The following is a 72089-nucleotide window of genomic DNA, read 5'->3' as shown; positions in this document are numbered from 1 at the left end:
TGGTGTGAGCGATAAGCACGACACTTGTGATTGATCATTGATCGACTGTGATGACAGTTCTGCAATAGTGAGTGTGACCATGTGTGATTGCGGCAGATGCTTTCATAGTGAACGCAACATGTACACACAAAGCGAAGACCTTGAGCATGACCAGAACATGGCCACAAGCATGACTTCAATATCAACATGCAACAACTTGGATAGAAAGAACAAGAAAGGAGGATACAAAGACTCACACGGGCTCATGAAGTGAACCCGAGTGTGTGTAGTCATCAAGTGAAACTCTCAAGGGAGGCTTCGAAATTAGGTGTAGGCCAAAATTTTGGAGGGTGGTTGTAGCCGCTACAAGAGAATTCAAAAATAATTTTCTATTTTTCTGGAAATTTATTTCTAATTTCCAATCGGCCTAGCAATTTTCGATGGGACATAATTCCCCTAGGGGAGAGCATTTTATTTTTTGTATTTGTCAGTGTCTCACAATTGATTTATAATTTAAAAAAAATACTAATTTCTTGAGTGGTCATTTCGTTAGTGAGCGCTTTGACATTAACACTAACATTGTCACTATTATCGTATTGCTCTTCTCCATGATGACATAACTAAAATGGTTGCAGTTCCTTTGTGTGGGTGAGAGGGGGGGGAGAGGGGTGCAACACATCTTGTTATGCAGAGATAATTTTACAAATTTCCAGATCATACATCGTATAAATATTTGTGAAGGATGGGTTATGTACGGGAGAACAAACAATATTATTATGTTTTATTGTGCGAAGCTTTTAGTGTGCTGGAGAGAAATTGCGTAGATATTTTAATTAATATTGTTAATTTCCATTTTATAGGGTGGTGCATAGGGAATTATGTTAATTATGAGATTTTTGCGCACAACATATTTGTTTTGAAATTGTATGTGCAAGAGAATGGGGGGTTTCACAAAACTATGATAGGAAGTATGTTATTGTTCTGAGCATTGGTGTTAAAATTAAATCTTTGCGCAACATGGGGTATGTGCGAGAGATTTCATTGTGCAAAGCTTTTATTAGGATAGGGTGTTTTCGAGAGAACGGGGTGTGCACGTGGAAATTAATGTGAAACTATTAATGTTAACTTGTTATTATTATTATTATGCTTCATTGTGCAGAGCTTTGACTACGCGGAATATGGGGTATGTTTATCGGCTTCCCAAACAAGTCTAATACTTTTAAACATTTTGTGATTGTATATTGTGTATTGTATGAATGTTTATGGAGGACGGGGAATATTATTATGTTCGTTGTGCAAATCTACACAACTTGTTGTGCGGAGATACTTTTATAAATTTCCAGATCATAGTATGAATTATGTGCAACAAGGCAGTTGCGTAGAGGAGCAATGAATCTTTTTGGAATGACTAATATTGTTAATTTCCAATGTACGTGGTGGTGCATAGGGAATTATTAAACTATTAATGTTAATATGTGAGATTTTTGCGTGCAATGGATTTGCTGTGAAATTGTATGTGCAGGAGAATGGGGGGTTTCATGAGTTCTCTGACAATGTGTTATTTCTCTAAGAATTATTTTTAGAATTGAATCTTTGTGCAACATGGGGTTTGTCCGTGAGATTTTATCGTGCAAAGCTTTTATTAGGACTGGGTATTTTTGGGAGAACAGGGGTGTGCATGGGTAAATTAATGTTAAACTATTAATATTAATATATTATTATTATTATGTTTCATTGTGCAGAGCTTTGATTATGCGGAAGATGGGGTATGTTTGCCGATTTCCCGAACAAATCTAATACTTTTCCACATTTCATGATCATATATCGTATATCATATGAATTTTTACGAAGGACAGGGTATGTGTAGGAGAGCGGGGAATATTATTTTGTTTTGTTGTGCATATATTTTACTATGCAGAGTATGAAGTATGTAGCGGGAGAAAATAATGATTACAATTTTTAATTTTCATTGTGCAGGGTTTTTACTGTGGGTTTGTGTGGGAGAATGGGTGGTGCATATGGAAGTTATTTTTAAACTATTAATGTTAATACGTGAGGATTTTTCGTAGAATGGATTTTCTGTGAAATGTAGAACATATGAGTTTTTGTTATATTGGAGGCATATGTGTTTTCTATTAGCGATAAAAAACTTGGAAAACAAGTTATGTGTGGGGGAATGGGGGGTTTCGTGAGTGCTTTGTAACCACCCCTCCCAAATATACCTAGTTTCACTCACCTATCAGGGTAAACATGAGAGGAGGAGCTACGATGACATGACATGACCTCCTAGGTCCCATTAAGGAAGTTGGGCCAACTACAAAAGACAAACTGACAACTCATTAATTCTACAGGGGTTATAGGTCACTCAGAGGTAGAGTAACCAACCCAAGTGACCAAAACCTGAGCTAGACACCCTTCCAACCGCTTTCACGACAAGCCCTCCATGTAGTTGGAAGCTTCCAACAACATGCACAAGCCTGCATCCATGCAATTACAACCTAAAATGTCAAGTTCAGAGCATACGGTCTTGGGTTCTAAGCCTAAATTCTAGGTCATCCGGTAGACCAACTCCCATAACTCAGTGAGAGTTTGCAGAATCAATAATGACATCATGACAAATCTATTCATACAAAATTTTATCAAGGACTTGACCTAACTAGGCCTAACCATGACAGTCATATCACCAAACATGTATAGGACATGTAATCTACAGGTCATGAATGCTTATTTAAACATAGAGGTATGATATTTATCTGAGAATTATCAAGAAGGTCTAATTTCCTCTCATAATAGTAGCAGTAACATCTATTAGCTCATTGATCTAGGAGGATCCCAAAAGGCCAAATTTCCAAAGTCCTCGAAATGTAGTGAAACCAGTCTCAAATTGAATAGTTGGTCGTTTTGAATCCAAAAACAATAACGACACCTCAATTCAACATTGTTTGAAGAAGTTATGACTCACTGAACTTTTTGAGAAACAATAAATTTTTTGCAGGTGCAGGACCCATCGGTGCAGCACGGTTTGTCCATATAGCGCCACGTGGCACAATTGTACCGCTAAGTCAGAGCATCAATGAGAATATTCTGGGCCAATCCAGAACTGCCACATGGCAATATCAGATAAGGCCCAATCAGGGTCACCACATGGCCCAATCACGGGGTGCTACTTGGCATGCCATATTGGCTAATGGGCCTAGACCAAGCCACACTTAGTGGATGAATTAGTGGGAAAATAACAGACACCAATTTTGTGGTTGGGCTAAACCGGGAGGAATTTTGGAAAATAGGTGTTAAGTGGCAGACGTATGGCCAAGTTTGGTTGGTTGGCTACCAATTTGGTGGACCTGCTAACCCTATGTTACAAATGGCCCTATCATAAGGATGAGAAAGAAAATATTCAAAGGTTCATCAGTGTATTTCCATTGTCATTTAAATATCGTATTGAGTTTGATGTTCCTCTATCATTGGAGGAAGCTATTAGGAAGTTAAAACATTGTTATGAGCAATCAAAGTGCAAGCCTGAGTTCAAGCATGATTGGAAAGGTAATGATAATACTAAAGGAAAATGGCCCAAAAAGAGAGGAAGATCTGAGGATGCAGGTGAGAAATAAAATGGAACCCCTTATAAGAAGTTAAATGTGGATGAGAAAGGACATGGGTCATAGCCTCGAGAGTAGTAGAATAAGGGAAATGGTAGGGAACCATTGAAATGTGGATTTTGGTTAAAGCATTCCTTGGATCTATGTAGCACTTGATAATAAGCAGACAGACCAACATACATTTATTATTGAGATGGAAGCTAAGCTTTGTGATCAAGTTGTTTCATTTTTTATTGATCCTAGATCTAATTATAGCTATGTTAATCCTGACCTCGTGGATGAGTGTCGTTTGAATAAAGAAGTGCATGGAGAGTCTTGGTTGGTGCAATTGGCTATAGGGACCAGGAGAAGAGTTCATCATTGGGTGAAGTATTGTGCATTTGAGCTTAATGGAATGCCTACATTAGCACACCTAAATGCGCTTCCTTTGGGATCATATAACATGCTTTTGGATATGGATTGGTTATTAATTCATAGGACCAAGATAGATTGTTATGAGAAGGCCATTGACTATTTGGATGATGATGGAGAAAAGTGAGTCTTGCAGAGAAAGAAGAATCATACATTATTGGGAACGGTTCCAGCTAAGAAAGTTAAGCACAACTGCAGGAAAAGGTGTGTATAGTTTTCAGTTCATGATTCCTATGACAAATGGAAGGATATTAAGGATGATGAAGTATTAAGGAAGTATAATGTTTTACAACAGTTTTAGGATGTGTTTCCTGTCGTGATTCCAGAGTTGCCTCCTCATAGAGAGGTGCATTTCTAAATTGAGTTGGTACTAGGGAAGCACCATCATCTAAGGCACCATATAGGATGAGCACTCCGAAGTTGGTGGAATTGAGGTTGCAGCCTAAATAGATGCTTGATAAGGGATACATAAGGCCAAGTGTATCTCCTTGGGATGCACTAGTGTTGTTTGTAAAGAAGAAGGATGATACTCTGAGGTTGTGCATTTATTACAGAAAATTGAACAAGGTGTTTATCAAGAACAATTATCCATTACCTTAGATTGATGATTTGTTTGATTAGCTGAAGGGATAAGTAGTGTTTTCAAAGATTGAATTGATATCAGGATATCATCAGGTGCACATCAAAGACTAATACATCTACAAGACTTCATTTTGTACAAGGTATGGACACTATGAGTTTGTGGTGGTTCCTTTTGGTCTTACCAATGCTTTAGTCACCTTCATGTGTTTGATGAATAGTGTGTTACACCCTTACTTAGACAATTTTTCACTAGTCTTTGTTGATGATATATTGTGGCTTGCGGGGGCCTGACCCAGGTTCAACGTTAATTAACCAAACAAATCCCTACACTACTGGCCCTTTCGGCATCAGCCCGCGGAGTGCGAACCAAAGTCTCACCCAAAGAAGTATGGGGGGATGCCAGAACCAAGTTTCCACACCCTGAGATGGTTGTGATATCATTTGATCTCTTCTATCCCTGCCTTCGCGCAGGTGATCTTGCCCTAGGGCTTGTAAGAAAAACCCTTTATTCCTGCTTTCAATATGTTCGCGAAAGTATACAATCGACCTTCACACAACCCTAACCTAGGGCTCAGGTACTTTCGCGCTATTATGGCAGCCCGCCGTGCAGATTCCTCAATTACCCTAAGTGATGTGCTTATTTTGTAGAATACTTAAAGTTATCACCGCATAATTAGATATTCATATTTACATTTAATTATTCAATGTAACTGTATTCATTTGCTCATCATAGAAGCATAAGAAAGGAAATTCAAATGCAAAATATCCAAACCCATTAACAGAACAAATACACAAAAATTGTAGAATAACTCCTTTATTAATATCTTCCAAGTGTTACAGACTCTGTTCACCCTGCACATACAGCTGCAAGGGTCCGCACACTCAGCTGCGGACTTCTACCCTAGACCTCTTCACACTCAGCTGCAAAGCCTCTACCTACGCTTCAGCCCAAGACTTAGACTTCTTTCTCTAAAGCTATGACTCTCTTTCTTGTTCGATGCTACTAACTACTTAGAGTTTAGCCCTTTTCATACAATCCCATGGTCCACAGACCATGGGTAGATCTCTTACAACCGACTTTACTTTACAAAACTAAGGGCAGATTACCCTTTGTGACACATAATACATTCACGCTCCATGACCACAAACTGCGGAGTCTTTACAATAATATTACAAAAAATTGACTTAAACATGGGATTTTAGACCCAAAACTTCCCTTGGGGGATCCTGCTCCCAACAGGCCCCCAACAAAAAATATCGTGACTCACCCTCGAGTCACTCGGTAAGCAAGGAGATCTTTGCACGAAGCCCGTCCAGCTAGACCTTAATGACCGCAACTTCGGCTGTGCACTGAGCTGTTGCCTGCTTCGCATCTTCGGCTGTCTTCTCAGTTACTACCCCTGCACTATCAGCCTGAAGCTGTTGTTGCGTTTCTTGTAGAGTCGCAAGCTTGCCTTCAATGTTTCTTGTGACTGCATATGCTTCCTCCAGCGAGGGCTTTAGTCGCGCCTTCAACATTGTTTCCTTGTGTAACACTCTGTCCACCTGTTCCTTCAACTTCTTGGATTCCTGCAGCTTGGCTAACCTCTGTGTCAGCATGATGGTTCATGTTGTGCCCTTAACTTCATTATAGCACTGTTGGAGTTCACAAACTTCTATCTCTAGCCTCTAGATGTTTGGGTCCTCCTGCAAACTAGTCATGACCTCAAATGATTGTTCAAACAACTATGTGCAGTCTGCTACTACACTCTCCACTGTCGCAACTGCTTCTGTGACAGTGGCCACCCGTTGTTCCTTTACCTCTGGTGGTGTTGAAGGTTGAGCCCTCAACTAGAGCTCTGTAATATGTAGGTTCAACTCCAACTGAACCTGCGCCATCTCCATCCGAGTGTTGCGCACCCCTGTGGCTAATTTACAGATACAGACCTCGATTGGCTCCTCCTCTGAAATGGCCAATTCTGGGACAATTCGATAGGCCTCCTCCATGACCTGTATGATCTTCTTACTCTGGCTGGTCACCTCGGCCTTGGAGGTGATGGAAACATTCCTCTGTAAGGCCATCTGCTCATTGTTTATTTTTATTTCACTGAGCAATTGGAGGGTGTGGTTCTTGTGGGTCCTCAGCTCTGCAATTACTCCATCCTACAAGAGGTAGAGTGCTTCGCGTGGGAGCGCTACCAGGTTCAATCCCACTCCCTTCAAGGTGATGACAGTGGGCCTGTCAGCCTCATTTTCTATTGTCAGTGCTCCATCTGGCAGCACTAACACATTGGAAGCCTTTGCGTGTAGCATATTAGCAGCCTTTGATGTGCTGATAACCAAGCTGGTAGACACTGTACCAATTTCTGATGCGCGGGTCTGCAACTCTTGCAGTCCAGTCTGGATGGACCCTAGGATGATATACTGCTGCTTTTCAAATTGCTGCAAGGCCTCTACAGTGACATCTTTGACTCTATCACTGATGTTGTATAAATCTCCCTCTGTTAGTGTGATAGGGTCAAGCAAGGTCTTTGTCGCCTTTGATTTATTTCTGGACCCTCCCTTTTCCTGATCTCTCAGGTGCTTAATGTGGTTGGACGTCTCCTGAGGGTCCATGCCGTGTTGCTATGTGTCCTCTTCTTCAGTTTTAGGTGAAGGCAACCGCGTGCCTTTGTCAGAGCCCCGCTCTGTGCCACATGTCTATTTTCCTAGCACCTTTCCTGTATGTTCTTCCTTCGCCTTCTCAGTGGTGTCCTTCTTCCTCTTTTCGACTAGCTGTGCCATCTTCAGCTTGGCCTCATCCTTCTTCTTTTGTGCAGCAGACTTGATTCCACCCATTGCCAAGTTTGTGGTGGTGTGCCAATCCGCTGACCATTTATCCAACACCACATCAATGACATCATCTGTGGCTAGGTATGGCAAGTCATACCACTTTTGCGCAGGGTCCTTCCATGCCCTGATTGATATCCGATGGAAATCAACTTTGAATTTGACATAGCTCTGCAGGTTAGCATATACTGTGGGTGACAATCGCAGCTTGTGATTGATAGCCATCTTGATATTCATTTCCATCAAGATCTAGAAGATCTTGCTGTCCCGAACGTGCTCCACATCTTTGGTTGCCCACAACGAAGCGTACTTCACTACTTCGAGAAGGTCCGCATGACTGAGGGGAATTGGCTCTCTTCTGGTAGCTCCCATGCTACAAGCACAATCGATAGCAAGAGCCACGCATAGTGGAATGTCTTGATCTTCTCTTGCGCTTCATGGTAGTTTTCCAGGAACTCGCTGTGAAGGTAGTATGACTAGTTAAACTGGACTCCTTCCGCGCACTGCTGTGCAAGCACAACAACAGGTGTTGGGTGCTATAAGGTGTCTTTAAAATCTCGTAATTGCCTCACATTAATCATCAACCTGGGTACATCTTTCTGTTCCAAGAGTGTACACAATATGTGCAAATTCTATATCTATGGAGAGTAATGATTTAAGATAATTTATTAAATTCAATACAAGAGTAAACAGATCAAATCATAAATCTCAAGCTTGTAACTTCAAGGAAAATAATATATCTAAGCATCAAAACTCAACCTTAATCAAAACCAAGACTCAATCTTAATCAAGATATTCTAATTGCAATCACATCAACTGAGTGCACCGTATCAATAACAAAGCTCTTCCAGCTGAATCTAAACTACTGCATAAGAATACAACATCTAATCTAATCAATAACACTCTATCTTTTAATGAACAGGAAATAACACTCTTCTAATGATTAATTCAATCCACAACATAAATAAATGAAATCAATTGATAGAATTAAGAAGTAATGAAATACATACATGAATTCCACACCAATGAAAGTAAATCGTCTGTAAAACTGTAAAGATGAATAATTAAACTTGCAGTAAAGGAAAAGTAAAAGTATAACACAGGGAACAATAGTGGAATCCACTAGTGATCGGGCGCCAGCGAATACTGCTTAACTACTTCAGAATATCACGAGTGAACAACAACTCAAATTATGCATGAATCATCAAATTCAAATGTCATTACAATGTGTTGTGCTATTCAAAATCATGCTTCGTATATTAAAATTACAATCCCCCCAAAAGGGCGAGAAGTTCCCCTTTATAATCAAGAAGTAAAAGAGATAAATGCGATTCCTCAGGATCAGGAGATCTTGAGGAATTCACAACTAAATGCTATTATCAGACAACATTCCAACTTGCACTGATCCTCTTGATTCATTCCTTGATTCGTCCGCATAAGACATGCTCCTTTTCCCCTGTTTAGCATTTGTTGTTCAATCTTTTGAACAACAACTATTCCCTTTGCCAATTTCTGCATAAAAACAACGAAAGTTAGTTTTTCTTAGTCAAACCGTATCAAAAGCAATTTCATTCATTTCTTATCGAAATTTTATCAACATCTTACTACATCAAGGCGATACTACATCAAGGCAAAAATGCATAAAAAGGAGGAAAAAGACAGTGTAATCAAGAGTAAATCTATACCCATTTTACGACCCAACATACTCCCCTGCTTACCTTGTTTCATGTCCTCATGAAAAACAATTAGTTCTTATGTAGTGCAGTTAGAGAGTAAGATGGAAAACCTGTTTCTTTATCAGACCTAAAACTGTGTTGTTGTATCAAAATTGAAAAAGGCTATTTCTTCCTGTCCTTCCGACAATTCATAGTCTGAACGATATCCTTCAGGAGGATACCAAATAATAGGACTCCTATATCGACATCCCAACCAATATGGTCCTTCCCTCAGGATAATATTGTTGTATGTGACCAAACGGCCTGCAGCAACTTTGAAGTTCCTGTAGTTAAATGGTTCTCTTTTCTTGACATTATTAGTTGAGGTTGTCCATCTCATCTTGGATGCAATCAAGGACCTTTCTTGAATGGAGAGGAAATATGCCCTTCCCATTTGCACGATTTCCTTATGTATAGGTCCCAAAATCTTAATTACGCCCTCCTATGTCATAAGCCTTTTGTGTTTAATAAACAATTGCAAAGGGTGAGTAGGCTCACTTCTTACCCATAAATCCATTTCATGTTCTTTTCTCTGGAAAGAGTTATAAGCCTTAAACCACTTAAGTTGATTAACTGCAAAGGAAATAAAAGCTTGAAACTGAACGTCCCCAACAAAAGGGCTAGGATTCTTATCTACCTCCTCTTCTAATACAAAATTATGTAAATAAAATTCACAAAGAAGTCGTTGAACTTTTACCCCATGCTCTTTACAACAACTTATAAATTCTTTAGTTGTTTTTAATTCTATTGGTTTGCCAGACTTTACGGCTTTAATCTTCAACAATAAGTATCTTTCTAATAGAAACATGGCATAGTTCGTAGCAGGAGACCTACAAGATAAGACATCTGAATATAGCGAGCAAATGGTGTTGATCTGACCCATGACCTTGTCCAGCTTTGTCTTTACCTTCTTCAACTTTTCTTCCACCTACCTAAACCTAGCAAATGTTTCATCCTCTGTTATAGTCAACTCTCTGAATTGCTTTTGCAACTCCTGATAACTCTACAGAGGAACTGTCTCCTTCCTACATTGCTTTAAAGCAAGCTGGGCTTGTGCCAGTTCCTCCTGTAACTTCAAAAGAATAGCATCACTGCTTGAAGGGGTGTCCTTGAATTTTTCTTCAGTTTGGGTGCCTGTGCTATGAGAGGGTATACCCTTGGTCTGAGTTATTTTATTATGGGAGGACCAACCCTCCATTTGAGTTCTTTTATTGTGGGAGGACCAACCCTCCATTTGAACAACTGTATCCATTAAGTATGCATGCAAATTTGTTTGGGTGGCTACCGTTTGAGTCAAAATAGGTTCAGTCTGGGTTTATGTTGCCCTGCCCTCACATATTTCTGTTTGTGTGGCCACAGTGACTACCTCAGGAGTAGTGCTCTGGGCCTCTCTATTTGCAGTTTCTTTCAATTTTCAACATAGCCTTCTAACTGTCTTTTGAAGATTTTGGTATTTCTTCCTCAGCTTCTTTAGTTTTGTTTCAGCTACTCACTTTTTCTGAGGAGCCTTCTTTGTAAGAACGGGTTTGTCAATACCTTCTGTATCTAAGGGTTCTTGGTGCTTGTCATGGCTGTGCTCCAATATAACTGTGTCACCAGACTGGTTATCAGATTCGTGAATAATTTCTGTGTTCACTCCCTCTTCCTGGTCTGCAACTTCTAGAGAAGGCAGAATTTCTGTATGACCAGAATCTCCTAAGGATTGAGCTTCCATAAGGTTAGGATCGAGTGATCCTCCAGGTTGCATGTATGCATTCAAATTTTCTAGGACCTGTGCCATCCCTTCCTCAAAATCCTGCAAAAGATCATCTTGGGGGTTCATAGGTGGTGTTTGAGGAGGCCCTGCTTCATTGTCCGGTTCATCATCAAAATGTTGTACTTCCTCTTGTTCTGAGTCTGACTTATGTTCTTCCTTAGGTTCTTGTTCCGAATTGGCTTCTTCCCCAGGTTCTGATTCAGAATGACATTCTTCCCCTTGTTTAGGTTCAGAATTGCACTCTTCCTCCGGCTCAGGCTTAGAGTCCTGTACATTAATTGGTTTGGATGGCTCCGTTGGTCGTTCGACGCTACCCTGAGGATCTATAAACGTCCTCTGGACTAGTTTTAACCTTGCAGACTGCTTGTGCTTATGAGGTTCAATTTTTAAATGAGTAGTCCTTTTCCTCTTCAGAACAGGGTTCTGCTGGCTAATTTCCAAGATTGCAGAGTTTTGGGTCTGCTGGCCAATTTCCAAGGCTGCAGCATTTTGGATTACAGGGTCTTGACTAATCTCTAGAGGCGCTATGAGACCATCCCAAGTTAAGTTTTGTTGAACAAGATTATGACTAACAATTAGTCTAATCAAACCATGGTGGCTGACTATAGTTTCGGGGTCCCTAGCCCGTCTTATTTTATCAACAGTATTATGCAGCAATGAATTCAAGGAAGATGGTAGCTTAATAATGAGCTTTTTTTTTAAAACAACTAAGAGTTTGAGTTGTCGTGGTCCTACCACATCTTGTTGACCATCACAGGTAATGTACCTCTGGACAACACTTGCCAATTCACACCATGGTTCTCCCAGAGAAGATGGTTGAATGCCCTTGCCTTTTCTGGTTAATTCTTCACCTACATATCTAAAAATATCTACCATGTTATGCAACATTACGTGCTTTTTAGGCCATACAACTCCTTTTGTCAGCAGCCCAGACACTTCAACTATCACAGCTGATGAGCCCCAAAAATGGATAATTATATGGGCTCATTCAACCTCCTAATTCAACTTAATCCACCATTCTCATTAGTTTATTGCATGTTTTTGATTATATTTATGCTAATAGAGTGAATTTGGTTAGTCATTATGCCAACAAGTCTAATGTGTGCTTTGTGTAGTCTTTTTGGTCAATTTGGAGACAAAATCAAAGGTTTTAACGAGCACTTGGCAGCCAAATTCGTGGGAGAACAAGGGAGAGGATTTGTAGGAAGGTGTCCCCTTCATTTATGGGCCCTTACCTCGAATTCTCCACCATCAGCTCAGAGTTCAAGGGCCACCAAATCAATTATCACAAGGGCAGCCGAGCAAGTGCTAGTAAAAGCACTGTTAACTACACGTTTTGGCAGTCGAGTTCCTAAAGTTTAGGAGGGATGTTGGGGTCCTCAATTTGTATAAATAAAAAGGCTTAGGACCTCATTTTGGTTAGTCAGTAGTTAGTCACTTTGTAGGCAGAAGTTAGCTAGCTTGTAGTTCGATTTTAGTCAGTAGATTAGCTTTGCATTTCAGCACATTTTCAAGTTCTCCTTGTGGACAATTTTTGGAATGTAACATTTCTTTTGATCAGTAAAGATGAATCCAGCTTCACACCAGCTCTAAATCTCTCTTAGGAGGCTGTAGCGCTTGGGGTTGGGCCCATCTCAAGCGCCCAGTACCTCCTTTGTTTACTTTCATGTGTCTTTGTTGCATTCTTAGAATAAAATCTGCTATTTATATTTAAATCTTGTTTTGTTATTTATGTTTTTTTTTATGAGTAAAATAGCTTTTCATGCTCAGATTTAGTTGATAGGTTGTTAACAGAAACAGCTTCAAGAAAAGGACCATCAAACATCTGTGGTTTCACCTCTCCCTCAGTGGGATCAAGAGCTGTGACTAGGATGACTTTGCTGCCCACAAAAACACTGATTTTGCTTTGCCATGCAATCACTAGTGTTTGATTTTCATGTGTAGAAGTTGGTTACAAGTTCATACTTTCGTTTTCTTAGTTGCATGAGTTAAAATACATGGTTTCATTGCAGGTCACACTTATGTTCATTCTCTTTACTGATAGCTAGCAAATTAGGTCAACGTAATTAGGTCTTTGAATTTACAAGTCTTTGTTGGTTCAGATTGGAAAAACGACTTGCAGAGCACCTGTACCACTCCTTCATCTACTTATTCTCCATCAGCACCATCCACTCCACCCTCGACTTAGAATCCTTACCTCACGTTTGCCACATTTTCTCACATAACCCTAGTTTTTGTACATCATTGTTTCAGCCTTCTTTGAGCCAACTTAGCTATCTACACCTTCTCACCACTCCATCCACCAGTCCCTGGGCCACTTCAGACCCCTATCCTACCTCCATATCCATTCATGCATCTTCCCTCACTCACCCATCCTCCAAAATCCAATTTTTAAACATCCTGTAGAAATTTCTGAACATCCTGTAGAAATTCCTAAAACATCCTGTAGAACCCCTGCAGACTTCCTGTAGAAGCTCACGAATGAGGTTTCTTGATAGACAAACTCTGTGAAACTCTTTGAAAGGCTGTTAGGGACCCCTTAGGCCCTCTCTGAACCTTCCTGACCTCTTCCAAGAATTTCCTTTCACCAATCCACCTCTGCACAGTAAAAAACAGTTAAATTGTATGCATGATAATTGTGACAACTTATTCAAAAATACAAAAAGATGTTTTCTTCAGATAGTGATAACTTAGACACATGCATTTTACCTTCCTAGAAGTCAATGGCATCTCTTTCAGTAGCTTGCATCCTCTTTTTCGCATCAGTAGGGCTAGCTGGTAAAATTAGGGTTTGCTAGGGTTTGCATTTCCTTTCCACTTTCCAGTTTCTTTCTCCAAGTAAATTAGCCCCTTTGAGTTAGCTTTCATTCATTAGTTAAAAAGCTTCTTCTAAGAGCTCATAGAAGTTGGCTTAAGCTCCTAGCGGACTTGTGCCAGCTGACCAAGTGACAGCTACGGAAAGAGCTAGTACTTGTGCATACAGCACCGTCGCTTCCAAGTTTGTTACGAACTACCGGTTGATAAAAGTAAAGACGAGAGTCCCAGGAGTTGTAGCATTATTGCTGCAATACTGGAGCCCACCATCTTTTTGGCGCCGTTGTCGGGGAAGCGTTAGAGTATTGGTGATTGCTACTTTTCTTCTATTTTCCACTACAACCTTCTGCTAAGTAGTTTATTTCATTTCCATTATGCAATTTCCTTTTTGCAAAAGTAGATTAGAATTTCCCGCTTTCATAGATTAGCATTTCAATTCCGCAAGCGTAGACTAGCATTTCATTCCTACAATTTCATTTGAGAAAAATAGATTAGTCCTTTCCTGCTTTCATTTCAATTCTGCATTTTCATTTTAGCAAGATAGTTAGTTGCAGTTCAATCTATTTCAGTTTTGCAGGAAGAAGTAGAGAAAAGCAAAAATCAACCAAAAAGATTTCATTTCATGCCTTGTAGGAGTAGAGATAAGTTAGAAAAATGATTGCACAACTCCCCCACTGCTTCACACAGCCAACATTCTCTCTTCTTTGATGGTTGTGATTAAAGAACCCTTAGGTGAACAACAATACATATTTGAAGAACCTCAAGGGAAGAAGAAGAAGAAACTATTCCTCTAGAGCAAATGGCTACAAGCAAAAATGTTGGGAGCAACACCTTGTCCAAAGACGAATTTGAAGATCAGATGGAAGATTTCAAGAGTGATTTGAGGCAGTTTCTTGCCATGCAATTGGATACCCTGTGGAGCCAAAAGAAGCAAGAGGAAGCCAAGAGGGCTTTGGCCATCTTTTGTCCCAGGTGCACTAGAAAGCATCCTAGGGACGAATGTCCAATGCCCTCCCTAGAAGTGTGTTTCGTCTGTGAAGAATACCATCCTATGAATCAGTGCCCTTCCTTGCCTAGAATCAAAGCTGCATATCAAAGGGAAAAAGGAGCCACTGAATCACTCTACTATATGAACCAAAGGAGGCCACATGAACCTAGATCTTATCAGCAGGAATTGCAAGGGACATCCGAGACCTATTATGACCCCTATCAAGCCACTTTCATGCCTTCTTAGGTCCCCCTGCTCATCCTTCCTGGTTCACGCCTCCTCCTTGTTCATTCATAGATCCATATTATGCCCAACTAGCTGCTCATTCGTTTCACTCTTATGCTCAGCCATAGCCTCAGTGGAATGCACCTCATCAGGGATGGAGGCCCCAGTACAAAACTCCTCCTGCTTCTTTTCCTCCACCACCTGCTCGTCCATAACCATCGCCTCCTGCTCCATCAAGGCAAACCCAAATTCCTGCCCAACCACAACCCCATCCACATCCATCTCAAATCTACGCCCCCACTCAGCTACCCATACCACCATTTCCAAACCTGTCCATTGGAGTAGCTCAACACAATTGCAATGCCGGGACACGACATGTCCAAATGACTCCTCTTGAGCTCAATGATTTTCACCATAGCTCAGGAAGAGTGTTGCAAAGCAGAGATTATGTTGACAACATTGAAGGACCAAAGGTAAAAGAAGATTCAAAAGAAGAGATCAAAGAACCCTGGGCTGCACTTGATGAAGAGAAGACATCAGAAGCAAAGATCAAGAAAGCTCCCTCATGGTTACCATTAAATCTTCCATGTATTCAAGAGAAATATCATCAAACAGAGGGAGATGAGAAAGTCATGATAGAAGGTGACATGAAACATGATCCAGATCAGCAAAAGGACCAAGGATATCAGAGCTATATTGAGATATGGTTTCAGATCGTCACTAAGTTGCAGCGGTACTCTCTTCCTCAGCTATGTTTGATCCCTTCAAAGTCAGATCATTTTGTCTCTGAAATCTGGATAGTTGTCAAAGCAAGCATTTTGAGCCTTCACATCATTTTGTCTCTAATCTCGATGTGCACCTGGCTCCATTGGAAGTATTCTTATACTTGAAAAGAATTTTGTTTTTCAAGTAGGGTAGGGTAGAAATAAAAAAGAAAAGAAAAAGAAAAAATGAAAATAAGATGAAAATAAAAATCTAAGGTGAAAACCTCCTCGGAGGCACCTTAGATTGGCTCATTGATTGAAAACCTCCATGAGGTGGTCAATGGGTTGGAAAAAAGAGAAAATAAGAAGAGAATAAGATCCCTAGGTGAAAACCTCCCTTGGAGGCGCCCGGGGCGGGCATTTAGGGTGAAAACCTCCATGAGGCAGCCTAGTTGTTTTTCAAAAAAAAAAAAGAGAAAAAGAGAAATAAAAATAAACCTAATTTCCATTAGATAATTGCAAGTTGCAAAAAGGACATTGCAGGTCAGGAGGATCACTCAAAACAAAGACAAAGGAATTTTTGTGCCTTCTACAGGAAGTTCTGTATTTCTACAGGAAACATCCTGTAGAACCTTCAAGCGAGCCAGATTCGATTTTGGAAGGGAATCTAAATCTTAGAATCTATTGGTTATGCTTGCAAGCATCCATTTTTCCATTCCTCGCCCTTTTCCATCATTTTTTCCACCTCATTGTGCTTCTTTTATGAAAACTGTGTTTTCTACAGGAAGTTTTGTGTCTTCTACAGGAAGCTTACAAAAAAGCCAAATTGATCTCCAAAGAGGACCTGAAGGCTGAGAATATGTCCATGAGGCCTGCGCACATCCATTTTTCCATCCCTCACCCTTTTCCATCATTTTTTCCATGTCATTGTGCTTCTTTCCTCAAAACTGTGTTTTCTACAGGAAGTTCCTATAGAAATTACAAGAAGTTAAAAATGGATTGAAAAAAGTAGTTTGGCAAACATGGTAGCTTCCTCAAGGGTTCAGAAGTCCTCCTGCAATCTTAAAACTCCTCCTCCATCATCTCCATTCCTGCATCACAGCCCAAGCTCAGCTTTTCTTTCCATGCAAAAACTTGTGGAATGCTTTGAAGAAAAAATACATAGAACTGAATTTGCTTTTTTCCTAGCTTGAAAACCATGCATCCATTTGCAAAACCATTTCACAGGGAGTTGTATAGGGACAATGGCAACATGCCCGAGCAATTTCAGCCCATTCCGGTGCACGGTTTCCAAGAAATCAGCCTCCATCACCTTCAGCCATTTTTGCATTTTCTCCATATCCATGCATCCATTTCAAAACCTGTTTCATGGGGAGATGCACATGGGTGATAGTAGCCTACCCAAGCAGTTTCAGCCGATTCTGATGTATGGTTTCCGAGAAATTGATCTCTGAAATCTTCAGCCATTTTTCGTTTTTCTCGAAATTTGTGCATCCATTGATCGCAATTTTGCTATGGGAGGTGCATAATGATAATAAGAACATGCTCAGCAAGTTTCAGATCGATCCGATCTATCGTTCAGGAGTAATGACGAAAACAAGTTTTGGTCCTGTGAAAATTCAACAGCAGCAGCTTGAGGGTGCAGATCTGAACGTGGAAACGAAGTCTTGCAGCCTAGATTCGGCCAGAGGATACCTGCACAAGAAAAATAACCACACATCAGACAGCAAAAATCTTATAACATAAAGGATCCAGGCATGCAACCAGAGAAACCAGTGCATGCAACAAATGAAAGGCCACAACACCTCACAACAACCATTCGACTTGCAGGTATGTGTCTAAACCAGCTCCTCTATTTGCATCAATATGATTCGAAAGTGCATAATGAATGAAGTGGTGGGATCAAGCTAATATTTCCTTGTCCAATTCTCTAGCAATCAGCCAGGAATCATGCAGCGTACGTGTTAGACAACTCACGTGAAAATTAAAAATAAAAATAAAAAATAAAAAATAAAAATAGACAGTGGTAGAGGCTTTAACTCCAGTGCAACTGATTAACGAGAAAATGACATGCAACTCATCACAGCACTGCCGTCTGCATGTGGCCACGTACACCTGGCCACCTCACTCCTTCACCACAAATCACACAGCAATTAAAGAAGGCTCCATTGAAACTCACAAACTGTTGCTCATCTTCACTTGCCACATCCTCAACTGAAGTATGCACAAAACAATTAACTAGTCATCCTCCACCAGTTTCTCTACCTGTCTTCAAGATTCTACTGCGTATTAGGCTCACTCAGAGGCACAGGGGCACTCTACAGGCGTTTCTACAGGAAGTCTTCTATAGGAAACACAAAAAACAGCCATGCAGAAAGAAAACCTGGGACTTTCGGCGAATTTCAAGCTCCAAACAAGGTAGGATAGGGGAAACTTCTTTGTGCATGATTTTTTGGTGCAAAATGGTGAATTGAACACGACATTAAATTGAAAAATGAGAGTAAAAAGTTTGCCTGTGCATTGAGAACAGTGGAAGCCTGCCTGCATGATTCAGTGAGTTTACCCATCCTTTTCTTCTGCTTCCGAAATCTCCTCATCAGTTTTAAAAAGAAAAAGAAGAAAATAAAAAAATTCCCTTGCAAGGAAGACATGCAGCAGACCAACCTGTGTGTGGAAAAACCCAAATTTACATATCTATCAATGTGTGAGAAAACCAGTGTCCTTATGCTCTGATCTGTGAAAACTTTATTTCATAAACAAACAGACCTATTCGAGGTGACAGCAGTTTTAACACAAGGGAATTGTTGCCATTTGACGTTGTAAAGAGCACATGAAAAATTCCTTCTTGGGTTAAAAAAAGACCGAATTCAGTTGTCCTCTATTTCAGTGATTGACTGTGTTTTTTCCACTTGAGCATTTTCTCTTTTTTTGGTTAAAGCACAAACTCAACACCATGCCAACTGAAGAAATTGAGAAGAACATTGATGAGGGAGCACAAGACATGCAAACAGAGGGAAAAACAAAGGAAGAACAGAAGGAAAAAGAGGAATTTGACATGACCGTTGAGCATGAGACAGAAAAGGAGACAACAGCAAAAACAGAGAGGGCGAAAAAGGAAAAAAGGCTGGAAACAAGGCCAAGAAAGCCCAAACGGGAGTTGTCACACCCAAGGCAACCACAGCACAAGTCAAAGAGAAGGCACCCCCAGCCAAGCAAGCCAAATTAGGGAAAACTCGTTCTACAGGAAGCCATCAGACTGTTTCTACAGGAAGCTAGAAAACTGCTTCTATAGGAAGCCAGAAAACGACCACTACAGGACTTTCTACAGGAAGTCTAGGGAAAGGGCAGCAGAAGGAGAAATCGCCCAAGATTTTAGCTAGGGAGGCAGCAGCTATGCTGGCCACCCTAAACACATCTCCCAAGCAGAAGGAGAAGCAAAAGAGGGAGCCCTCACTGTATTTTAAGACAAGAAGGAACGTGAGGGTAAAGACTGGCAGACCGCAGCCACCGTCAAAAAAAGCCAATTACAATTATAGACACCCCAACTACACCAAGGGAAAGGTCCCCCTCCAAGGCATCCGTCACTTATGAGCGGGGAAGCCCGAAGACATCCACCTGGAGGGAGAGAATGGAAAGGTTGGACACAAAAGCCTCTCTACAGGATGCTGAGACAGTTCTACAGGAAGCTGAGAATTCTCTAGGAAAAGGAGCACAGGCAGTGGGAAGAAGCAAAGAGAGGAAGGCATGGTTTCATGACTGAGAAGAGGACATCACTTCAGAAGCTTGGCATGACAGGGAGGCCACCAGGGCCATCAAAGATGAAGAGATAGATTAGTTTCTCAGAGGATGAGCAACACTTTCAGTAGCGGGGTGATGATGAGCCCCAAAAATGGATAATTATATGGGCTCATTCAACCTCCTAATTTGACTTAATCCACCATTCTCATTAGTTTATTGCATGTTTTTTATTATATTTATGCTAATAGAGTGAATTGGGTTAGTCATTATGCCAACAAGTCTAATGTGTGCTTTGTGTAGTCTTTTTGGTCAATTTGGAGACAAAATCAAAGGTTTTAACAAGCACTTAGCAGCCAAATTCGTGGGAGAACAAGGGAGAGGATTTGTAGGTAGGTGTCCCCTTCATTTATGGGCCCTTACCTCGAATTCTCCACCATCAGCTCGGTGTTCAAGGGCCACCAAATCAATTATCACAAGGGCAGCGGAGCAAGTGCTAGTAAAAGTGATGTTAACTACAAGTTTTGGCAGCCGAGTTCCTAAAGTTTAGGAGGGATATTGGGGTCCTCAATTTGTATAAATAAGAAGGCTTAGGGCCTCATTTTGGTTAGCTAGTAGTTAGTCACTTTGTAGGCAGAAGTTAGCTAGCTTGTAGTTCGATTTTAGTCAGTAGATTAGCTTTGCATTTCAGCACATTTTCAAGTTCTCCTTGTGGACAGTTTTTGGAATGTAACATTTCTTTTGATCAATAAAGATGAATCCAGCTTTGCACCAGCTCTAAATCTCTCTTAGGAGGCTATAGCTCTTGGGGTTGGGCCCATCTCAAGCGCCCAGTACCTCCTTTGTTTACTTTCATGTGTCTTTGCTGCATTCTTAGAATAAAATATGCTATTTAGATTTAAATCTTGTTTTGTTATTTAGGTTGTTTTTGATGAGTAAAATAGCTTTTCATGCTCAGATTTAGTTGATATATTGTTAACAGAAAGAGCTTCAAGAAAAGGGCCATCAAACATCTGTGGTTTCACCTCTCCCTCAGTGGGATCAGGAGCTGTGACTAGGATGACTTTGCTGCCCACAAAAACACTGATTTTGCTTTGCCATGCAATCACTAGTGTTTGATTTTCATGTGTAGAAGTTGGTTACAAGTTCAGACTTTCATTTTCTTAGTTGCATGAGTTAAAATACATGGTTTCATTGCAGGTCACACTTCTGTTCATTCTCTTTACTGACAGCTAGCAAATTAGGTCAACGTAACTAGGTCTTTGAATTTACAAGTCTTTGTTGGTTCAGATTGGAAAAACGACTTGCAGAGCACCTGTACCACTCCTTCATCTGCTTATTCTCCATCAGCACCATCCACTTCACCCTCTACTTAGAATCCTTACCTCAAATTTGCCACATTTGCTCACATAACCCTAGTTTTTGTACATCATTGTTTCAGCCTTCTTTGAGCCAATTAGCTATCTACACCTTCTCACCACTCCATCCACCAATCCCTGGGCCACTTCAGACCCCTATCCTACCTCCATATCCATTCATGCATCTTCCCTCACTCACCCATCCTCCAAAATCCAATTTTTAAACATCCTGTAGAAATTTCTGAACATCTTGTAGAAATTCCTGAAACATCCTGTAGAACCCCTCTAGACTTCTTGTAGAAGCTCACGAATGAGGTTTCTTGATAGCCAAACTCTGTGAAACTCTCTAGAAGGGTGTTAGGGACCCCTTAGGCCCTCTCTGAACCTTCCCGACCTCTTCCAAGCATTTCCTCTCGCCAATCCACCTCTGCACAGTAAAAAACAGTTAAATTGTATGCATGATAATTGTGACAACTTATTCAAAAATACAAAAAGATGTTTTCTTCAGATAGTGATAACTTAGACACATGCATTTTACCTTCCTAGAAGTCAATGGCATCTCTTTCAGTAGCTTGCATCCTATTTTTCGCATCAGTAGGGCTAGTTGGTAAAATTAGGGTTTGCTAGGGTTTGCATTTCCTTTCCGCTTTCCAGTTTCTTTCTGCAAGTAAATTAGCCCCTTTGAGTTAGCTTTCATTCATCAGTTAAAAAGCTTCTTCTAAGAGCTCATAGAATTTGGCTTAAGCTCCTAGCAGACTTGTGCCAGCTGACCAAGTGACAGCTGCGGCAAGAGCTAGTACTTGTGCATACAGCACCATCGCTTCCAAGTTTGTTACGAACTACCGGGTTGATAAAAGTAAAGACAGGTGTCTCAGGAGTTGCAACATTATTGATGCAATACTGGAGTCCACCAACAACTTCTGATACTGTGATTCTTCTTCCTTTCACCATGGACTACCCGTTCTATAAATGCTGTAAGAATTCGAGAGAAACTTCATTGTTAGGGGCCTGAAGCTTGGTGAAGTATGACATCCATCCTGTGTGCACCAGAATCTCCCTGGCTCTGTTAGAAATTTCCAATACTAAAGGTTCTCGATGCACTGATTTTCCACCCATAATGCTTGAATTCTTCCTACAATTAACATAGCAAGAAAAACGTAGTAGAGAACAACAATAGCAAGAAACATGCAACAGAGAACAACAATGGTGAGATAGAACAACAAGTAGATGTAATAGCTAAGTTTCATAATGTTAAGCGGCATTTCCATGAGAATTAATATTATTAATTCGAGGACTATCATATTGCCACATGCCATTTGATCATGGGGTACCGTAGCAACATATGAAGTCCAATAAAATAAATACAGCACATGCAAAGGTGTAATGAGAGGTCGCCTAGGATCGAATAGACAAGGAAATGTTGTTTTGACGGCAAGGCAAGAGGGTACGATAGTAAATGAAACATAGTATGCGTATCAATGACAGGATGACAATAGGTATGGTTATAATGAGAGTGGAGTGTGTAAAGGTAGTTATGAATAAGAGATAAGACACTTTGGGTTGATGATAGGTTAAGCAAAAAAGAAAAGGACAACAATATGCCAAAAATATGCTCTGTTGATGGTATTCTAGCCGAGAATGATATGATTGATCAAAAAAAAATTATCTCATGCATAAAGGTTCTAAATAGGAAAAAAATTAAGTAAATAATTTCTCCGATAAAAAGAAATAATAAGAAGAGGGTATTATAATAATTATTGACGTTAAAGTATCACTTAAATACCATAAGCAGAGCCTCTGCTACCAGCAGGTGTCCATAGCCTCGACAGGGTTGCGTTTTAGCCCATATGAGCCAAGATCCTCAATCTATAGGTGGAAAATTCCATAGATTTTCTACAGAAGAGATCAGTGTGCTAACATGCTAACCAGATGACCGCACTACCATTCACTGGGATGTAGAAAAAGTGATCAGGTTAGCTTGTGATGAGACCTCCTGTTCCAAGGATATTCTAGCTGTCTAATGGATCATAACCCTGGTGTGGTGGCCATAGTGGGAATGCCACTTTGCTATAGCCTTATGAACATGGTAGGCTGGCTCTTAATGAGACCCCCTATCCTCCATCTGCAAACAAAATTTTGCTATTATTACATATTTTTATGATAAATAGAGGGAGGCTCAATACTCCTTAAGAGCAGGGATGGTGGAAGAAGTTGAACATGTCAATAGAAAAAGTATACCCATAGTCTTATTTATTATAGACAAAGAAGATTATAACCAAGAGGAGTAGAACCAGCATGGTATTCAAGATGATCAATCAGTATCAGGTACAAGAGAAAACAATGCAGTAGAGTAGTATATAAATAACTGTGTCCCTTTTCTTGAAAAGAATCTATTATCAAGAAGCTGTCCTGTTAAAGATCATAACGTTAATAGTATTAAATCCCTTCAATAGGATCCATAACTCTTGCCCTCATAAAAGTAGTGTATTTTATGCCATGAAAAGGAAACAAAATGGGGTTGAGATAAGCTAAGAGCACTCACACAAAAGGAAAAGAAGTGTTCTTCAATAGATTGAAGAACAAAATAATTGCAAGATAAAAGTGATATTCAAAAGTTTGAACAACAAAATACACAAGAAAGTGCTTTTCAAAAGTTTGAACAGCAAAACATGCAAGAAAAAGTGTTGTTCAAAAGTTTGAACAGTAGTTGTTCAAAAGTTTGAGCAACAAAATACGCAAAAAAGTGTTGTTCAAAAGTTTTAACAATAGCTGTTCAAAAGTTTGAACAACAAAACATGCAAGAAAAAATTGTTGTTCAAAAGTTTGAACAACAACTATTCAAAAGTTTGAACAACAAAATACGCAAGAAAAAAGTGATGTTCAAAAGTTTGAACAAAAAAATACGCAAAAAAAGTGTTGTTCAAAAGTTTGAATAGTAGCCGTTCAAAAGTTTGAATAGAAAAACACGCAAGAAAAAAGTGTTGTTCAAAAGTTTGAACAACAAAATACGCAAAAAATGTGCTGTTCAAAAGTTTGAACAACAACTATTCAAAAGTTTGAACAACAAAACATGCAAAAAGTGTTGTTCAAAATATTGAACAGCAGTTGTTCAAAATATTGAACAACAGAACAAGGAAAAGAAAAAGAAAGAAAATAAAATAAAATCAGCAATCATATTTACATATTTTACAACGAAGAAATAACTTTTATCATTACGAAGCTATCGAGGGATTACCCTCTTCAGCTAAAACTTTCATGGTGGGGTCCTCACGTATCTGTTGATATAAAGATTGTCTGGTAAGTGGTTTGGGGTAGAGTCACGCCCAATTCCCATTTGCTTTAAAAGAAGAACTAGACCCATGAATGGTGGCCAACGTAAGGGTGCCATTGTCATGTACTTTCTTTATTTCGTAAGGGCCTAGCCATCAAGTTTGCAGTTTGCCTGGGAAGTCTTGGAACCTGGAATCATACAGAAGTGCCCAGTCATCCTCATGAAATGTCTTTATCTTAATAAGGGCATCGTGCCATTTGGCTCTTTGCTGTTGATAAAGTGTAGTATGTTGTAGAGCCAATAGTTGAATTTCATCTAATTTGTTCATTTACTGTAACTTGTTAACCTGGGCTTTAGTTAAGTCTAGTCCTACCTCTTGGGCTGTCCTTAGTGTTTGTATTTCAAATTCTATGGGGAAAATGGGTTCCTTACAAAATACCAGCTTATACGGAGAGTATCGAGTAGTGTTTCTCCAAGTTGTGCGATCACCCACAAGGCCGCTGGTAGTCAAGCAGTCTAGTCTCATTTATGCGATAAGACTGTCTTCGTTAGAATAGCTTCGATAACTTTGTTGGTTCTCTCCACCTGTCCGTTCACCTGCGGGTGATACGAAGAGGTAATTCTATGTGTAATGTGATGTTTTTCAGTGTAGCAACAATCTTGTGATCCATGAATTGTGGCCCCCCATCAGTAATTACTTCTCTGGGTAAACCATACTACACAAAAATTTCAAAAAGAAAGCTAATAGTAGTTTGCTCTGTTGCTCTTGGTAATGCTACTGCTTCCACCCACTTAGTTACGTACTTTGTTGCAACCAATATATCTGATTTTTGGTAAGATGATGGTTTGATTGGCCCAATGAAATATAATTCCCAACGCTCAAAGGGTTCTATCACTAGCTATGGATGCAAGGGCATTTCATGAGATTTCCTAGGGCGGCCCATCCTTTGGAAACTATCGCATACCTGAACAAATTTCTTAGCATCCTTAAAAATAGTGAACCAGTAGTAGTCCATTCGTAGAATTTTATGTCCAGTTCTGCAGTGTGGAAAGTGTCCACTGCAAGGTCCTTCATGGAAAGCTTTTAAGATTTCATAAATTCCGTCCTCCTTGATGCACCTACGGATGTGCATATCAGCCCATGTGTGGAAAAGGTATCCTCCAATCCAGGAGAAATGAGTGCTGCGATGCCCAATCAATTTCCTTTCTCTAGGTGTCAGATGTTTGGGCAATTTTCCTAGTGCTAAGTAATTCACCACGTCTGCATACCATGGTGTTTTTAGAGTCACAACAAACAAATGTTCATCAGGGAACTGATCCTCCATCGCCACTGTATTGTCTATTCTTGGCACTCAGGAGAGGAAGTTTGCCTCAAGGTTGTCCTTCCCTTGTCGATCCCTTATAGTTATGTCAAATTCCTACAAAAGTAGTAACCAAAGTGTTACTCTTCCATTTGTGATATGTTTGTTGGCAAAATATTTAATAGCAGAGTGATCAATATACAAAAAGACAGGATATCCAGTTATATAGTGTCTAAATTTGTTTATAGCATAAATAACAACTAGAAACTCTTTTTTTGTGACTGTATAGTTTGACTCAGCGGGAGTTAGGTTTTTGATGATGTAATATATAACATAGGGTTTCTTGTCTTATTCTTGGCCAAGAACAGCTCCAATAGCTGTATCTGATGCATCTGATGAAATTTGGAAAGGTATATCCTAGTTCTGTCCTTGTAATACTGGTGCTGTAGATACTAAACGTTTAAGATCTATGAAGGCAGTGTCACATTTATCAGTCCATATAAAATAAAAATTCCTTGTTAAGGCATATAAAGGTGTAGAAATCTGTGAAAAATTCTTTATAAATCTACTATAATATCCCGCAAATCCCAGAAAAATACGTACCTCTGTTTGAGTGCAGGGAGTAGCTAATAAGAGGATTACCTGTATCTTTGCTGGGTCTACCTAAATTCCATCTACTGAAATGTAATGACCTAGAATTAGGTCTTCTGTCATCATCATATGACATTTCTCATGACTTAAGCATAGCCTAGTATCAATACACCATTCTAAGACTTTCTCCAATGTTTGTAATGCTTGATCAAAGTCATCCCCTTAGGGTGTAAAATCGTCCATGTACACCTCCAATCCTTCATTTATCAAGTCTGCAAAAATACTGAGTATGGCTCTTTGGAATGTAGCAGGTGCGTTGCACAATCCAAAAGGCAATACCCTGTAAGTGAATGTTCCCTAGGGGCAGGTGAAAGTAGTTTTATCCTAGTCTTCAGGGGCAATCTGAATTTGGTTGTAGCCACTGAAGCCATCCAAGAAAGAGAAGAATTTCTTCCCTGCCAGTGTATCTAGGACCTGGTCGATAAATGGAAGGGGAAAATGGTATTTTTGTGTTGCTTTGTTGAGTTCTCTGTAGTCAACGCATATCCTCCATTTTCCATTCTTTTTGGGGACAACTACTAATGGAGAAACCCATTTACTGTTAGATATAGGATAAATAAAATTCACATCTAATAATTTTTGAAGTTCTTCTTTCACAATATCCTTTAGATGAGGATTTAATCTACGCTGCGGTTGTCGAATGGGTCTTGCATCCTTTTCAGTGTAGATGTGGTGCATGCATAATTGAGGGTCAATCCCTTTCATGTTTGGGTAGTCCCATGCAAAAGCCCCTTTGTATTTCCTAAGGACCTAGATAAGTTTCTGTTATTGGTCACTACTTAGATTATTGTTAATGTTCAGGATCTTCCCTTGCTCGATTTCAATAGGCTTTCTATTAAAGATAGTGGTTGTTGGCATTAGTTGGTCATTGATATCTCTCAGGGAATCTTCTTCAATCTCATTTTCAAGGACTACTTTAATCATGTGACGTTTTAAATTAGACACTACAGCAGGGTGATTGATACAAGTATTAATGACATTGTCTTCTGTTTGGTTTTTGAATTCAAGGGCATCTGCCACAGTCAATGGTGAATGAATATTTTCTGTTAAATATGTTACAGGTTGTTTCCAAGTTTTTACAATGGTTAGGCTTGGCTAAGCAGGAGGGTATAAGACTAGATTCTTTACATTATTTCCTCGGGTTATGGTCATACTGCCTGTCCGACAGCTTATATAAGCATCAGCTGTTGCTAGCCAAGGCCTTCCTAATATTAAGGGATGTCCATCTAGCCGGTTCCTAGGGTTAATAATAAAAAAATCTGTCGGATATTCCCAAGTGTCTACAGAAACCATCACATCCAGTAATGTTCCTTCTGGCTTAATGACTGAACGGTTGGCAAGTTCCAGCAAGGTAGTAGTTGGTTCCAAGGCTATGATGCCAAGCATTTCGCAAGTTGCTATTGTGAGAATGTTAATGGCTGCCCCTAAATCGACTAAAGCATTGGGAAAAGAGTGGCCATTTATTTGGACTGTGACAATGGGGTTTCCCAGGTCTTCGTATTTTACAGGTGTCTCTTTGCCTAGTAATAAATCAGACAATGTCCCGACAACATGGACAATTGGGGTTATTTTTGTTTTCCTCACAGACTTCTTTACACACAATTCTTTAATAGTTTTAGCATATATCGGAATGTCTTGAATAGCTTGGAGGAGGGGTATTTTTATACAAATATTTTTGAGTTCACCCAGAAGATCAAAATCAGGATATTCAATTGGTCGAGGTATTATCAATCTTTCTGGGAATGGGGGAGAAGTAGTTATGATTTGTTCGGGATCCTTCTGCCTGACTGTATCTTCTCCCTGAGTTGTTTGCTAGCTATCTACAGTCAAAGGCTTATCTGGATATGTCTCTTTGGTTTTTGGTTGTAGATTTTTATCCTCATCTGGAGTAATTATGTGTCCAAATCTTAACTTAAGTTCATTACATTCTCTCGACTCAACTTCATGGTCTAGACTCTCAATAATTTGTACTGACTGGATGGGTCTGTTGTTAGGATTTGGATTTGGTTGAGCTGGGAGTTGTGGCCATATATTATATTAAGGATTTTGCTGCAATGTGTAAGGTGTTGGTAAGTTTGGTTGAGATGGAGGAGCTGTTCCTGTACGCTGGTTTATGGATTGTTTCCAATTTGGTTTCTAGTTCTGATTTTGTGAGGTAGAAGGGGACCATTGAGAGGGATAGCGGTTCCTCTACCAGAATGATGGAGGGTAAGAGAAATTTGACCAATTTGATTAATTGGTCCATGATGGCATAGAAAAGGCTTGCGGTGGACAATTAGAGAAAGGTGGTTGGTTCTGCCATGTTGTCCCTGGATACTGTTGAGAATTATATTGTGAGGAAGGAAAGAATGAAGAAGTGTTTGTAGGCATGCTTGTCAATCATGCTTGCCATTGATGATGCTAGTTCATCAGATATATTGGTTCCACTTCCTCTTCGGCTTCCTTGAAGACTGCTTTTAATCTAGGAAGCGATGGAGAACTTTCCGTAGCATGATCCTTAGTGCAACTGGTGCAGGTCTATATCATATCTAGTGGACATTCTCTATGGTGGTGTTTCTTTCTACAATGTGGACAGAAAATAGCCAGGTTTTTTCTGCTTTGGCCTGTTTCTGTTTCGCTTGCATGATATCTAGTTGTGCTATCACGGTCTGTAAGATATCAGTCTTGAAATCTTCCAGCAAATTTTCAATTCCAACTTGTGTACTGGTTCCTTCTAAGGTTCTATTATCTCTAGTGATCTCATCGCGCCCGGTTGGTTTCAGCCTTGTACTGCCTCTAGAACACCTGATGCACAATTGTACAATATTTTCATATTCCCCTTGATAAATATCCCCTTTCCCCATTAATTTTAATTTTTCTACCCATTGGTATTTCGTACCTTTAATCATTGTGGTTTTAAGAACTTCAGGGGGTAGATTTGCATAAGGAGATCTGTTACACTAAAAAATGTCACCATGGCTATTTGCAGTTAGTATGGCTCCATCAACTGTCATACTATCCTCCTTGGCAAGTCTCATGCCTCTGCTTCTCATGTCAAACTCCAAGAAAGAGAGAAAAGTCATTTAAAGTCATTTATCTCTGGGTACGCAGTTTCTCTCAGCCTTACCTGCGTGTACGCAACCCAAGTTCACAATACCTGCGTACTTGTACGCTCTGTATGTAAAGGGGTGGGTGCGTACCCCTGTAAAGGTCAAAAGGCAGGAGTTTCATCTTAAAAAAGTTACTTGTAGTCATTTCTAGAGCATTCTAGAAGCTTGTTTGACGTGTATTGAGCGCCTCCAGATGGTTCATGTATCCCTATGAAAGAGGAACTTATCCCATGAAGAGGGGAGCTAACCCATCCAAAGAGGGGCTTATCCCATTGATGGTGGACCTGATTAACTTCCTCTAGAGCACTATAAATACAGGCATTGGGCCAGAGGGAGGAGAGGCTGAAAGCTGAACATTCCTAAGGGTAGATGCTGCTGGAATTAGGACTTCCTTGTAGAAGCTTGTGAGGAGAGATTCCCATCCTTTCTTGCTTCATTTGGAAGTGGGTGAGCTGATCAAAGTAAAGGAAAACTCTTGTTGAACCCTGGGAGGGACCTGCACAACACCAAGGCTCAGGTTGTAATGGTTTCTTTAGTTTCCTATTAATACAAATAAGTCCATTCTTCTCAACAATCAGTTAGTTATGAGCATAGTTCCTTGTCTTGTGTCAAGCTCGTTAAAAAATGAATCCAGGATTTTAGAGCATAGTTCCTTGTCTTGTGTCAAGCTCGTTAAAAAATGAATCAAGGAGTCATGAGCATAGTTCCTTGTCTTATGTCAAGCTCGTTAAAAAATGAATCAAGGTTTTTAGAGTAGAGTTTTTTGTTAGGTAGATTGTAGAGAGTAGTTATGAGCATAGTTCCTTATCTTGTGTCAAGCTCGTTTAAAAAATGAAACAAGGGTTTTGAGGATAGTTCTTTTCCTGTGTCAACCTCACTAAAAAATGAAACAACTCCCACAAGTCTTTCCAAGATCTTGAAAGTAAAGCTTCATTCCATCCACCTCATTGAATGCAATGAAGCTTGGGGGGCATGTACCTCGTTTTGCGTCATTATGCTGGGGGCATATGAACTTATAACAAGAATAGTTTTTCGTTTCAAGCTTGCATAAACATGAAACCGAATCCGAGCATAGTTCTTTTCCTGTGTCAAGCTCGTTAAAAAATGAAACAAATCCTCCTCTACTTGAATCGAGAGTTTGACTAGACCTCATAAATGTTAAGTTGTATATTTAGGTTAGTTATTTCAGTTTTTTGCATAATTTTCTTACAGTTTTAGGTCGAGTCTTTCAAATGATCTCATACATGAACCTTCATTCCATCCAGCTTGTACTTAGTTGAATGAAATGAAGCTGGGGGGCATGCGCTCTAGCAGTTACACTTCGGGGGCATCAAGCACAGTTTTCTCTCTGTTTCAAGCTTGTGTAAAAATGAAACTATTTTGAAAGCATAGTTTTTCTCTGTTTCAAGCTTTTGTAAAAATGAAACCTATCTCGAGTCAATTTCAGTTATTTTCAAGACTCGTTAAACTCATGAAACTCTCGAGATTATTTTGCTATCTTTCATTCTCGTAAAACAAATGAAAATGCCGAGTTCTTTCCATCTTTTCTTGCTCGTAAATTAAATTGAAAGTCGGCCATATGAGTACATTTTTATCATTTTTTCAAACTCATTAAAACTTACGAAAAAGTGAAAACCATGAGTACATTTTTATCATTTTTTCGAACTCGTTAAAACTTACGAAAAAGTGAAACCTCAGAGTCATCTTTTAAGCCCTTTTCTGACTCCTAAAACATGAAAAGATTGCCGAGCGTTTCTTTTACACTCGTTAAAACAGAATTAAAAGACGGTCCCCTTATAGCCCTTTTCTGACCGTAAAAACAGGAAAAGATTGCCGGGTTTTTGTCATTTCAAACTCGATATTGGAAATAAAACGACGTGTCCTTGATCGCTTTTTACTTTTCAGGTCAGAGGCACTAATCATGAAAGTATTCCTTGGTTGTAAGATCAAGCGGTTCTCTCAAGTATTATTTTATACTTTTTCGGGCTTGGGAGACACAAATTTACGAAAAAGTTCAACCCTGGAGTCTTCTTTAGTTTTTTCAGACTCCCTAAAATTGAAAAACGCTGAGTTTCTCCTATACTGGACTCGTTAAAATTTCACAGTAAAGGACCTGTTCGATTACAAACAGGAACGGACCACTCCTTCTTAGGGTTCGAATCTAAACTAAGTTGGACTCATCCGAAGGATGAGCTTATAATCAAGCATATGTTATCCTCCTCAAGCTTGTAAAAAATAAAGAGGTACTTGCCAGAAATGGTGGGGGAAAAGAGAGAAGAATGAGCCTATTTGTTATCCTTTGTCTCAGAAGAAACCTTATTACCACTCTTGAACATGACACTTTTCATTCACCTGGGTTGGGAAATCCTTTGTCTTAAAGTTGATTAAACCACTTTGAAAGTCTTCAACCGTTTCTGGGTATTAACTTTGGGTCAATCGTCGCCAAGCCATCTGTCGTGTCGTTATGTGGTCAAGAGGTCTCTGCAAATAAACCATTCATATGCAAAATACTTGTTATCCATTTTGACCATCCCTGAGTCAGTCCTTACAGCAACATTTCTTCAACTTGAACTATGATTTCGTGTTGTGGGCTTGCCTGCAACGGGTCGCTTTCTATCGACATCAACACATTATCTAGAGAGATGACTTAGAAATCGTCAGTACCTTGAAGTCTGCATGCATCAATGGCAGGTTTCTCGCCTTTGACGACAGTTTACATCATTGACTTTCGATCGAAGGATTCCGTGACATGTTCGACATCAACACATTCATTCGCATCTCATGGATTGTACTGGGTACTTTGAGAACCATTGACATCACTGGTGGTTTCTCTCACACTTGTTAACAATTTACATCATTGACTGGTAATCAAGTGGTTTCTACCATGTTCGACATCAACTCATTTATTCGCATGGATAGAATCGTACTATTTCGGGAAGTAGAAATGAAGACCCTGGATCTAGTTTCCACCATCCAGGCTGCGAGGAGTTTTGTATTCATTATATAGTAGACTAATCATAAACAGATGGCTGCGTCCATACTGTGTCTACATGAGTCTATGATTGTGATGTACTGCAAAATCATTCCTGTATCAGAGTAGTAGTTAGAGTGTTAGTTAAAGTTTTCAATCTGAGTATGGGAATGCCTACCTCAGTGATGATAACATCTTATATATGTATTTTGTGTTGAATATTTGCAGGTTCTGACCGGGCTCTCCACAAGATAATCCTTGAAATGATAAAGTACTTCACCCTTCCTAGATGATATAAAACCCTAATCTACTACAGGCTTCGCACTTTAGGGGGCAATCTGTTACACTAAAAAATGTCACCATGGCTATTTGCAGTTAGTATGGCTCCATCAACTATCATACTATCCTCCTTGGCAAGTCTCATGCCTCTGCTTCTCATGTCAAACTCCAAGAAAGAGAGAAAAGTCATTTAAAGTCATTTATCTCTGGGTACGCAGTTTCTCTCAGCCTTATCTGCGTGTACGCAACCCAAGTTCACAATACCTGCGTACTTGTACGCTCTGTATGTAAAGGGGTGGGTGCGTACCGCTGTAAAGGTCAAAAGGCGCGAGTTTCATCTTAAAAAAGTTACTTGTAGTCATTTCTAGAGCATTCTAGAAGCTTGTTTGACGTGTATTGAGCGCCTCCAGATGGTTCATGTATCCCTATGAAAGAGGAACTTATCCCATGAAGAGGGGAGCTAACCCATCCAAAGAGGGGCTTATCCCATTGATGGTGGAACTGATTAACTTCCTCTAGAGCACTATAAATACAAGCATTGGGCCAGAGGGAGGAGAGGCTGAAAGCTGAACATTCCTAAGGGTAGATGCTGCTAGAATTAGGACTTCCTTGTAGAAGCTTGTGAGGAGAGATTCCCATCCTTTCTTGCTTCATTTGGAAGTGGGTGAGCTAATCAAAGTAAAGGAAAACTCTTGTTGAACCCTGGGAGGGACCTGCACAACACCAAGGCTCAGGTTGTAATGGTTTCTTTTGTTTCCTATTAATACAAATAAGTCCATTCTTCTCAACAATTTGTTATTTATGAGTTGTTTCATATACTCCTTGGTCTGTATGTTAAATATGTTTTGTTTTATGAGATATTCAGGTGCTATTTAATTGTTTGATTGTTAGTGAATGCAGGTTTCAAAGAGAAGGAGGAGCTCATCCGGATCGACGAGGCTTGACTACTACAACAACGTTGGGTTACAGGTAGGATCTAAACACTTGATTTCTTGTATGATAAATGCATATTTAGAGAAGGATTGCTCTTAATTGTCTTGTTTGTCATAAGAAAGCCTTAAGCTTCTAGGGAGGTTGGTTGTGTCTGCACTATTGACTCTTTCCGCATGACAAGATCTTTGCAGATTATATTGAAAATGTTCTACATATTCTTCAAGAGTCTCGTTAGCCTTGGCTACCATTTGAAAGATTTCATCCTTCAGTTCTCTACTTTGGCAAAAATCTTGCTATTTTTTTAGAAAGGCTATTTTCATTTGTTCCCAGTCATTAATGGTACCTCCACCAAGCCCCATAAACCAACGAGAGCTGTGCCCTTCAGAGTAGAAGGAAACAACTTTAGTTTTTGGGGTCGGTAGTGTAATCATAACCCCTACATAAAACATCGAATTCAAAAAGGAATGCATCGGGATCCTCTGAAGTTAGCCCATGAAAGGTAGGAATATTCTATAATGGGATGGCTTTCATGGGAGCATTGACAGCTGTGTCAATAATAGGATATTGTAATGTAGAGGTTTGAGGCTATTGCTAATTATTGGCCATTTGGTAAAAAATATGCCAATACTCTTCAGGGATTTCTAGAGCTGGAGATTTGTTCCTAGGGGGGCTAGAAGAGACTTGTAAAATGATTTTAACAGCACTTCCTTGGTCTAGAATACTGGGGGTCCTCTGTTCAACCACTGTTTGAGGAGATTTGGGTTCTGATGATTTAGTCCTTTCAGTACTACCTATTTCTCCTCCTCCTTCACGAAGATTGCAAGAATTCCCTTCTTGTAAAGGGCTAAACTGCAAATTTTCAGTGTTCTGAAAACTCTGTTCAGACCCTTTAGTCCTGCTATGAATCTCAGCATTAGCTGCAGATGGTGATCCTCTGGCCTAAAGGGTTATAGTAGCATTTCTTGTGGAAATGATTCGGGGTCCTACTGATGACTGAGACTCAGCTTTTCGTATTATCTTGTCAATGAAGGTTGATCGTCTAAGGGTCACCGGTCCCTTGGATTTTTCAGATTTGGATGGATGAATTATATCTTTTTTTGCTAGTTTCTTCTTAGTCATTCATACAAAAATAAAAACATTCATTTCTACTTGAATTCCTACGCAATTTCACTAAAAAACGTGCAAGGGAGCAAGCACTTTACTTACTCCTATGTAGGTTCTTACCTTCTGTTTTTAATACCCAATTCTTTCACAATGAATAAACATCAAATTTCTATTTCTACTTCAATTCCTACCCAATTGTGTTGAAAAGTGGGCGAGGGAGCAAGAACTTTACTTACTCGTACATAGGTTCTTACCTTCTGTTTTTAATACCCAATTCTTTCCCAGCAACAACTATCAAACATACATCACTCTCTATGAAATGACAACACTCTCCCTGGAAACGACGCTAAAATGTTGGGTGCTATAAGGTGTCTTTGAAAACTCCTAACTTCGTCACAATAATCATCAACCTGGGTACATATTTCTATTCCAAGAGTGTACACAATATGTGCAAATGCTATATCTATGGAGAGTAATGATTTAAGATAATTTATTAAATTCAATACAAGAGTAAATAGATCAAATCATAAATCTCAAGCTTGTAACTTCAAGGAAAATAATATATCTAAGCATCAAAACTCAACCTTAATCAAAACCAAGACTCAATCTTAATCAAGAGATTCTAATTGCAATCACATCAACTGAGTGCACCGTAGCAATAACAGAGCTCTTCCAGCTAAATCTAAACTATTGCATAAGAATAAAGCATCCAATCTAATCAATAACACTCTATATTTTAATGAACAGGAAATAACTCTCTTCTAATGATTAATTCAATCCACAACATAAATAAATGAAATCAATTGACAAAATTAAGAAGTAATGAAATACATACACGAATTCCACACTAATGAAAGTAAATTGTCTGTAAAACTGTAAAGCCGAATAATGAAATTTGCAGTAATGGAAAAGTAAAAGTATAACACAAGGAACAACAGTAGAATCCACCAGTGATCGTGTCCAAGGCGCCATCGAATACTGCTTAACTACTTCAGAATACCCCGAGTGAACACCAACTCAAATTATGTATTAATCATCAAATTCAAATGTCATTACAACGTGTTGTGCTCTTCAAAATCACGCTTCATATATTAAAATTACATGCCCCCCCAAAAGGGTGAGAAGTTCCCCTTTATAATCAAGAAGTAAAAGAGATATATGTTATTCCTCAGGATCAAGAGTGTTGGCATTATGATACATATGTTGTACTTGATGGCAACCCACTCATCTCAGATAATAAATTAAAGTTCACGCACTTTTATGCAGAGAAAAGTTTATTTCATGTAGAGAAAAGTTCACGCACTTTTATGCAGAGAAAAGTTTATTTCATGTAGAGAAAAAGTTCACGCACTTTCATGCAAGGAAAAGCGCGTATATGTTGGAGAACTTACCTTTGGTCCATGGTAGTTAGTCCTTGGTATTTGAACCTATGAGGAAAAGCGCGTATATGTTGGAGAACTTACCTTTGGTCCATGGTAGTTAGTCCTTGGTATTTGAACCTATGAGGAAAAGCGCGTATATGTTGGAGAACTTACCTTTGGTCCATGGTAGTTAGTCCTTGGTATTTGAACCTATGGTTTTGGACCATGGTACGCACTTTGATGCAAGGAAAAGCGTGTATATGTTGGAGAACTTACCTTTGGTCCATGGTAGTTAGTCCTTGGTATTTGAACCTATGGTTTTGGACCATGGTACCTCGTCAAAAGTGTTGATCTCACGCAATTTCATGGTTGGTTCATGGCATTAGTCCGACAGTTTTTGATCCTATGGTTTTGGCCTGTGGTATTGCATCCAAAAGTGTTGATCTCATGTACTTTCATGGTTGGTTCATGGTATTAGTCCAACAGTTTTTTGATCCTATGGTTTTGGCCCGTGGTATTGTGAAAGGCCTAAGACTATAAAAGAGGAAGGAGATCATTTGGCAAAGCATCTTCTGAATTATTGAATATCTGAAAAAGTGCTAGATCTGGAATATTGTGATTGGGTTTTGGTGCAGATCTGGATCTGAATGAAGAAGGAACCTGAGCATAAGGAGAAGGATAAGTTCTATTGATGGGTCAAAATCTTAAGGCTGGAATAGTGGTATCTCTATATGATTTTGATCTGTGATATGTGGCATACGTTTGATCTTTAAATCTAATAATCTGGGTCTGAATTATTGATGCATGTTTTATTTTACACATGTTATGATCTGGGTATGTCTGATGTAACAACTGCAAAGTTATAAGGAAATATTTGCAGATCTGTATGCGGGTTGGCTTTGGTGAAATCAGAGATTGATGATGCAAGTGTAGTTGATGGGTTTTTGATGTTCTTGGATCCAGTTTGAAAATTTATGAAAAGTGGTCCTTGAAAGAAAAGAAGTAGGGGGTTGTAGCTCCCTTCCAGGAGAGACTGGAAAACGAGAGAGAGTTGTAGCTCTCTGTAGGTTGCAGCCTGCGTACTGGTAAAGGACTGCACCAGTACAAAACCATTGTAAAAGGAGTTTCTAATTTGAAAGAAGATAGAGACATATTGCAGCAGGTGGTTTTCACCCACATTGGGTTTCCACCTTACATCTTGTGTTCTTTGGTGTGACTATCTATTTTCTTTGTTCATGCTCATTATTTTTGGTACTGACATGCAAAAATAATTCAAAGAATAAATAAGGAAGATTTATTAAAAGAACTTGATAATACTGATTCACCCCCCCTCTCAGTATTATTTCCAACAATTGGTATCAGAGCAGGTCCTTCAGAGAAGCTTGATCGCTTGAAGGAAGATCATTCATCATGAGCAACTACGAGAGGGAAGCATCAATCAGGCCACCAATTTTTGATGGGACAAACTTCAATTATTGGAAGGTAAGAGTTACTGCCTATCTTCAATCTCTTGGTACAGAAGTTTTGGATATCATAGATACAGACTACACTTTTCCTTCAGCTACTCCTACAGATACGGCCGAAAAGAAGAAATATGAAACAAATGCTAAAGCAGTCAATACTCTGCTGGGATGCTTATCTCAAACAGAATTCGTGAAGGTTATGCAATATAAATCCGCAAAAGAAATATGGGACAAGATTGTCTTGAGCTACGAAGGAGATGAACAGGTAAAGCGTGCTAAACTTCAAACCCTCAGGATTCAGTATGAGAATCTCAGAATGTATAATGATGAAAGTGTGGCTAACTATTTCCTTCGGGTAGATGAGATTGTTAATTGCATGAAAAACTTGGGTGAAGAAATAAAAGAGGCTATTGTGGTTGAAAAAGTTCTAAGATCATTGTCCCCCAAGTTTGAATATAAAGTGTCTACAATAGAAGAAAAGGAAAATCTACGAATTCTTACTATGTCTCAGCTACACGGAATTCTAACTGCTTATGAAATGAGAAAGGGAGGTCCATAAGACAGAAGAGAAGCTGCTTTCAAGGCTTCAAGCAAAGGAGACTATTATGAAGCAAGTCACGTGCCAGAAGAAGAAGAAGAAGAATCAAAGTTTGTCAGAAATCTTCAAAGGGGAACTGGAAGGTTCAGAGGTAAGTTACCTTTTAAATGCTTTGCTTGTGGAAGAGTAGGTCATTATGCTGCAAAATGTCCTCATAAGGATAAAGGAAAGGAACCTGCTAGATGGAACAAGAAACAGATTGCAAATAAGAAAAGCTACTACACTCATGAAGATAGTGATGGTCTATCAAATAGTGATGAAGATGAACAAGGTAATGACTATAAACTCTTAATGGCATTTGAAGATGATGATTACATGGATGCTATAGATGTGGATAGCTTTTGTGAAGAAATTTCTAGACTCAAGACATGTATAGAAGAAAAGAATAGGATCATTGATACTCTACAACTTCAAATTGATGAAAAAGAAAAATATCTTGAAACGTTAGAAGGCGAAATTGTTGGTCTTAGAAAAGAGATTGAGAAAACAAAGGCAATTAATCTTAAGTTTGTCAAAGGATCTAAAACTCTGGATGAGATCATCAATGTATAGCGCTCTCCTCTAAACAAGACAGTTCTGGGCTATAATGGAGAAACTTCTCAAGCATCCACCTCAAAGAGTTATCTTGATGCAGCAAGAAGGAATGAGCAAAAGCACAATGGAGATCACCAAGTAAAGCAGGGACCAATTACAAACAAAGACTATCAGGCAAATCAGGGGCAATCTGTCTTAAGGATGAACAAAAGCTACAACCAGCCACAGGTAAAATCCTCTCAATTTACTTCAAGAATGAAAGACAATAGAAATTACAATCGTTTGGCCGGAAGATTTGATAACCACAGAAATTTCTTCAATGGACAATGATTTTCTTGCCATAACTTTGGTCACAAAGTAGCTCAATGTGTTGCATATAAAACGATCATGACTAGAGAAGCTCAAAAACAAAGAAGTATGACCGGGATTACAAAAAGGACCTATAACAACTTTTCGGTTCTTGAAAATGAAGTTGAATGTTCTATTTGCAATAACTTTGGTCATGAAGATTCTGAATGCAGGAGCAGGTTTCAGCAGACAAAGGAACAAGCCTCAAGCACCAAAACATGGAGAATAAAGGAACCACAAACAGAAAGATGTGGGATAGCATTTTATGCAGAGGGACAGGAAAATCTATGGTACATTGACAGTGGATGTTCGAAGCATATGACAGGTGATAAAGAAAAACTTGAATCATATTCTGCTCTAGAAAAAGGAAAGAAAGTTTCTTTTGGAAATGATACTCCTACAACTATAAAAGGAAAAGGCACTGCTCAGTTAAAAGAAAAGTTCAAAGCTGGAAATGTTTTGTATGTTGATGGATTGAAACATAATATTCTAAGTGTCAGCCAGATGTGTGATCAAAGAACCGAGGTGATATTCAGATCAAATGAATGTCTTGTTCGTGATCTTGATACAGGTAAAACAGTGATCAAAGGTAAAAGAACTCCAAATAATCTATACATATTTGAAGAAGGACAACAACAATGCTATCTGAGCAAGGATGATGAGCATTGGTTATGGCACCGGAGGTTGGGGCATCTAAGCTTTTCACAAATAAGGAAATCATGCAAATATCAGGCAGTTCGTGGTCTTCCAGATATCAAAGTTCCAGACAACACCATATGCAAATCATGTCAGTTTGGAAAGCAAACCAGAACTACCTTTCCGGAAAAGGAAGGATCAGCTAGCATGCCTCTTGAGCTAGTACATACAGATACATGTGGTCCATTCAGGAAAAGGACACCTCGAGGAGAAGAATACTTGATATTATTCATTGACGATTTCTCCAGGTTTGTCTGGTTAGGACTTATGAAGCACAAAGATGAAGCATTCGAAAAATTCAAATCCTTTAAAGCCTTGGTTGAAAATGAATCAGGATACAAAATTAAGTGTCTTAGATCTGACAGAGGTGGGGAGTTTACCTCAAATGAATTTTTCGATTTCTGTGAAGAACATGGGATAAGAAGAGAATTCTCTACAGCTAGAACTCCTCAGCAAAATGGAGTGGTGGAAAGAATGAACAGAACTGTCCAACAAATGGCTCATGCTATGCTTGATGAATCTGGAACTCCCGCAACTTTCTGGGGTGAAGCAGCACATGCTGCGGTTATTATTCTCAACAAAACAAATGTCCGAGTGAACAACACTCAAACCCCTCATGAACTCTGGTATGGTGAGACTCCTTCAGTAAATCACTTCAAAATCTTTGGGAGCAAATGCTATATTAAAAATACTGATGAGAAACTTGGCAAACTTGAACCTAGAGTAGATGAAGGCATCCTTCTTGGTTATTATCCACACAGCAAAGCATACAAGTGCTATAATAAAAGACTTGGAAGAATTGTTGACAGCATTGATGTAGTGGTTGATGAGAAGGGATACATTCCTAGGCAAGTAAATCATGAAGATATCGAAGAAGATGAAGGCCATCCTCAAAGACAGAATCATGAAGAAGAAGAACCTCAAGAAGAACCAGAGGAGCAGATAAGGATAGAAGAGAAGACTCCATCCAGATATGTTCAGAAGAATCATCCAGAATCTCAGATTTTGGGACAGAAAGAAGCAGGTGTACAAACAAGAAGAACAATTGCAGAAGCTTCAAGCTATTTGGCATTACTCTCTTCCACTGAACCACAAAATGTGAAAGAGGCATGCAAAGATGAATGTTGGGTCAAAGCAATGGATGAAGAACTTGAGAAGATAAAAAAGAACAACACTTGGGAGCTGGTTCCTAGACCAAAGGATAAGAATGTTATGGGAACAAAATGGGTCTTCAAAAATAAATTGAATGAAAATGGAGAAGTAATTAGAAACAAGGCCAGACTTGTTTGTAAAGGGTACGCGCAGCAAGAAGGAATAGATTTTGAAGAAACTTTTGTTCCTGTTGCAAGACTTGAGGCCATCTGAATGTTCCTTGCTCTCTCAAGCTTTCAAAACTTCAAAGTATTTCAAATGGATGTGAAATCAGCCTTTCTGAATGGAGACTTGGAAGAAGAAGTATACATTGAGCAGCCAGATGGTTTCATTCTTGGAAATGATCCAAATCTTGTATGAAGATTGAAAAAGGCTCTCTATGGCCTCAAACAAGCTCCAAGGGCTTGGTACTATCGTTTGGACAAATATCTTCATCAACAAGGTTTTTCAAAAGGATCAGCAGACAACAATCTTTATATAAAAGTTGAAAATGACAAATTGCTGATACTTGTTGTGTATGTAGATGACATTATCTTTGGCAGCAATGAAGAAGCTATGAGTCAAAGCTTTGCCTTGGTGATGCAAAAAGAATTCGAAATGTCCTTGCTGGGAGAACTGACATATTTTCTTGGTTTGCAAATCCAACAAAATGAAGGAGGGATCTTCTTGTCTCAAAACAAGTATCTCAAGCAGATTTTGAAGAAATATGGTATGGAAGAAGCAAAACCAGTATGTACACCCATGGTCACAGGATGTAACCTCAGTGCAAATGATGAATCAACAACAGTGCATCAACCAACTTACAGATCTATGATTGGAAGTCTACTTTATTTGACAGGTACCCGACCAGACATCATGCATGCAGTGGGAATAGTTGGAAGATTTCAGGCAAATCCAAAGGAAACTCATCTTCAGGCAGTAAAGAGAATCTTCAAATATCTTCAAGGGACTCAAAACTATGGCTTATGGTATCCTAGAGATACAGATCTCACACTTCATGCTTATACAGATGCAGATTGGGCCGGAAGTTGTTGTTGGGAAAAGTATCCAATACGGAATGACCCTATCCCACTCTAAGGGTGATAGTACCTCAGCAAAAACTGAATACAAAGCTATTCAAGATTACTTCTTTATGAGATGTAAGAGAGAGGAGGAAGAGATCCACTAACCGTTATCTTCCGCTAATGATTGATCCAATCTTCCCTCTTTGCTGCTTGCTCCCAGCTCCTTGCTCTTTCACTGGCCCAGCTACACAAAGATCCTGCAAAAGCACAAGAAAGGGAAACTACAAGAAGCATACATCCATAACTGATTCAAGGATTAGAATAAATCAAATATACAAGCATCAATTCGCCATAGAGACACATGCATATAGAAGAACCTCAAATGCTTTATTAATGGAAGAAGTAAAGTTTTGAGAATGTTACAACCATAAGAGGCCCAATCCAGCAACACCTCCTAGCAGAAAGAAATCTCCTCTTCACCTCCTTCAAAGCAATCACCCAATAGTTCTATGCACAAACCAACAGCACTTCCTTACATTCACAAGATTCCAGCCTCCATAGACCTCATGAGAGAGCTCTATATATAGGAGATTTGGAGAAAGGATGAGTCAGCTTGAGGCTGGCATGAAGTTGACTAGTGTCCTCTCCCACTTCAGTTATACTTCAGTTCTTGAGTCCACTTGGAGTTTCTTGCTTCCACTTGGAGATCTAGATCCTCTTACTCATCACAAGGCGAATTCCCTGATCCAAGTGTCATTTTGGAAGCTTCCTGGGCATTTGACACCTTGCAGAATGACTGTGCCACTTGGCCAATCTCACCCAGCGCAGGTAGCCTTCATTGCTTTTGACATTCAGCACAGGTACAGAGTGGAGCAGTTGACATTCAGCGCAGATGCTCAGTGGAGCAGCTGACATGATCCAGAAATAGCTTGTTTTTGAGTGTTTTCAGGTGGAGAACTGATTTTCAGTGCTGTGGTTTGCTGACCTTGTTCCTCTAGGGGTAGGAACAACATGTTTAGGGACTTTGGATCCCTTAGATTATCAACATTTCATGCTTCATGCTGTAAGGCACAAAAATGTCTATAACAGTTGCCCCCTAAAGTATGAGGTCGTTTATCGGGTGAAATGCTTTATCAGGAGGATCCGAAGTTCATTCAATCGCTGAGAGGTGCCCTGTAATAAAATACAATACAATACATTATTTTTCATTCTGCTTTCATGATCTAGCTGAGGCGGGCATTCCCATGCTCAGCTTTATAAATTCATTTTGGTACATAGAACAGACGATCGTCTGGTGGTAGACTGATAATTCTCCGCTGAAATTATCATCCTTTGAGTAGGATGATCATCTGTTGCAATGATGTACATAACAAATGCCTTTATATCCTGAATATATATATCGCAGCCCGGATGGATGAAACTAGATCCGGGGTCTTCAAACTCGTTCGATCTTCACTCTAAGTACAAGTCGATCCATGTGAGAATTGCGCTGAAGTCGAACATGGAAAGACATCGCTTGATTACCGGTCAATAATGTAAACCGTTAACAAGCGCGAGAGGAATCACCAATAATGACAATGACCCTCAAGGTACTGCAGTACAATCCACGTGGTGTGAATAAAGGACTTGGCGTCGAACACCACGCAAAATCTTCTGGTCGAAGGTCATTAATGTATACTTGTCGCCGGAAGTGAGAAACTTGCCATTGAGGCATGCAAGCTTCAAAGTACTGGGGGGGATGTTCCTAGATCAACTTCTTGGATAATGAGCTGAAGTCGACAAGAAGCGATCCGTCAAAGGAGGGCCTTAATGAATCCCACATCAGTGACATGGAACGGAGCTAAGGATTTTAGTGGAGGTGAAAAACAATCTGTGAAATATGATTCAGGGTAGCGATCATGGGTGGATGAAGGATAATGTATGGCAGTGGATGGGACACGGTTGACTCTTTCTGAACACATCTCTTGAACATATAACGACACTGATGTGATGGATCGGTAGCATTACCCCAAATGTGGATGGTTTGGCGAGGACCATGGTGATGAGACCGGTGAATGAAACAACCCAACCCGATGTGATACGGAGGACAAAGTGTCATGTTCAAGAGCGACTTGCTACCATTAAAGCTTTGAGGTTCTCCCAATTTTTCCCCAGTCATTTCTGACCAGTACCTCTTTATTTTTGTCAAGCTTGAGGAGGATAACATATGCTTGTTCTATAACCTGCCCTTCGGGCAAGCCCATCGCTATGTTTTAACGAGCTTAGCGATAGGGAAACTCGTTCTCGTCTAAAGACAAGTTTGTCGCTATTTAATCATTTTAACGAGTCTAACGACAAGGAAAACTCGGTCCTTTTCAATTTTAGAGGGTCTGAAAAGGTACAGAAAGCCAACTCCAAAATTCCTTTTTCGTCATCTAATCCCTTAAGTCCGAAAAAGTATAAAACAATACAGAAGGGATGAGTTTTCGATGACTTTAAAGAGCCGAATAAAACAAGCGCTCGACCTTTTTGTGCAATAATCCCTCAGGTCCAAAAAGATTAAAATCTAGAGGAGGGATAGCTCTTCCGGTCCTTTTAACGAGCTGGAAGGCCAAAACTCGGCAAACTTTTCATATTTTACGAGTCAGATGAAAAGAGCTCAAAGAAGACTCGTCTTTTGAGGAACGAGTGATAAACAGGGATAGCAGCAGATTCCAGGTACAGGTTGGAATTTTCCAATCACGGCAGTGTCACAAGGATGGCTAAGTGAGATCACTCTTTGCAACTGTTCCTCAAAATGGGTAAACAATCATATGGAGGTGAATGATTGGCCAACTGGAATGGAGGTGGCAGGTGAAAAACACGACCAAGGCTTTTTATGGCTAATAAATTTACGATCACAATGGTTATTTACCGGGAAGTTCATTTTTTAACGAGCTTAAACTTGCTCAAAAGCTTATGTTTATTTTTTAACGAGCATGAACTATGACGCTAAAACTGCTCGGATCTCGCTTTTCTATTTTTTAACGAGCATAAATTCCGCAGTAAAACTACTCGATCTTATGTTTATTTTTTAACGAGCATGAACTATGTGCTAAAACTGCTCGATATACCAGTCATAATATAAGAAATGTCTCCTGCAAGATTCCAATTTTTATAGAGCTTGCACCTCACATAAGCTATGCTCTTTGGCAAATTTTGACCTTTGCCCCACATCCTTTCTTTATGCAAGTTCGGAAACGACTAATCCAAAAAACAGATAAATAACCGCTCTTTGCTTGCACTCCAAAAGGTTCGCATGCCCCCAGGTATAAAGTACAATTTCAAGGCTGCCCCTACTTATCCTTCAAAACATTTGTTTTGATGGGTGAGGCTTGCCTCTTTCAGGTTATCCAAAAAATGGTTTTATTTGCTGCCGCAAATGAAACTCTTTCTTCGGCGATGTCTATCATTAGGTTACTCAAAGATGGTTACAATTTGTTGCAGCAAAGGAATCTCTTTCTTTGGAGGCTGCCCCTACTTATCCTTCAAAACATTTGTTTTAATGGGTGAGGCTTGCCTTTTTACCCAAAGATGGTTACAATTTGCTGCCGCAAAGGAATCTCTTTCTTTGGTATTGCCTACCTATTTAGACAAAGGTGAATGACTAGAAATCATCAAACACATAACTTTGACAAAAGAATCTTGTCCTAGAACAACCCTCTCTTCCTTTTTGGACGGGGTACGGACTAGTCATATTCTTCCGCGGAAATTTACTCTATACCCAAGGTTTCCTCTGCCCAAGGCAGGCCAGGATGCATGCCCCCTGGGTTCCAGTCCCATCTTTCCGAATCACTCGCACTCATCGGGAAGGAGGACTGGGGGTGGAGACATTTGTTGGGTGAATAGACCATTGAGGGTTGGTATTTGACTATTTGCGATGCGTGATCCCGGAAATGAAAGTTGGTCTACGAGCTTGACCATTCTTCCTTCGTGTGGAAAACACATTACTCTAAAGAGTGAGGAGACTATAGCTCCCATGCAATATATATAGTCTCGTCCAAGGAGTAGGTTATAATCCAAGGGTCCTTGAACGACCATCACGTTCATTTGAACGGTCTTCCCTTTCAATGTAACAGGCACATTGGGGAGGATCCCTAACGGTCGACTGGTTCCTTTATCAAAACCCGAGAGATTTCTTATCTCAGGTAAAAGCTCTGGGGAACCCAGTGCTTTCCAAGCAATAGAGGAAAGGATGCTCACAGATGCCCCTTCATCAACGATAGTTCCAGCCATCACCATTCTATAAATTTGGACTATGATTCTGAATGGTATACTGGCTGGTAACCGGGGTCTGCCTAGTTGGTTCCAATCAAAGGACACAACCAGGTTGCTTGGTGGTGGGACCGAATACACGGCCGGATACGATCCTGACGATGTTCCTTCCTGCGATAAAGGAATGGGCGCATTTCCCTGATGCTCATCAGAATCTGTGTTGATGAAAAGAATCTGGATGGTGTCATCCTTATTCTCTTCAGTGAGGGTGTCATTTGAAGATGAATCTTCAGTGACGGTGTCATTTGAGGATGAAACCTCCGAAGGAAGAACCGGGTCAACTGCCGTATCGACCTTTAGACTTTCGTCTGGTCTGGATTCAGTAGGTTCATTTTCAATGACTAACGCTTCAGCTGACCACTTGGGCGGGCCAGCTGTATTTTCAACTAACGAAGGACTTGGCACGAGTTTTTTGTATCCAGGAGGAAGCCCCAACGGTGAAACCGGGCGATCTTCCAAAACTCTCTTCGCTTCGTCTAAGAAGGGACAACGGTGGATGGCGTGATCGCCTTCACACAATCCGCAGGGGGATCTTGCTCCCCCTCTCTGTCTTGAACCTTCACTTTCGCTGGTTGACGGTAAGCAATCAACATGGCTATCAGAGGTTGATGCTCCCGAATTGTGCAGACGAGGGGACCAGTCCCTTAGTATCCGGGGAATACAGGGACAATCTCTATGGAAGTGGTCTCCTCTACATATGACACATGGCGATTTAGGCCCGGTCTATGCTGTGTGTGGATTTTTGTCAGATGTCTTCTGCTTGCCCCCAGGCGCCTTAGGCTCCTTCTTCTTCTTCTCCTTCTTCTTCTTTTCCTTCTTCTCCATGGGAGCTTGGCTTTTGCCAGCCCCACCTTGCGGAGATGAGGGATTGGAGGAAGAGTTATAGGAAGTAGAAGGCTGGTGGGCAGCTCTAGACTGATCTAACTGTTGACTCGACTGTTCAGGAACCATGGTGGTCTCAACTACATTAGTTGAGAAAAGCCAAATAGGCAGGCCAATTGTCAGTCCTGGAAGCGACAATGTGGCCATGTGGGGCGCACCAACTTCTCCCCAAGAGGAGAATGGACTAGGATTTCCATCATGTGGAGTTCCTTGGTTGGGGCGTTCCATGTTCTCAACTTAAGATCAACGCGGGAATAGGAGGTGATTATGTTCCGTTTAAAATAAATTTTATAACGACGCTTAGACACAACTTGCTTTTTCACTTTTTAAGAGTCGAGAAAAAGCTAAAGATGACTCTAGTCTCCTTCGATGTTTTAACGAGCTCGAAGTGACAAATGCTCGGATGGACTTTTTCAGTTATAGAGTTTGAAAAATGCCAAAAGAAACTGCTCTGGAGTTCTAGGTAGAGGGTGTGCCAAACTTTTCACAAAACCACAGAATACGTTTTACGGTACGAGTGGTCGATCTTCGTGAATGCTGTGTTCACTTCATTGCGATCAGTAGGGCGGCCGACACGGTTTCCTATTGGATAAAGGCTTTATTCCTATAGGGGTCTCCCAATATATACGCGACGGTACGTGGGAGCACAAGTCTGTATTGATACTTATCGCTTCACCGTGGAGGAATCACCCAACCACTCAACACTAAGATATCACGTTTAACGACGTCGGAACACGTCTCTAGCTTAGACCTCTATGTGTTTGCGTTATGTTTCAATGCGTTGTTATGTAAATTAAATTTATTTTAAGGTTGATCTTGTTTAGCAGTTTGCCTTTATGGATCACCACGAGATGTATGATAACACTCCTAAATGCAGTCTAAGATGATAAGCAAGCTTTTCAATCTTTCAACTTTGAAAATCTTAACTACTGAGGGAAAAGAAAGATAACATCTTTTCACACAGAACGTAGAGCACACACTAATGCACTTTTCCCTAAATCAACATACAAGCTGTTATAATGCACATGCACAATGCAAGTATTTCTTTTCTCTTTCTTAATGTTGGCATAATGCAAAAAGAAAGCTGTTGTATAATTTTGAATTCAATTTCAAGTGAAAGCAAACAAGCTTGTCCAAAATCAAAAGACACCTTAAGATTTACTTGTTTCAACACTAGAAATATATAAATTCAAACCATATGACGAAAGCAAAAGCTCAATCAGCTATGAACAACAAACAAACTAACTCTTAAGATCACTACGACACTTATCACAGTTCTGGATCTAAGAGGCCACAGCAAGACTAGTTCGCTTTTCGTTATGGGAAACTGTAAATGATACAAGAAATACACAAAGAACAAACACAGTTTCTTTATACAACCGAGGCGGAATAGTGACAAGGAAAGTTGGTTTCAGATAGGCACACTGACTGGTAACAAACAACAAAAACAAGAGTGAAAACAAGGCAAGAAACAGCAGGAAACCCCAGCAGCACAAGGTAGGACTGGTCCAGCGCAGGTGGAACACTGCCTGTTTGACCTTCAGCGCAGGTAGCCCCTTCGGGAACTGCGCTGAAATGCAGACAGCCTTTGTACAGCCTGCACTGAAGAACGAAACTTTCGTTTCTGGTGGTTTCCGGGTCACAGATTGCTCAAAAATTCACAGTTTTTGCTCAAATCAGAAGCTATCAGTCAAGGACACACTAAGGGATGACAAGGAGGATGAAAAGCTATCACTAAGAGCTTATTAGAGTCCTTGTGGATCAGCTCTTCAAATCATAAACTTGCCCAGAAACTGAGCCAGAGTAGCTGCCCTCTACTTTGCATTTGAAAGATTCAAACACAGTTCGATTCGGTACTCCCTTTGTTTATGAAATGAATAGCAAAAACACAAACAACCAACAAGATACAATCCCCAGTGGAGTCACCAATTTGTTGTTGGGAAAAGTATCCAATACGGAATGACCCTATCCCACTCTAAGGGTGATAGTACCTCAGCAACAACTGAATACAAAGCTATTCAAGATTACTTCTTTATGAGATGTAAGAGAGAGGAGGAAGAGATCCACTAACCGTTATCTTCCGCTAATGATTGATCCAATCTTCCCTCTTTGCTGCTTGCTCCCAGCTCCTTGCTCTTTCACTGGCCCAGCTACACAAAGATCCTGCAAAAGCACATGAAAGGGAAACTACAAGAAGCATACATCCATAACTGATTCAAGGATTAGAATAAATCAAATATACAAGCATCAATTCGCCATAGAGACAGATGCATATAGAAGAACCTCAAATACTTTATTAATGGAAGAAGTAAAGTTCTGAGAATGTTACAACCATAAGAGGCCCAATCCAACAACACCTCCCAGCAGAAAGAAATCTCCTCTTCACCTCCTTCAAAGCAATCACCCAATAGTTCTATGCACAAACCAACAGCACTTCCTTACATTCACAAGATTCCAGCCTCCATAGACCTCATGAGAGAGCTCTATATATAGGAGATTTGGAGAAAGGATGAGTCAGCTTGAGGCTGGCATGAAGTTGACTAGTGTCCTCTCCCACTTCAGTTATACTTCAGTTCTTGAGTCCACTTGGAGTTTCTTGCTTCCACTTGGAGATCTAGATCCTCTTACTCATCACAAGGTGAATTCCCTGATCCAAGTGTCATTTTGGAAGCTTCCTGGGCATTTGACACCTTGCAGAATGACTGTGCCACTTGGCCAATCTCACCCAGCGTAGGTAGCCTTCATTGCTTTTGACATTCAGCGCAGGTACAGAGTGGAGCAGTTGACATTCAGCGCAGATGCTCAGTGGAGCAGCTGACATGATCCAGAAATAGCTTGTTTTTGAGTGTTTTCAGGTGGAGAACTGATTTTCAGTGTTGTGGTTTGCTGACCTTGTTCCTCTAGGGGTAGGAACAACATGTTTAGGGACTTTGGATCCCTTAGATTATCGACATTTCATGCTTCATGCTGTAAGGCACAAAAATGTCTATAACAGAAGCGTGGATGACAGGAAAAGCACAAGTGGTGGTGCATTCTTTATGGGTTCCAGATTAGTATCTTGGTTCAGCAAGAAACAGAGTTCGATTGCCTTGTCTACAGCTGAAGCAGAATATGTTGTTGCTGCATCTTACTGCACTCAACTCCTTTGGATGATGCAGACCTTGTAGGATTTTCAAATCACTTGTACACCACCCATCTCCATCTTATGTGATAATACAAGTGCAATCAGCATTTCAAAGAACCCAGTCATGTATTCAAAAACCAAGCACATACCAATCAAGTATCACTTTCTCCGGGAACAAGTGCTTGAACAAAAGGTCAAGTTGGAGTATGTTGCTTCTAAGGAACAGGTTGCTGATATACTCACCAAACCATTGCCTAGGGAGACCTTTGAATACCTCAGGCAAAAGCTGGGGGTTGTTGATGCATCATCTTGTTGTTGAATCTCTTCTGATTGTTGGTTGTACGCAAGCTTCATCTGAAGTATATGCGTACATGTGTTGGGTTGCGGATTGGTCAAAGATCGAATGGCACAGGTTCAGGGGGAGCATATCATGCATTGTTGGCATTATGGAGGAAGTACAGAAGGAGATCATGGATGCTGGTCTGAATATTGCTGCAATACGTCTCTATCTCTTTCATGGTCATGGATTATGGTTCTTCTTTGCAGATCTGGTTTATAGTCAGGGGGAGCATGTTCTTAGGGGGAGCATAACCCTTTGCCCTTGATGTCAAAGGGGGAGAGTGATTGGTTGTGGTTGCCATCAAGTCCAAAGGGGGAGATTGTTGGCATTATGATACATATGTTGTACTTGATGGCAACCCACTCATCTCAGATAATAAATTAAAGTTCACGCACTTTTATGCAGAGAAAAGTTTATTTCATGTAGAGAAAAGTTCACGCACTTTTATGCAGAGAAAAGTTTATTTCATGTAGAGAAAAAGTTCACGCACTTTCATGCAAGGAAAAGCGCGTATATGTTGGAGAACTTACCTTTGGTCCATGGTAGTTAGTCCTTGGTATTTGAACCTATGAGGAAAAGCACGTATATGTTGGAGAACTTACCTTTGGTCCATGGTAGTTAGTCCTTGGTATTTGAACCTATGGTTTTGAACCATGGTACGCACTTTCATGCAAGGAAAAGCGCGTATATGTTGGAGAACTTACCTTTGGTCCATGGTAGTTAGTCCTTGGTATTTGAACCTATGGTTTTGGACCATGGTACCTCGTCAAAAGTGTTGATCTCACGCAATTTCATGGTTGGTTCATGGCATTAGTCCGACAGTTTTTGATCCTATGGTTTTGGCCCGTGGTATTGCATCCAAAAGTGTTGATCTCATGTACTTTCATGGTTGGTTCATGGTATTAGTCCAACAATTTTTTGATCCTATGGTTTTGGCCCGTGGTATTGTGAAAGGCCTAAGACTATAAAAGAGGAAGGAGATCATTTGGCAAAGCATCTTCTGAATTATTGAATATCTGAAAAAGTGCTAGATCTGGAATATTGTGATTGGGTTTTGGTGCAGATCTGGATCTGAATGAAGAAGGAACCTGAGCGTAAGGAGAAGGATAAGTTCTATTGATGGGTCAAAATCTTAAGGCTGGAATAGTGGTATCTCTATATGATTTTGATCTGTGATATGTGGCATACGCTTGATCTTTAAATCTAATAATCTGGGTCTGAATTATTGATGCATGTTTTATTTTACACATGTTATGATCTGGGTATGTCTGATGTAACAACTGCAAAGTTATAAGGAAATATTTGTAGATCTGTATGTGGGTTGGCTTTGGTGAAATCAGATATTGATGATGCAAGTGTAGTTGATGGGTTTTTGATGTTCTTGGATCCAGTTTGAAAATTTATGAAAAGTGGTCCTTGAAAGAAAAGAAGTAGGGGGTTGTAGCTCCCTTCCAGGAGAGACTGGAAAACGAGAGAGAGTTGTAGCTCTCTGTAGGTTGCAGCCTGCGTACTGGTAAAGGACTGCACCAGTACAAAACCATTGTAAAAGGAGTTTCTAATTTGAAAGAAGATAGAGACATATTGCAGCAGGTGGTTTTCACCCACATTGGGTTTCCACCTTACATCTTGTGTTCTTTGGTGTGACTATCTGTTTTCTTTGTTCATGCTCATTATTTTTGGTACTGACATGCAAAAATAATTCAAAGAATAAATAAGGAAGATTTATTAAAAGAACTTGATAATACTGATTCACCCCCCCTCTCAGTATTATTTCCAACAAAGAGATCTTGAGGAATTCGCAAATAAATGCTATTATCAGACAACATTCCAACTTGCATTGATCCTCTTGATTCATTCCTTGATTCGTCTGCATAAGACACACTCGTTTTTGCCTGTTTAGCATTTGTTGTTAAATCTTTTGAACAACAACTATTCCCTTTCCCAATTTCTAGATAAAAACAACGAAAGTTATTTTTTCTTAGTCAAACCGTATCAAAAGTAATTTCATTCATTTCTTATCGAAATTTTATCAACATCTTACTACATCAGGGTGCAAATGCATAAAAAGGAGGAAAAAGATAGTGTAATCAAGAGTAAATTTATACCCATTGTAACATCCAACAACAAGTGTCGGCACCTCGTCGATGTGGCACTTCCGCATCACCTTCCCTGCAAGGATCTACATTTCCACCTTCATAGCGGAGTCGCAGATGCTAGATATTGCGTACTCGCATGACTTATTCACCAATTTGAACTTCTCTTTCATGGATTCTGCGAGTGCTAGCTCGCCACCCTTGCCGCTAAATATCATAGCTAGATTCTCACCTGGATATGGCAGGTGTGTTATGTAGTGAATTAACATATCGGTGATGGGTATCGTCTCCTACAACCACAGACACCCATCATGCACCAAGCACATCAGCTGCTTGATGACGAAAATTGTCACGGGGGTGCGGTTATAGTGCGGCACCCAAAGCAGGTTGAGTAATCCTACCTTCTCTACTCCTCTGAGCCACTTTTGCGGCTACAGTGCAATCATCCCCGTAGTTGTGTCTATGATGTGGCACATCAACTATTCGATCACTAGGTGTGAGAACTTATCATGGTTCACCAAGTCCCAGTCTTTGAGCTTCAAAATCGGTACCTGTGCCAAACGCGGACTGTCAAAAGTGATCTCATTTGGTAGCAATGGGGTTTGCAAGGGAGTCTTACTTTCATCAATGTCCTTTGGGAACTTGGACTTAGGCTTGTGTGGAGGGACATACTCTGGAAACCGTGTAATAGGGTCCACACCTTGGGCTTCAACCTCCTCTATCTCCACTCCTGCATCGTCTTCGATATCCTCCTCTTTTGCCTATAGGTTTATAACCTTTCCTTTGTCCTGGGTAGTGGGATTTGGTGGGTTTCATCTTGGCGACGCATGCACTGGGATGGTAGGCTGCTTGCCCTTCTTGTCTTTCATGGTCTCCTTAGTTGGGATTGGCTTCGGCCTTGGCATTCTCGGAGATTTAGGGACCTCCACCAATACTTCAGCTACTTTTGGGGTAGCTTCTTCTCCTTGTTTCTCCATCTCTTGTGCCGACTCTTCTACCACTTGTTGTGTGTTGATAATTTTTGGGGGTGGTGACATAACACTCTCTATTGGTGCTCGCGATGTCTCAGGCAAGTTAGCAAATTCAGGATTCTGTTTGAGAGCCTTGAAAAACTTTGGATCCATAGGCGATTGAGAGCTCAACAGCTGAATACTTAAAATGCTAATTGTTTCTTGTTGGACAACCACTTGTAATTTATAGGGGAAATTGAATTCAAATACGACCATTTCCCTCGAAATCGGTTCATTAATGTGGGATTGGCGGCATATTTTCAAGGATCTAAGCCATAAATTTCCTCTTAAATGCCGGCCGCCCGCTGCATTTTGCCTCACTTCGGCCATCTTTTCATGAACAGTGACTTTAACAGTCACTTTTCGATCGACTTGCACGATTTCTCCCTAGTTAGCGCAGCTCCCTCCGCCCTGTCGCGGACCTAGTGACACGTCCCTGCTTAGCACCATCTTCCAATCGCGCAGCTCCCCAACTCGAGCAGTGTAGTTTATAGTCCCGTGCCTCCTTTCAGCTACTTAGAGCGCTAAGACTGTGCTACTTTCATTTAGTCACATGGTCTGACTACCAGTGTATGGCTTTAAGCGACTGTCATTCACCTTTCCTAGGAAGGGTTCTCCATTTAACTTGACTAATTGTACCGCTCCTTCGTTCGTAATCTCCTTAATAACATAAGGCCCTAACCAGTGCATCCTAAATTTTCTGGGAAAGTTATCAAAATTACTATCATACAACAAAACCTGATCATTTACCTTAAATGTGTGCAGCTTGATGTGTCGATCATGCCATGCCTTTTCACGCTGCTTTTGGACTTGCTGATGAAATCCAGCCAAAAATCTTTCTTCTTTGAGCTCATCTAGCGAGCCTCTCTTCCAGGGATCCACGATCCATCATACCTATGAATACTGCTATGCGCAGACTAGGGACGATGTATTCCATAGGCATTACAGCTTCCACACTGTAGACAAGCCTAAACAGGGTTTGTCCCATCAAATTTTTGCATGTTGTTCGATAAGCCCACAATACTGCAGGTATGCATAGGTCGCAATCACTTCGCTGAGCATTGCAAACCTTGGTTAGCACATTTTCAAGAACTTTTTTGAATGCCTCCACTATCTTGTTAGCCTGTGGGTGATAAGGTGTGCTCTTTTAGTGATATGCCTGAAATTCCTTCGTTAGTGCGTTGATCGTTTGATTTAGGAAGTGCATACCACGATCACTCATCAAGATCCTTGGACATCCAAATCACATCAGTACATGCTCAAATAGAAACTTTGCGCCCATCACGCCTGTGCAATCCTTCACCGACTGCGCTTTCGCCCAATGAGTTAAATACTCTGTCGCAGTGATAATGTACCTTGCTCCTGTCTTCCCTTGTGGTTGAATGGGTCCTACAAAATCTATTGCCCACTTCTCGAAGGGTTGCAATGTCATTTGTGGATTCAAAGGTATTTCATCCCTCTGCAATGGCCTGCCCGTTCTTTGACATACATCACACGCCTTACAATATGCTTTTGAATCCCGATGAAGGGTTGGCCACCACAACCCTGCGTGTAGAATCTTCTATGCGGTTGCTCTCCATACAGAATGTCCTCCCATAGTGCCCCCATGAGCGTCTATGAGGATTCTGCTTCGTTCAAACTCAGGTACATAATGTCGCAATATCTCATCAGTCCCCATCTTGTATAGATGCCAAGAAATGATAGAGAAATCATTCGCGCGCACCAATAATTCCTCTATTTGCTGAACAAAGTATCCTTCTGGTGTAGTTTCTGTTGTTAGGAAGTGTATTATATTCTCAAAATGACCATCTGTGACATGCACTGCAAATAGTTGCGCATCAGGCAATCCTTCTTCCAAGTTAGTATCTTCCTCCCCTGTTTTGATGCACGACAGATGGTCGGGTCTCACGTTCAATTGTCCAGGCTTCACAACAACTTCAAAATCATACTCTTGGAACAATAAGAGCCATTTGCAGATATGCCCTCCCAACACAGGCTTATTGACCAGGTACTTCAGCGTGGAGTGATCCGTATACATCTTAAAATGGCCTCCTAGAAAGTAGTGCTAGTACTTCTAGAGCGTATACACCATAGCTAGCCCCTCGCACTCAGTGGTAGAATAGTTCTTTTCTGCCATGGATAATCTGTGGCTTACGAATGTGATAGGATGGTCCAAGCCTTCTCCACTAGCCTGTGTTAGTATTGTCCCTAGCACTATACATGATGCGTCGACATGTACATGAAACTCTTTCTTCTAGTTCGGGAAGACTAAAATTGGCACAATAACCATATTTTCTTTCAATATATCCAAGCTTTTCTTATAGTCATCGTTCCAGTAGAACATGACATCCTTCTTCAATAATTTTTCCATAGGTGTGGTGATCTGGGCATAGCTTTTGATAAACTTTATGTAATATCCTATATGTCCCAGAGTAGCACGCACCCGTTTCACACTCCTTGGCACTTCCAAGTCCAGTCTCACTGCAATCTTCATGGGGTTTACCATCAGTCCTTGTCTACAAACAACATGCCCCAATAGGTTCCCAAAAGGAACGCAAAACATACATTTCTTGAGATTAAGCGTGATCTGGTATCTTCGACAGGTATCCAACATCAAGCGCAAGCTTTCTACATGTCGCTTAACTAGCCCAAATACATTTTAGTCATCGAAATATACCTCCAGGAACTTATGAACAAATTCCTTGAATGCCACATTCTTTAATCTAAACGACATTACAGTGTATTGAAAACAACCCCACTCGGCTGTGAAGGTTGTCTTGCTCCTATCCTCCGGCGCGATTTTGATTTGGTGGTACTTAGAGAACCCATCAGTGAAGGAATATGCTTCCTAGCCACCTAAATTGTCCAACACTTCATCCATGAATGAAGTTGGAAAAGGATCATGCACACAAGTGTCATTCAGTTTTATGAGATCCACGCATATCCTTCTCTCATCCTTCTACTTCTTCTCTTGCACCACCATTGGGCTTACCCAATTAGATTCTTCCATAGGCTCAATGATGCCTGCCACTAACATCTTGTCTAGCTCTAAGTGGACCTTCTCTTTGTATTTCAGATTGAGGCGGTAAGGCCTCTTCTTAACTAGCTTTGCGTCAAGCTTTAACGAGATCTTCATCATTCCTAGGTCCTTGCTTGTTCCTTTCAGATCCGTAAACTTGGTAGGGAATGAGTCCTGGTATTTGAGGAGCAATTCAGTGACCTTATCCACCATCATGTTGTTCCAGTAGTCTCCAATCTTCACAAATTTGGGTTCTGCCTCCGTACCAATGTTCACTTGTTTCATTTTCACCAGCACAGTTATATCAGGGTTCTCAATCTGCGGTCCTTGAACCTCGCAGTGGCCTTCTGTTTCTGTAATGTTAATCTTTTGTGGATCCTCATCCTCCACTTCGGTAGTTACATTATACAATTCGAGCACGTGACTCAGCTGAGTAGCCCATTTAGGCAGAATCAGGTCTAAGGGATCCTGCGGTATCCTAAAGATGGCTGCTTTCACCTCTTGTAATGCTTCATCAATACTGTTAAACCCATCCTCTAAACTAAATGTCATCATGAATCCTTCGCGTAGATATCCCATTCGCCTATCCCATGGTGGAGCTCTGTTTCTATATACCAATTCATTGGGATAACATCTAGGGTATGACAGAACAGGTGCACCCACTCTGGTTGGGGTTTTTCTCCAAAAGCCTACATCCATTTGGCCAGATTCACGCGGATCATTCTTCCCATCGTACTTGTCTGTCAGTCGTATCTTAGGCTTCCGAAATTTTGTTCTCATCATCCTCCTACATTCATGCCAATCATCAAAGCTTCCCTTGTGCATACCCCACCATCCTGCGGGTGTAGCGCACAATGCCCAATCCAAGGCCTGGAAGCGCTACTTTTCTGGTACCTTGCTTTCGAATGCATCCAAAACGATATCTACCTCATTCAGACCATCATAAATAGGCAGATTTCTTACCGCTAACGACACACAGGACAGCGACCGTGTCATCATGTTGCAATTCAACGTAGTTACTTCATGTAACTGATTCTGCCAGTGATCTATTTCTTAGTCGGAGTCCAAAGTGTAGGAACTCTCACGATCCCATGTAATCCGTCCATCCACGGTGGGATTCACCCAATCTTGGTCTTGTGCTGTTATCTTATAGATACAGGCCAGGTCATCATCACTCTCATAATCCCAGACAGGTTCAGTACAGCGCGATCCTTCAGCAGGATTGAGGGGTATTATTACGAGTAGAAATTTCTTCTCAAAGATCATCTTTAACTTCTTCAAATTGATTACCTCATTCATATTAGTAGCCCAGTCAATTCCCAGGAGCGTAGGGTAGGGATTGCTGTCATCCACTATCTCTATTACCTCAAAATCAACCAACGCACTGGCTCCCTAAATATCCACAGTCACCCCCTGCAGCTACCCCGTGGGGATGATTTTTTGTTGATTCACCATCCTTAGCTGAACCAGAGACCATTGTAGCACAGCTCTCCCCATTCGCTCCCAAGTCTACTTTTGTAGGACATTCGCATATGACCTAAGGTCCAAAATGACCTGATCCATTTCATACTCTCCTATCTGTGTGGTTAGTATCATCTCCCATCCCGTCCTTGTTTTATGCTTGCCAATATTTTGTACTACACGCGGCTCACCTAGCACGGTTCCAGCACATCTATTGATGAGTTCTTGTAACCCTTTCATAGCCTTATGGTTGCTCAGTAACTTCATACAGGTTTCCAGGAAAGTTGCGAGCATAGAGGGGTCCAGCTCGAGCTCAGACTTATCCTTGCTCCCTAAGGTGGAGGCCTCAACGAAGCTCTTCTTAGCTTCCATGAAGGCTTCACGAGCACACCCCAAATCGAACTCAGCTTCTTATGTCAAGGCTTTGTGAGCCCATGTACTCTCTTCTAGTTGTTTACCCTTGTCATATCCTGTTGCCATTCCACTCCTGAGAACTATATTTACGTTTGGATCTTCCTTGTGCGGATTAGACCTCATCATTTGCACGTTCTGAGTCGGCAAAGGTGGCAGCGCCCCTTTGTCACGTATCCTAGCTATCAGCATAGGATAGTATTCCATTTAATGATCAAACAACATGCAATACTTTCATGATGGAAGCGTTAGATTAGTGAAATCGCGGGCATAATGTCCCGGTCCTCCACAATTATAGAAATTCAACTATCCTCAACCTCTACCAGGTCCTCCTCCACCTCGGCCTAGTTTGCGCCCTTGAAATCCTATCTGAGCCATCCTTGCATTCTGGTCAAGGGGTCGCGTTTTGGCCTTGTTGTGGGGAAAAATGCCTATGCAGGACGATCCTATCCACCTAAGGTGTGACAGTGCCTTAGCAACAAACAGAGACAGCTATTCTAGTATTCTTCCTTTATGAATTAAGAATGAGGAGAGATGGATGGACTAACCGGTGTCTTCCGTTTGTCCCTCGATCTCGTTTCTCTTCTCTTGGAGAGTTCCCAGCTACTTACCTTCTCACTCGCCTAGCTTCAACAGGTTTCTGCAAGATCACAAGAGAAGAACACTACACAAGACATAGATTCATATTCATAACTAGTTCAGGATTAGAAGTAAACTAAACATACTAATGCAATCATACATCAAAGATACACCAGTATATAGGAGAAACCAAGATAGCTTTATTGATGAATAACAAGGTTCAGGAAGAGATACAACCCAGAGGGCTCCAATCTAGCATCTCCTTCCCAACAAAATGGAATTCCTATCTTCACCTCCCTTCAAAGCATTAAGCACCCAATGATTCTGATCTCAAACCAACAACAATTCTTTGCAATAACAAAATTCCAGCCTCTAGATCTCATGGAGGAGAGATCCATATATAGATGTTTGGAGAGAGAATCAGTCAGCTTGAGATCTGACTAGTGTCCTCTCCCTCTGTCAGTTCTTGATTCCACTTGGAGGTTCTTGCTTCCACTTGGAGATTTGGAACCTCTCACTCATCACCAGTCGAATTCACTGAGGCAAGTGTCATTGAGGAAGATTTTGGAAGCTTCCTGGGTTTTGACACCTTGTGGAATGAACTTGCCACATGTCAACTCTCACTCAGCGCAGGTAGCCAGTGTTGGCTTTGACATTCAGCGCAGACAGCTAGTGGAGCCACTGAATTGATCCTGAATTGACTTGTTTTTGAGCAGATTCTGGTGGAGAACTTCTGTGAATTGCTGTGGTTTGTTAGCCTTGTTCCTCTAGGGGTAGGAAAAACATGTTTAGGGACTTTGGATCCCTTAGATTATGGACATTTCATGCTCAATGCTGTAAGGCACAAAAATGTCTATAACAGTTGCCCCCTAAAGTATGAGGCCGTTTATCGGGCGAAGTGCTTTATCCAGGAGGGTTCGAAGTTCATCCAATGCTGGGAGGAGACCTGTAATAAGATACAATACAATACATTATTTTTCATACTGCTTTCATGATCTAGTTGAGGCGGGCATTCCCATGCTCAGCTTTATAAATTCATTTTTCCATATATAGAACAGACAACCGTCTGATGGTAGACTGATAATTTTGATGAAATTATCATCCTTTGAGTAGGATGATTATCTACTGCAATGATGTACATGTCAATGTCTTTATCTTTCCTAAATATATATCGCAGCCCGGATGGATGAAACTAGATCTGGGGTCTTCAAACTCGTTCGATCTTCACTCTAAGTACAAGTCGATCCATGTGAGAAATGTTCTGAAGTCGAACATGGAAAGACATCGCTTGATTACCGGTCAATGAGGTAAACCATTAACAAGCGCGAGAGGAATCACCGATAATGATAATGACCCTCAAGGTACTGCAGTACAATTCACGTGGTGTGAATAAAGGACTTGGCGTCGAACACCACGCAAAATCTTTCGGTCGAAGGTCATTGATGTATACCTGTCGCCGGAAGTGAGAAACTTGCCATTGAGGCATGCAAGCTTCAAAGTACTGAAGGGGGTGTTCCTAGATCAACTTCTTGGATAATGAGCTGATGTCGACAAGAAGCGATCCGTCAAAGGAGGGCCTTAATGAATCCCACATCAGTGGCATGGAACGGAGCTAATGATTTTGATGGAGGTGAAAACGATCTGTGACATATGATTCAGGGTGGCGGTCATGAAAGGATGAAGGATAATGTATGGCAGTGGATGGGACACGGTTGACTTTTCTGAACGACTTCTCTTGAACATATGGCGACACTGATGCGATGGATCGATAGCATTACCCCAAATATGGATGGTATGGCGAGACCATGGTGATGTGACCGGTGAATGAAACAACCCAACCCGATTGTGGTACGGAGGAAAAGTGTCATGTTCAAGAGCAACTTGCTACCATCAAAGTTTTCTTGAGTTTCTCCCAATTTTTCCCCAGTCATTGCTGACCAGTACCTCTTTATTTTTGTCAAGCTTGAGGAGGATAACATATGCTTGTTCTATAACCTGCCCTTCGGGCAAGCCCATCGCTATGTTTTAACGAGCCTAGCGATAGTGAAAGTCGTTCTCGTCTAAAGACAAGTTTATCGCTATTTAATGATTTTAACGAGTCTAACGACAAAGACAACTCGGTCCCTTTTCATTTTTAAAGAGTCTGAAAAGGTACTTAAAGATAACTCCAAAGTTCCTTTTTCGTCATCTAATCCCTTAAGTCCGAAAAAGCATAAAACAATACAGAAGGGATTAGTTTTCGATAGTTTTAACGAGCCGAACAAAACAAGCGCTCGATCTTTTTGTGCAATAATCCCTCAGGTCCAAAAAGATTAAAATCTAGAGGGATAGCACTTCCTGTCACTTTAACGAGCTGGAAGGCCAAAACTCGGCAATCTTTTCATATTTTACGAGTCAGTTGAAAAGAGCTTAAAGAAGACTTGTCTTTTGAGGAACGAGTGATAAACAGGGTTAGCAGCTGATTCCAGGTACAGGTTGGAATTTTCCAATCACGGCAGTGTCACAAGGATGGCTAGGTGAAATCACTCTTCGCAGCTGTTCCTCAAAATGGGTAAACAATCATATGGAGGTGAACGATCGGCCAAATGAAAAGTGGAGGTGACGGTGCAAACACGACCAAGGCTTTTAATGGCGGATAATGTTACATTCACAGATGGTTATTTACCATGTAGTGGTTCATTTTTTATTTTAAAATGAGCTTAAACGCTGGTGGAAACACTTGCTCATTTCTTATGTTTATTTTTTAACGAGCATGAAGTCCGCGTTAAAACTGCTCGGATCTTGCGTTTATTTTTTAACGAGCATGAACTTTGTGCTAAAACTGCTCGAAATTATATGGTCAAATTTTTTGACTTCTTACCATAACTAGCATTGCCCTTTTCAAAGATAGTACTGTATCCTCAATTGCTGCATCAAACTAGTTAGAAATGAATAACAGTTGCTTGAAAACGAGATTAAAACCCTAATATTTTGCTTTGAACTAGGTAAAACGCAATTAAAAAGTGTTTTTACCTCTCATTTTACCATTTCATTTGAACTTGGTTTGTTGGAGCTTTGGAGGTGCCTCTTCCCCCTTGATTTTCATCAGCTGATTCCGGGAGATTCTGCGGACGATTTTCGGCACCGTCTAGACCAGGTAGGAGCTAAACCCTAGCTCTTTCTTTTCATGGTTTCCTTTTTCCATTCTGTGCCTGTTTTCCTGTTTCCCTGAGCCCCTGGGGTTTTGTTAGGGCGCTCTACCATCAGCGCAGCTGGTTCACTCAAAACCTGCGCTGAATGTCAAGCTGCCTTAAGGTAGTTTGACCTTCAACATAGGTGGAACACTGGCTAGTTGCGTTGGGCACAGAAAATTGGTTTTGTTGCACAGTTTTTGATGAAAATTTCGCCAGTTTCTCATCAAATCCAGGATCTTACTCCTTCTCTTGTTTGTTTTGCAGGGACCTTTGAGCAAAATGACCCTTACATGGTGAGAACGAGAACATGAAGAAGAGGATATGATTGCCCTCCATGATCCTGTCACGGTGAACGCGCTGCGAAACTGTGGCCTGCTGAAGTTCTTCCGTATCTCTAGTATGAGAGCGCAGATCTCCTTACTGCAGTATATGCTTGATGCTTGGGATCCTATCAACCAAGTATTTCAGATTAGGGGCAAATCTATCCCCCTGACCGTAGTAGACATTTACTTCTTGACTGGCTTGTCGAGGCGGGGTGCTCCCATTTCTTTGTCAGGTTCGGCCCGAGGGAATGACTCCGTGAGAGATTATGTCCGCCAGTATTGCAGGGAAGGATCTCAGCCGAGCAGAGATGTCAAGGTCGTTATCCGTGAGATTACTGACAGGTCTCTCAGGTCCATTCTGTATACTATTGGTAGGATGGCCGGTAGTGCATCTCTTCATGTTGCCAACAGATCTTATGCGCAGCATGCCTTGGAGTGTCTCCAACCGAAAGTATTCAACTGGTGTGATGCAGTACTTCTTCAGATGAAAAGTCAATTGACCAAGGTAAAGGACGGGAAGTTGAAGAACTTTGGATTTGGTTCTATTTTGACTGCCTTTGCCTTGGAGAAGATACCACTGATGTAGCCTCAGTACATTGCACTCGACTTGCCTTCTCCTACCGAGCCACGCATGCAGAGATGGGTTGATCACATGTCTAGGCATGCTGGTCAATGTCAAATTTCATTCACTGATACCTTCTTCAGGTGGTTCGAGCGTCAGGAGATGGTCTATTCCGAGTATCCATATGTTGGCATGGATTTCCGAGGTGATCCGGATTTGGCACTGTCGGATAGCGAACAGTGGGGCGCTATTGGTAAAATCTTCGACCATATCACTGTTTACTATTTTTATTTATAATGTCCTTGTGCTTTATTCTATCAAGACTTTAATCAAACTCATGTGTGCATGCAGATGTTGGTCCTGTTCGTCCAGCAGTTCGCCCGAGAGCGCCAGTCGCTGCCCCAGCAGGGGAGACTGCTGGGAGGGTTATTCTTCACGACCTTGACGTGGCCGAGACCCTTACAGCTGTGCAGGAGCAGGTTGAGAGCCTTACTCTTGGCATTCCAGATGTACGGATCGACGAGTTACCTTTACAGTTGCAGCGGCATACTACTGGCGTGCCTAGACGATGGACTCGTCTCTTGCGCATGATTGCTCAGGCCGTGACGTGCTATCATGAGCATCACTAGGCTAGGGTGCCCCCTAGCATTTTTGAGTTTTTGGGTCATGGGACCAATTTTGTCTTGGTTACAGAACATTATATGTAAACGATAAACAACTTATATATATATATATTTTGATTTTCGGGGTTTATTTTGGTTGAGTTATATGATCCATATGTACAACATTGATGATGTGTCTCTTTTTACAAATGTCGCAAATGTCTATCTAACACATAGTTTGCTAATGAGTCAGTTAATGTGTTTAAGTCTCTGGAAATATGCTGGTATTGAATTAAATCAAACTGTCTTTCCAAAATCTTAACCCTTAGAAACATACGATAAATAACTGGATTGCGGACGGAATATATACCATTGAGTTGTAGTATCACGAGTTGTGAGTCTAGCCTGACGATTAGTCGGTGTATACCATGGGTGATGGCATCAGAGAGTAGTTCTATCAACGCGCTATACTCAGTGATATTATTCGTTGATTGACCAATACATACACCTCTGAAACTTACTAACTCGCCGCTTGGATCAAAAATGGCCCAGGCCGCGGAGGACAAGTTCTGCGAACTACGACTCGCTCCATCAGAATATCCCACACATGTCTCAAAAAGGTTCAACATCTGCAATAAATGTAAAAAGGTGGATTACTCGACCAAAACAAACACTTTAGCAAAAACAAAATACAACAAAAGCATACAGGTTACTATTTAAGCATAGTAACGCTTAAGGTACAACCCATTGCGAGGTTGCGCCAGTGGAATTCCGTCATAATCCATTAACTCGTAGGCTCCTTTTGCTAACACTCGTTTAACAATATAGGGGCCCATCCATAAAGAATTAAATTTACCTGCTCCCAATTTGTTGGATTCTTGGTCGTAAAGCAAGACCAAGTCACCTTCTGAGAAGACACGGGGTTTGACATTTTTGTCAAACTGCGCCTTGACTCGTTTCTTATGGGCTTCGTTAGCCAAAGCGGCATCACGACAGGTTTCATCCAATTGGATTAATTCCAAGAAATGGGCCTCTTCTTCCGAAGTTCCGGGGAGGAGATCGATTGCGAGTTTGAGAGACGAAATTTCACATTGGACTGGTAAGACTGCTTCTAGGCCATACACCAGTTGGAAAGGTGTGAACCCGGTCGCATTCCTTACTGATGTTCGGTAAGCCCATAAGGCTGAGTACAAGATTAGGTGCCACCTTCTTTTGTGAACTTCGATCATCCTTTGCAACATACGCTTTAGGACCTTGTTGATCGCTTCAACTTGTCCGTTGGCTTGCGGATAATACGGGGTAGAGCTGTCGTGAGATAGCCCTAGCTTGGCAGCTAATTCAACCATCATGTGATTGTGGAAATGCGATCCATGATCTGTAACTATAGCCTGTGGTACGTCGAACTTGGCGACTACATGATTGAAAAAGAAAAGGGCAGCTGTTTCACCAGTGTTATCTAATGTAGGCATCGCCTCGGCCCATTTGGTAAAATAGTCAACGGTGACTATGATATACCCATGCCCCCCGGTCGAGGTGGGGTTACATGTCATGAAATCGATGCCCCATTTGGCGAAAGGCCCAACAGTAACTATTGGCTGTAAAGGTGTGGGTGGTGTTCTGGTTTTGCTATTAAAAATTTGACAAGCATGGCAACTTCTGACTGCGGTTATGCAATCTTTGAACATGGTTGGCCAGTAGTATCCTGCTCGTAATTTTTTTTTTGTGCTGTTGCATATCTAGATTGATGCCCCCTACACGCGCCTAAATGACACTCATTTAGGGCTTTTTCGGCCTCCTCATGGGTGAGGCACCTCCTTAGAACTGTATCGATACCACGACAGTAAAGCGTATCACCGACGATCATGTAGTCTTTTGCTTGGTATCGTATACGTTTCTGTTCAGAGTGAGAGGTGTTAGGCCTGAACTTCTGGGTTTGGAGATAAATTATTATATCTCCATACCACTCATTGCTTGTAGATATCAGAAACAAATTCTTGCCCACGATTGATTCTTCGGATGTTTCATCGTTGGACGACGATGGGAGATCGCACAATAATTCTGCGAAAACTAGAGCTTTCTTTGATTTGGATTTTACAAATTCCAGATCAAACTCTTGAAGGATCGCTATCCATTTTGAATATTTGCCCCCCAGCAACTGTCGCGACAGTATATAAGTCATGGGGTTGCAATCTGATAAAATGGTAGTTTTCCGAAAGAGGACATAATGTCGAAATCTTTGAATCGCTTGAACAGTTGCAAGCGCTAGTTTTTCAACATAAGAATATTTGCTTTCTGTATCATTCAAGTTTTTACTTAAATAATATATAGGATGTTCAATTCCATCGACCCCTTGAACTAAAACCATCGCAATGGTCATATCTGCTGCAGCCAGATACAGGTTAAAATCTCTTTGATAGTCAGGGGCATACATTAATGATGCTTTTACTAGAGAATCTTTCAGAGCATCAAAGGAAGCTTGCGCCACCTGATCCCAGACAAAAGGTACATCCTTTTTCAAAAGACGAGTATAACCTTTAGCAAGTTCTGCGTAATTTGGAATGAACCTCCTCAGAAAGTTTGCTTTCCCTTGGAGTTTCTGAATCTGAAGCAAATTTGAAGGTGGAAGCAAATTAATGATTGCCTGAACCTTGCAAGGGTCAAGACGAATCCCATCCTTAGAGACTACAAAGCCGAGTAAACGACCAGAACTGACGCAAAATACACATTTGTGTGGATTGAGTCTTATCTTGTAGTGTCGGCAACGTAGAAATATCGCTCTTAAATGCTGCGGATGATCAGTCCGCTTTTGCGAATGAGTCGGAAGATCGTCGAGGTATGGTTGAATGATGTTCTTGATGTCATGGAAGGCATAATTCATTGCCCTCTGAAATGTCGCCCCTGCATTCTTTAAACCAAAGGGTAATTTTCGATAAGTGAATGTGCCCCACGAACAAATGAATGCAGTCTTTGACTGGTCCTATGGGCGGATATTTATTTGATTATACCCGGAAAATCCATCCATGAATGAAAAGATTTCACATCCGACGCATTCATCAATTATCTAGTCGATGAAGGGTGTAGGGTAGTTGTCTTTCGGACAAGCTTGGTTTACATCCCGATAATCGACACACACTCTAATTGTCCCTTGTTTTTTCATCACAGGGACAATATTCGATACCCAATCGGTTAGAGGAACCGGGTAGATGAAACCAGCATGGAGAAATTTTTCAACTTCTGCTTTAATGGCAGCAGCTTTCTTGGGGTGCAGCTGCCGAAGCCGTTGTCTTACTGGTTTGACATCAGGATATATCTTAATTTCGTGTTCAACTATACTCAAGTCAATGCCTGGCATTTCATCATATGACCAAGCAAAGACATCTCTGAACTCGCGAAAAAGAGCGTTATATATTTCCAGTTCTGAAGGAGAACATCCTTTTCCGACATAAATATTCTCTACAACATTTGTTTTAGTCGAGATATTTATGGCTATAGTCTCTTCAATATTGGATAAGTTTCGCTCGGAATCCACCGTATTTACAGTATTTGATAGGAATTCAAAAACTGAAGGGTGATAAAGGTCATGTTGAGTATCTTCTTCATAATCTGGAAGAAGGGAACGATGGTGGCAATCATTCCATGGTGTCCCCTCAATCAACATTGATTGTAGGATTCCTTCGTCAGTCCCATGCACTTTCGACCAAGGATCTAATGGGGTACCATATTCTCTAGACCTATCTACCCAAACGCTTGATGAGCGTTGATTTGGGTTCGCCTCCCATGCCCGAAACATTGATTGCTACAATATTTCTATTGGGCTTGGGGGCAAAACCATTGCATGATCCATGTTGATATCGTCTTCTGAGATCTTCGTGGAAGATATCATGTTGCAGGCTGCTACCAATGCTATTTCTCCTATATAGATTGGAGGTGGAAGTGCGAAAGTTCCCATTAATGTGGGGTCTTTCAGTAGGCCTACTCCGATATCTTGAAGCGAATGGTTGCTTCCATGGATCATGGGAATGCTTCCTGTAACTTGTGAACTATTAGGGAGGAAGTTTTGTTGGTCGACGATCGTAATCCCTCCATGAAAAGGGAATGCAATCTTCCTAAAATAAGTCGACACAACAGCTGCCATGGCATATATCCATGGTCTTCCCAGTAGGATGTTGTAATCAAGATTCCCATCGATGACTTCAACATCTATTTCTACGGTTTTTCCCTCTAGTTCAACCTTCAAGTTATTTAGGATACCGCACGGGGTATATGTCCTTCCGTCGAATGCTTTTAATGTCGTCGAAGATCGCGACAAGGTTGGAGATCCTAAAGTTTTCCAGCAACTCATCGACATAATACATGTTGATGCCCCCTCATCAATAATTGTTCGGTGAACAGTTTTGTTGAGGGCTTTCACTTGAATAAGGAAAGCTAGTTGAGCTGGTAACTGAGGATCGTATCCTTTGTGGTCGAAGGATACAAGATTGGAATCCTTAGGATCAACCCCACCAATAGCCGATAACAAAGCCTGCCTTTGGGATGGACAATTTTGTAGTACTTCAAGAGTCGACATAGCGGATGGCGATTGGGCCAAATCTTCCACTATGTTATAATGCTGCACCGCTCTGGCGCGAGGATTAAATGTCGACTTGTGTACTACTCCCTTTGGCGGCTTTATTGTTAATTCAAGAATGATGGGCGGTACAACTTCTGTCGAAGTTATTGTCGAACTACTCGGTTGATCTTTACCTTTGTCGTTCGACAGCTGCGGATTCCCGTAATCTTTGTTCCTTGTCGAAATCAAAGCATCATTTTGTTGCTTGGAGATCGACAACATTAGCACTTGCGACGGGGAAGCATTTCCGCTATCAACCAGATTTTGACCTGGATTGGGAAATGGATCAGTTAACACAGCTGAGGTTTGCGAACTTTTGAAGAACCTTTTAAGCTCAGCTTTGTATGGACAATTGCCTGTCCAATGATCCTCGTGTTACACTAAAAAATGTCACCATGACTATTTACAGTTAGTATGGCTCAATCAACAGTCATGCTACCCTCTTAGGCAAGTCTTATGCCTCTGCTCTCCATGTCAAACTCCAAAAAAGAGAGAAAGTCTTGTATAAATGTATTTATCTCTGGGGACGCAGGTTCTCTCAACCTTACCTGCGGGGACGCTCCCAATGTTCACAAAAGCTGCGTCCAAAGACGCTCTGTATGTAAAGGGGCAGGTGCGTCCCCCTGTAAAGGTTAGAATGCACAAGTTTCATCTTTAAAAAGTTACTTGTGGTCATTTCTAGAGCATTCTAGAAGGTTGTTCGACGTGTATTGGGCGCCTCCAGATGGTTCATGCACTCCTATCAAAGAGGAACTTATCCCATCAATAAGGGAGCTATCCCACCCAAAGAGGAGATTATCCCATTGATGGTGGACCTGATTAACCTCCTCTTGAGTACTATAAATACAGGCATTGGGCCAGAAGGAGGGGAAGTTGAAGCTATACATTTTCTTTGGGTAAATGCTGCAGGAATTAGGACGCCCATTTAGAACCTTGTGAGGAGAGATTGTCTTTGCTTGATTCTACTTGGAAGTGGGTGAGCTTTGTCAAAGTAGAGGAAAACCCTTGATGGACCCTGGGAGGAACTTGCACAACACCAAGGCCAGGTTGTAAGAGTTTCTTTGTTTCGTTATTAATACAAACTGGCTCATTTTTCTCAATAGCTTGTGTTAATGAGTTATTTCATGTGTTCCTTGGTCTGCATGTTGAATATATGTTTTATTATATGAGATGCAAGTGCTTGGTAATTGTTTGATTGTTTGTGGTTGCAGGAATTGATGTGAAGGAGGAGCTCATCCGGATCGGCAAGGACGGACTACAACAACAGCGTTTTGGAATAAGGTAAGCCTAAACACTTGTAGTTTTCATGTTTTAAAAGGTGTATTTAGAGAAAGATCGCTCCATTTTGTCTTGTTTGTCGCTAGAGAGTTTAGACTCCTAGGGAGGTCAGTTGTGTCCGCACAAACGACTTTTTCCGCCACGACAAATTGGCGACTCCACTGGGGATAGATTCCATTGATGAGAAGAGTCTTTTCTTTTGTGTGAACTTTGCTTTGAGAAAATTGGTTTATTTTTCTGGTTTTGGCTCTGTGACCTTGTCTCTGGGTGGGTTAGCTTAGGATTAGTTTTATTTTGGTTTTTCTTGAGTTTTTCAGTAGGACGCACCCTCTGAGTGCTGCACAGTGCGTCCCTAGACGCACTTTTGCTGTGTGCACAGAGCGGGCCCGCACCTGTGCTAACGGGTTGCCTGCGTCCCCTGCCAAAATTTGAGAAAATTCCATTTTTTGCCTTTTTTGCTCTTAGATTTTGTTTTTTCTTAGTTTTTTCTGCCCAGATTCATTAGTCCCTTGCCCAGAATCTTTACCTAAGCTTGTTTCATTGGCATTCCTGCTTTAGCTTTCATCAATTGGGTGTTTTGAGTCTCTTTCTTGAGAAATTCTTAATTTGATTTCCTTTGGTCATTACTTGGAGGTTTTTCTCAGTCCTTTCACCTTGCGTATGAGTGTTAATCGCCTTTGAGTGTTTTTATATTTTGATCTTTGGAACTCTCACCCACTTTTCTCGACTTGCACTTGATTGGTTCTTAGATCACATTAGAATCGTCTTGTGTTTGAGAATTCTCTTGCATAGATCACATTTGCATAATTAGAATTCTCATTTTCAGAATATGAATGAAAAATGTGCATAGATTACATTTGCATACTTTTCAAGTGAATTGTGTTTAGATTACCATTGCATAGTTTACATTCTGAAAAATTAATTGTAGATTTAGATCAGCTTTCTTTGATTTGAATTTACACAAAAATAAAAAAAAATAAAAAATTGGTTTGGAATTGATTTGCATTAGTTTTTCTTGATGAAATTAGTGCATTAGAGAATTTGTTATATTTTCTCTTAGTGATCAATTTTTTGCATTGTTGGAAGTGAATGGAAACTCTCTCCTTACTTTAGTTAGGATTCATCGAATTGAAAAGATTCCATTATCATATTCGATTGCATTCAGTTGAGTCGGGTCATAACACCATTGGTTTCGTATCCATTTACCCATTTGAGTAATAACAGCCTTAATCACATAGCGCTTAATTAAAATTCATCTAGTAATTTTTACATTTCTAGGGCTCTGAAACACCAACATAGCTTAGGCTAGTGTCTTGGAGTAGGTGAGTACTTAACTCTCCAAGACAGTAAAACCAAACAAGTAGCTGATCTTGTGATAGAATCAAATCCAATTGTTACATTTACACTCTGGGAAAGCTCCTCTTAAAGGAGAAGCACGAGCTCGTGTCCGAACCAGTGAGGGGATCCATCCTCCCTCGTTGGGAACGACGCCAGACAGTACGTATTACAAATGGTAAACCTCGGATTAACCATTGTCGAGGAGCCAGGGGTCACTTATCGGTAAACCTTGGATTACTGTCAAGGAGCCGGTAAGGGGATTGAGCTTGCTACTCTGCCCTTGCGTGCTGTCGGAGTTTAGACTGTTCCCCCAGGTGTACTTGTTGCCGTTGGTAACCTTAGTGAGCATAATCTTTAGGATTCTACCCAAGGTGACGGTGGAGGGAAGATCCCACTGTACCTGGAGCAGACGTCGGTTATACTCACTTGGATTTTCCGGGGGGTTCACTTCACTCGAGACGGTTAAAGTGGAGGAACTTGGTCCAGTCTATTCATTAAGCAGGTTGCCGGGGTAACTGTTCCACCCACCACTTCTGTACTGAATTCGGCGATGTTGGGCTTCATCACCAACTAGTGTTTTCGGTCCAGAAGGCTACTGTTTGTGTATGGTTTGACTCCTAGATTTGATAGCGCGTGTTAATTTGTTTGTTTTTACTTTTAGAGACCATAGGTGTGAATTGTGAATTTTAATTGTTAGGTGTGAATTGTGAATTGTTAATTTTAGTTTTAAATTGTTAATAAAATTCACTAAAGTTGAATATAATGGCAAACGTTCCAGAATTTACCAACCTAGGAACCCCTCCTAACGAGAATCCTAGTACTTTTCCCTACTTTGGAAATGTTGGTCCTCCTTATATGGCTACTTTGTCATTACCTGGATTTACAATAGGATTACCGATATGGTTATTTTCAACTTCGTTGGCCCAAAGTACTCCAATTGTTCCACCTCAACCGGATGCTTCACCTCAACAGAGTTCACCATCTCAACATCACCAACCTTCTGTTGACCCTTTACCTTCTTCGCCTAATTTTTCTTCCTCCATTTCTTCCTCTTCGCCTGGTAAAAGCCTTGATGCTAGTAACCAGGAGGCTAAGAAGAAGAAGAAAGGGAAGAAGAAAAAGAAGAAGAAGAAGCAAGATAAGAAAAAAGTCAACCAACCAACCACGACTGTAAGTGTTAGTTGTGTTGAGGAAAACTCCGACATGCATCGTAAACCCAAATACCCTTGCAGGCTTTGTAAGGATGACCACTTCCTTGTCAATTGTCCTGGTATTCCAAAGGTCTTGGAAGTTTGGTCAGAAAAACCTCATCAACTTTCCATTGATCCATCAACCAGTGATAGTCAGGTTCCTGGGAAAAAGGGTAAAGTTAGGTTTCCTTGTAAGTTATGCAAAGGGAGTCATCAAACTCACATTTGCCCTCACATGGATGAAGCCTCAACATTATTGGAAAAACTTACTGTTCCACAGCAAGAATTTCCAACTGGTTACCGTAAACTTTCTCCCAACCTACCGTCAACTGACGGAGTGATTGATCTAAATTCAAGAACGGTCGATCACACT

Source organism: Pinus tabuliformis, chromosome 5_1 (genome assembly GCF_031772625.1).
Source record: "Pinus tabuliformis cultivar Carrire ecotype Pingquan chromosome 5_1, CPIR1, whole genome shotgun sequence".
Lineage (NCBI taxonomy): Eukaryota > Viridiplantae > Streptophyta > Pinopsida > Pinales > Pinaceae > Pinus > Pinus tabuliformis.
The sequence above is the reverse complement of the archived record's forward strand: the minus strand, read 5'-3'. Positions refer to the sequence as shown.